Genomic DNA, 72089 nt, shown 5'->3' with positions numbered 1-72089 from the left:
ACTTACAGCCTATGTCTCAAGGCTTTTGCCACGTTTGGATGGACATAAAATGCTCCACCCAACGTTCTCACATTTTAAAACATTCTAAAAATACAACATGGTAGAGCTGGTACATGAGGAGGCCTTAGCTCAAAGACGGGCTTCATAGACAAAAGCATCTACATCTATATTATGAAGCTAGTAAAAGAACTAGTGGTGCTACTGTAACTACTAAGTCGGAGAAAGTTCTTGGACAGAAAAACACTCTCGTTCGAAGCCTTCAAAGTATCAGGTGCTAAAATAACTAGGTATCATTTCTTGGGGCATTGGTCGTCTCAGCCCCATTAGCACCTCTAGCAATAGTGTCAAGAGTAGGAGCATCTCTCTCGAACCCTAGCAAATCCTATGCGACTATCATCCTCTGCTCCTCTAGCTGGCTCAGCTTGAAACGGGTATCTTCATTGTCATCAACAATCTCAATCATGCCGAAGTTTAAGTGTGGGTAGACATGCTTGGCATTAGCAATATAGCTTCATCAAATCCAATGTGTAGTATTGGACTCTGCTATATTGCACCATGTTTTTGAACTCCATTGTTTTCTTGAAGTCCTTCACAGCTTTCTCCATTAAGCCTTTCAACTCCTCGAAGCTCTCAAATTCTTTCATGGCTTTCTTATCAGCTTTCATATCCAGATGTTTTAGCTCTTTCTTCTTTGAAACTTTAGCTATCTCCAAGGTTGCCTGTAGCTTGCTTAGCTCTGCATGAGCTTCAATAACTTGCTCAACTGCTTCAGTTTTTTTCCTTAGTAAGCTCCTTTATATGAGCTTTCAAATTATCCTTGTTGGCTTGAAGGTACAGCTAAAGCAAGAATGATGTTGAAAATTCCTTGACGGCTGGAGCAAGGATGATGCTGCTGCTTCCTTTTAATTTTTGAGAAGACACAAGATTTTGATCTCACAGGTGGATTAGGCTTACATTTGTAGTTCTATTTTCAACCCAAGTCAATGAGAGTTCATGTGACTTGGACAAAGTTAGTTGGTCCTTTTTATTCAAGTACTTGCTAGAGCAACTACAAATTATTACATGCTGCAACACTCAAGTCTTTCTCCTGGCTTTAGTACTTGCATCGCACGTCGCAAGTATTATTATTTCTTTTGATGCTTAGAAAACAATCAATTGAGGTAAATGTGTAAATTTAGTTTATTACACTAATCAGCATTTATGTAGAAATATAAACCAAGCTTTTATAAACCGAGCTTTTGTTATTTATTTATGTTGCCATGCGGCATTAGTGTGATTAGTTAGATTTTACGGTGCCCATGTGGGTTTCAATTCTTTATTAGTATTACTAGAAGTTAGGGTATTGGTACTGTCGCGCCCCATGCGCCCCATTTTTGAATGAAAAATAACGTGTTTAAAAAAAATGAATTTTGATTAATTTTTGATTGAAAAATGAGTTTTTGATTTTTAGAAAGTAAAGAAAGAAATGGGCCTAAATGGGACTTACAAGTGCGACGATTTTGGCCTAAAATAATAGTTTAAAAAGGATTTTTAATGAAAAATAGGAGTCTCCACTTGATATTGAGTTAAGGTGTACCAAGTCACCTAAAATGAATTTTAAATGAAAAGTAGAGAAAACCCTTTTTAAACCACTCCAAGTCTTCGAAAATCAGAGAAAAGTGTTCGGGAATCACATTTGAAGAAAGGGAAGGCAAAGATAAAATCCAAGACACCCTTTCAACCTAGCCAAGGCTAGTTGCGTGATTTAGTCAAAAATTTTCTTAGTTTAACCTAAAAATTTATCACATTTAGATGTCACTATATGGATGCAAAACCTAAACTTGGGAGGATATCGTGGGGTTGGAATGTCTCTTCAAAACTTGATTGATGCGAGTCACATTAATTGTGATGCCCAAAAGTGATTTTTTGAGGAGGTCACGAATATACAATCAATGAGACTTAGAAAAATAGAAAAAAATTACAATATATAAATATACGTGACCTAAAATAGAGGATGCAACATATCGGGTACCGGGGCAAAGATTTGTGACTCCATTTTTCCTTTTATAGAGGGAATACGAGCGTGCTAAGGATATAAAGCCATACTCATCCATATCTCATATTTAAAGGGTTTTTCCTATCTAATCAAACAAATGATCTAACCTAGTTCTAATTTTCTTAAATGAAATGCAATTTTATATGTCATGCTTTGCACATAGGGATAGGGATATACATATAGGGAAAATATGGGATAAGGGATAAACATATAGGGGAATGTCATACAAAATGATAAAAAAATCCTAAAAGTAGAAAATATGCATGAAAATGTAGTGATTGTCATACAAACATGATCTAACGCGTGGAAGTGTCAGGCTACTGGCTCCATTGTTGCCCTGATCTGGAGAATTGATCGAGAATTAGGGAAGAAAGTTGCAGAGAGTTGAAGAGGGAAAGAGAGAATGGGGAGTGAAGGAAAGTAGAGAGAGAAAATGAGGAAGAAGAAAATGAATTATGTTATTCTGTTATGATACCTTCTTGTCCAATCACATGTGTACAAATAGGATAGACAACCGACTCACTTAATTCTTTGTAACTAAATCTGTTAATGCCTTGCGCGACGTCGTTCCACTAATTCTCAGCTCATACGATGTCGTCACACTTATTTCTATTACTATTAGACCTAATTTGTTCAATTGAATGAAACGTCATCGTTTTCTACAATTTGGGTGAATTATTGCTTCCCTGACAGGAAGGTCCCTAAGGGTGTAGCGTTAGACTAACTCATGTCTATAAATGCTCACTAGCATTGGACTAGCGAGAAATCGGAACAAATGGCCACAACTAGCGTTGGACTAATGTGGTGACGTCATGCACTTTATTATAATCAAATAAATCATATAAACATAATAAAAGCGAATAAACACATGAATCACATAAAACACATAGCACATAGGCATAATATCTAGATGCAAGACCCTACGAAAGCGAGTAACACGTAAACACACAAGCATGCAAAACACACAAAGCAAAATAAAGCGAATAAAGACTTAACTATTATATTTGGGGGCTCTAACTACATTCTAAAAGGGGAAAGAATGAAATGAAATGAAATAATAACCTAACTATTACAATTTGGCATTTAAATGCCTCTCAATTCACTAAAAATTAAATTGAAATAAATACACAAAATTAAAACAAATGAAATGAATAAAAACATCAAAAAAAACATGCAATTACATACATAAAATCACATAGTAGCACATAGGATCAAGTAAAATCAAAATAAAAGAGTAGAGTGTACCTTTCTTGAATTGGTGACCTTATGGAATGAAATTTTTCTTATTTACCCTCCAAAACAAAGAAAAAGGTCAAAGCATCACTTTAATTAACAAATAATCACAAGAAGTGAAAATAAACACAAAATTGAGTCAATCAAAGCATTCAAATGAAAGTAAACAACCCATATTCAACAAATTAAAACAAACAAGGACCCAATTGAAAGAATTAGAAAAATTTGAGGGGTCAAATCATTATTATTACAAATATTAAGGGTTTAAATTAAAAATAAAAATGAAATTAAGGGCTTAAGATGAAACCTATCAAAACCAAATGATAAAATTCACAAAAATAAATCAAAAACCCTTCACACTAAACCCCAAACAAAAATATTACCCAAGTCTAAACTATTTTTACAAAATTCAAACAAAGAAAAATTAAGTAATAATATTTAACTCTAACCATCCTAAATTCCAGAATTAATCTACCCAATGAACCATAAAGCATGGAAAAAAAAAAGAATGAAGTCAAAAAAGGGTAAAACTGGTTCAATTAGAAAAGTTTTTGGGCCATAATATAAATAGATAGAATTTAAGGGGTTAAAGTGTAATTTGTGGAACTTTATTCAAGCATGCTTCGCAGAAGCTATTCTTCTTCTTCGATGGTTCTGGGTTCATCCGAAACAAGCTTGGGAATCTCATGTAGCAATCTTAACAAGAATCCAATCTCAAATACTAGTCAACTCCCTAAACCCATCATCAAGGTGTAATACTAAACACACAAAAGGAAAAATCTGAGCTGAGGAGAAACTTGCAAGACCCCAGGTTCGTTCATTGGTTTCAAGTTTCTGGGGTTTCATGTCAAAATCAAACAAGCACCAAACTTTCAAGCCATCCAAAAGGTTATCATACCATAACGGAGAGAAAACAGATTCTAGCAACTAAAATGACAAAAAAGGCTGGACTGAAAATTATCACTTCACCGAAAACTGGAAATCGTCACTTCAGCCGGCATTGGACTGGCTGGAGTTTTCTCTTTTCACCCCACACGTACAAATACACTAAACCATTGCAAGATACAAAAGACAGCAAAAGGGAAGAAAACAACTCCAAAATTTTCTTGGCTTCATTCCCCCTCCCCAACTAGCGAAACACACAGGTTCCGAATCAACGGTTCCTCACTCATTTGAAGTTATGATTAGCCTCAAATTGTCAAAAAACACAAAGGATTTGAATCCAATCGACACATAAAGCATGTATATTCCAAAATCGTGAATAACCAACAGGAAAATTGCAATAAACAAAGTCACGGCAGACATGCTCTGAGAGCTTCAAGAGCCTGTGCTTGAAGAAAGACTGAAATGTAAAGGAAAAGGATAACTTACAGTGATCTCTCTCGGTGAAGAGTCGCAAGTGATGGTGGGAAGTTCTGGAGCTGACAGCGAGCTACAATTCCTCCGCTCAGCCTTTGCCTCTTGCTCCTTCCAGATTCTCTACCACCTCTCTTCTTGTTTCCTTCAGCCTCCACCCTTTCTCCTCTTGTTTTTTCTTGTTTCTTTTCCTTCTTGCTCTTCCCTTTCTTTCTCTTTTCTATCCCAGAAACCCTCTTTTCTTCTTTTTCTGGTTTTCCTTTTTTCGTTTCTCTCTCTGGTTTTTCTTCTCCTTCTTGCCTGATAGATCTTCCCCTCTCCCTTGCTTACTCAGCCACCCTCTCTCTGGTTTTCTTGCTTTGTTCCTCTTTTTTCTGGTTCCCTAGCTGTCGTTCCCTCTATCTCCTCCCCTTTCTTGGTTTCCTTTCTCTCTATCTCTCACTCTCGGTCCCTCTCTCTACCAACCTCTCCGAAACCCTTTCTCCTTTTTCTTCTAGACCCTTGCCTTTCCCCGTGGTTTTCCTTTTCCTTTTGTTTTTTTTTTTTCAATTTTTCCTAAGCTTCCAAGTGCCTTACCACCTCACCCTTTAGATGTTATAGTATCAAAGAAATAAAGAGACACTTGTCCATTATCTACCCTCACCTATCTAGTTTGCATGGCCTCCACTTGACCCTACTGCATGTGTGCCACATATTATTTTTTATTTTGTATTTTCTCTTTTTCAAAACCAAATTATGATAAATAAATGCTAAATTTTAATTACGTACCTTACAAAATGTCATTTCACTTAGCAAAATTGAGTTTGAAAAAGATTAAAAAAATGGATTTTTATTAAGAAAATGATGAATCTTAATGTACCATAATAAAAACAAGCACTAATTACTATTTTGCAAACTTAAATCAATTAAAATAAAATAATAAAAATGAAAACAAGAATAAAAAATAAAATAAAAATAAAAGAATAAAGATAAAATTAAATTAAATAAACATTAAAATTTTGGTGTCTACAGCTTGTCCCTTTTTGTCTGAGTTTCAAGAAAACTCGAGACAAAGACGTAAACACCAAAATACTTACTTGCGTTATTCCAATGGCGAACTAAATCAAACAACACAAAGTGGTTAGTCCAACACACTTATTGTTATGCAAAACAAAGTGATTAGTTCAAAATGCTCCAAAATAAAAGATCATAAGTGGGATAAAACCCAAGTCTAACGGAAGTAGGAAGACATATTAGTGGGATGAACTCGATGCTAACAGTGATAAAAAAACACGTTAGTGAGATAAATTCGATGCTAACGGTGAAAGAAAAAACACGTTAGTGAGATAAACTCGATGTTAATGGTGATAGAAAAAAACACGTTAGTGAGATAAACTCGATGCTGACGATGATAGAAAAAACACGTTAGTGAGATAAACTCGTTGCTGACGGTGATAAAAAAAAACTCATTAGTGAGATAAACTCGATGCTAACGGTGATAGAAAAAATTCGTTAGTGAGATAAACTCGATGCTAACGGTGATAGAAAAAAACACGTTAGTGAGATAAATTCGTGGCTAACGGTGATAAAAAAAAAACACGTTAGTGAGATAAACTTGATGATAGAAAAAATAAGTTAGTGAGATAAACTCGATGCTAACGGTGATAGAAAAACACGTTAGTGAGATAAACTTGATGCTAACGGTGATAGAAACTATGTTAGTGGGTTGGACCCGATGCTAACGGTGATAAAAAAAAAACACGTTAGTGGGTTAGACCCAATGCTAAAGGATATAAAAGACACGTTAGTAGGTTGGATCGGATGCTAACGGTGATAGAAGCCACGTTATTGCATGAAAAAGTTTTGAATACTTACCTGAAAAATCTTTTCAAAAATTGCCCCAGTTTGAATCAATATTTGTACAACCAATCATTTGCTTTGTATTGTGGCATTGTTGCTCCTCCTTAAGGTCTTGATTTGCACTTCCTCTTCTATTTGAACCCTGAATGTTTAATTGTTGGGCGACATTCCATGATTTTATTACAAAAATAATTTTCCTCAGTTTTGCTATATGAAACAATCAAAATAATGCCACTACCATTCGATCCGTTCGGCTTTCGAGAAATGTGTAAACATGAGTATTTTGATGTTTTTCCCTTGATGTTGCAAAACCCGACCTTGCACCGCAAATTGCATCCCAGTTGCCTTAACTTCCAATGTTAATTTAACATGAAAACTTATATATATGCACCTTTTGACAAATCGAGGAAATTGTCATTTGATAAAATTCAATAGCCCCCAAACCATATATCCTTTGAACACTTTCAGTGACAATGTATAGACTAATTGGTTCTAAAAATTTTATTATATATTTGTATTGTACTTAATATCACGATGTTTATAAATGTATGTCTAATATTATTTTTCTGTACAAAGATTATGTGCATCTCTAATAATGAAAGATTCATTAGTATTTTTTTTTTGTTTTCTTGGTTACTTCACTTCTGTTTTGTAGAAATTAACACTAACTTCATTCCGTATTTAATTCTATTCCATAAGGAAATTTAGTGCAATACAAAATCAGAAATACTTTCAATAATGTTAGAAAGGGCATTCTAATTTTGAGAGAAAACAAATTTTTTTTGGAGTGAGAGATAAGAAATTTGGGAGGGCAAAGAAATATATTGTCTTACAGGAAAATGTTCATGTTTAATTTCTAAAAAACACATTTGTAGTAATATTTTTTCCATAAGTAAACTTACTTAGAATTATCCAAAGATAGAACCTCAAGCTCGTATTACTTTGATTTGAGGTTTCTTTTCAAGAATTGAGTTCCATTGAAGAAAACTTCATCATGCGTTTTTTAACACTGTTTTCATTATCCTACATAGTTTTCTCACAGGTTAGCAAGAAATTGGAATAAAATATTGGCAACTTACTTTAATTTTTCTTTCTTTTTTTTATTGGGGGTAGGATGTTGTATGTTTAGTTTTCTTGTTCAATTGTATATTCTCTTATCTTGCACTGAGATATTCATCCTTCCTATGAATAGTCTAAGATATTCATCCTTGCACTGAGATTTTCTATCCTATGAGAAATTTTGATTTCCCATTGCAATTTTTATGATAGTCTAAGACTTGTTTTATGTGCTGTTTCAGTCTCATAAGAGTGTTTTACATAAATACCTTCAATATTTATAAAAATGCAATTAAGCTTTGGAGAGTAAAATTGTCACTAAGTTTTGTAATAAGTATAATAATGAGGTTTGTTATTGAACTATACTTGTACTAGCAGATTGGTGGATTATAAACTTTTGCCCCATCAAGAAAATCCCAAAGTTTTTAATTAATTAAAAGCAACTTCTTTTTTTTTTTTATCCTCTAACCCCTTCCCACGTCCTTTCCACCCCCAACTACCAGTCACACGATTAAAACTCTGAATTTGATGGCAGAGAAGATTCTAAAAGTCCTTACCTAATAGTAAAATATTACTATTAAAACTCAATTTGATTACATCCTTATTATTTGAAAATATAAGAAAGTAAAAAAAATACTTGTAGTAAAGATATTCTAGTAAAAAAAAAAAACTAAATCACTAAATCATATCAGTGCTTTTAATGTAATATAAGATATAAACAGATCAAGTGACTTAATTAATGGGTTCCATTTGTAAGAAGGCTGGAAAAAGACTAGTTCAAATGACCTATGCCGTTTCAAATATTATTGCATGAAGTACATTTGTTTCCTGCAGCAGTCGGCAACGAAGGGACCGCTACCCTCCCAAAACTTTTGAAAATCCTATTTTGACACATGCTTATTTATAACAAGCTAATAACATCTCCCTGTCTTGCCGCATCCCCCAAATGTAATTAACAGTAATATTTTATGCCCCTTTTCTACTTAACTTTCACATAATATACTAATATTTAGTTTCCTAAATAAAATAGTATATCAACTGAATTACGGTATCACTTAAAAATGATGTAAAATATAAAAAAGAAAATACAATCAACATAAAAAATTCAAAATGTCATGGTAAGTCATTGTAACAAACACCACTCACAAAAATATTACAAACACAAAAAGTCAGAGCGTCTTGTTTTCAACGTTAATTATCAATCTCCATACTCCAATTTTAAGTACTCTAAGGTAAGTACTATTGTTAAGATTTTTTTCCCTCAGAAATTCCCCTATTATATTTTTAATCTTCAGTAATTCTTTATTTAAATAATTATTCTTAATCATTGATTATTCTTCCTAACATCCAACTTTAAAGCAATCTATAAGTAATTTTTTTTTTTAAAAATGTTATCTTACTTTAATATCAAATCATGTAATATCCTTGAATTCTAAGATAATTTTTGTAGAAATAAATTCAATCATTACTTTCACTACAGTGAGTGATAATAAAGTAACATTTTTCATCGTACAACACTCGTATTGATGAAGAATAGAATCAGAGTAAGTTTTATTTTAATTATTTTGTTTTAGATCTGTCGTTGCACTAAAATACTAGTTATAATATTTTGAATTTGAAAGCTCTCATAAATGTTATTTTATGTGAATAGTACATGGCAATGACGTGATGCCGAGGGTAGAAATCGTCAGCTTCTTGTCACATAACCCAGAATATCGTGCTGCAGCACGGCAATAAAAGGGGTCGCTACTCGGTGTATTTTTCTTCAGCGCACTTATATAAGGTCTGTTTGGAACCTGAAGTGTTTTGGGAGTTTATCTAAACCTTTACTGTAGTGCACTGTAGAAGTTTTTGAAAAATTTTTGTAGAAGCTTTTGTAAAATGAAAAACTTTTTTATAGAAGTTTTTGTAATGTGAAAAATTTTGTAGAAGTTTTTGTGAGGTGAAATTTTTTTTTCCTTTTCTCTTTTTCTTTCTTTTTCTCTTTCTCTTTCTTTCTTTCCTTTTTCTTTTCTTTCCTCTCTTCTTCTTCTTCTTCTTCCTTCCCCCTCCCCCTTCCCCGTTACCTCTGTCTCCCACCTCCAGCACCACCTCTCTTTTTTTTTTTTCTTTTCTCCTCTCCCCCCTCCCTCTCCCTCCCCCGCCACCCCTTTCCTCCCCTCTCCCCCGCCACCCCCCTCCCACTCCCTTCCCCGTTCCTCCCCCCTCTGCCTGCCACTCCCTTGGACCGCCACCCCTCCCACTCCCTCCCCTGCCACCCCCCTATGTCCACCATCCCTTTCCTCCCCTCTCCCCCGCCACCCTCTCTGCCCCTTCCCCCTCCCCTGTTCCCCTTCTCGCTTCTCATCTTCCCTCTGCCCTTTCTTTTTTTCACATTTTCCCACTCCCTCTTCTTCCGTCTCCTCTCCTTGCTCTTGTCGGCAGATGAAGCAGCGAAATGAAATTTTTTTTTGGGCAATTTTCCTTCTCTCCCCTCCTCCCCTCCTCACCTTCCCCTGCCACCCTCACCCTCCCCCGTGCGATCTGGTCTAGCGACCAGATCGACCAGAGGGGAAGGGGAAGGGTGGTGGGGGAGGAGTGGGGCAGACGCAGAGAGAAAAAAAAAGACCGAGGGCAGGATGGCAGGGGAGGAAGAGGGGGAGAGGGCAAAAGGGCAAAAAAAAAAAGAAGACCGGCATTGGAAGAGGTGATCGGCGCCGAAACCGGCGGCGGAGGTGGTGGCCGGCGACGAAGGTGGTGGTGGGTTGGGGTGGGGGAGGAAGAAGAAGAAGAGAAGGAGAAGGGAATTTTTTTTTTTTTTTTTTGTATTTTGAATATTTTAAGTGTGTAGGTAAAAAACTTTGAGAAGTTTTTTGGGGTTCCTGTAGCAAAAGTTGTTAAAAAACTAGTAGGTAAAAAACTTGTCCAAAAACCTAGCTTCCAAATAGGCCCATAGTTTCGACTCAATTTTCCTCAATGCGCAGGACCATGTAGCTTTAAGATCCACTTGTTAAAAAGCGCATTAGCTCTCCAGTATAAATGGTTAAAAGGTTTATCAAACAGGTGTTAAATGAACACTCGTTTAGATATATTTCAAGTATCGTATTTTTAAAAATATAAGATTAATTAGAAAAAGTAAATAAATACAAGAAAAAATATGTAAGATTATATTGAAAAAGTATACAAATATAAAAAAAGATAGTAATTTTTGATATGTGTATATATATGATAAGTTTAGGAATGGTAATAAGGCGGGAAACCCCTTCCCTGCCCCCGACCCCGTTGCCCATTAATTCTCCCCACCCTCGCCCCGCCCCGCTTCCCTCGCAGGTGATCCCCGGGGCTAATAAAAATTTGTCATATAATTTTATTATAGTCAAATTTTAACAAATAATCAAGTACTAAAATATCAATACATTACCAAATTATTATCCATTGTACTTTCACAATTGAAACCCATAAAAACTATCAAATAAAAGTTATTTGAATACAATCCCACGTGATGAAACAAATACAACTAAAGTAGTCAAGTTTTCACTTTTGACACAAATTCAATTACTAAGTCATTATTGTATTTTGAGAAAAAGTGTTATTGTGTTCAATGTAATTAGGAATTTTGTATAAATGTATTAGTAAATTTAGTATAACTAATTAATAATTTCTATTAGTAGATATGTATAATTATTAGTATAATTGATAATATCAATTATATTACATATACTAATATCCATTATCTAATACATATAACTAATAATATCATTATCATAAATTTGTAACTAATTAAATTAAATATTATATATGTATATATAATTATATACATACACACACCAAATATATATATATATATATTTATTTATTTATTAATTTTTTTTAATGGGTGACAGGGTGCGGGATAGAGCGGGCGTATACTCCCCCACCTCGTCCCACCACCCGCCCCAACCCTCCCCTCGTTAGTGCCCCAATTGCCATCCCTAGATAGGTTAGTATGTATATATACAAGTTAATCAATCTATTCAACAGTTCTTTAACATACATTACTACTTATATATTTGAATTATTCTCTCCAAGGAGAAGTAGTGACTAATCATCCGATGCTTTCCCCGAGGATAAATTGTTATTTGATTTGTGCTAAGTATTTAGACACACTTACCCCAAGGTCGATTCAACCAAATCAGTATTTCTTCAAGGAAATTGAAAATTACAGCTCCAGAAAGACCAAGAACTCTAGTCATTACACATTGGCAGCTCATCAGTCATTTTGAAACTAGCTCATTTTTAGGCTAACATGTTGCATTTTTTTTCCCTTAAAATGAATATCTAGGAAACAAAATCAGAATGCTAGTAAAGCAGGTTAATACTCTGAACGCTACATGGAAGCAAAGCACAACTCTACCAGCACTTCCCCACCCCAGTAAAAATACAGATGCAACTACAACAAAATTCTTGCTGATCTTGCCATAAGAAAGACGTCTGTGCACCACCAAAGAATACAGCCATCTACGGACAAGAAGCAAGGTTCTTACTGTGACAATGGGAAATTAACATGAGGAGCCAGAAAGGGATTATTATCAACTGAATATGAACTGAGAACTCGCTGGCTTGGTAAAACTTCTGATGTTATGTATAAAATTAGAAAGGGTAAACAACAAAAAAATCCCCGATGGTATAACTATCTTAAAGAAAAGCCCCCTATGGTTTCAAATCATATGTATTGGTACCTCATTGTTTGAGGTAATTTAAACATTGACAGAAATCGTTAAAACAAACAGTTTTGAGTGAAATGACAAAAATACCCTAATAATACAAGCAAAAAATAGCCTAAAACAAACGGTTTTGATTCATGTGTTGGTACCTTATTGTTTGAAATAATTTAAACATTGACGGAAATCGTTAAAACAAACGGTTTTGAGTGAAATGACAAAAATAGCCTAATAATATAAGCAAAAAATAGCCTAAAACAAACGATTTTGATTCATTAGTTTCATTCACTAATAATATAAGCAAAAAATGTTGATTTCTACAAGTTTGAAGCAAATTGAAAAAGAATCATGGTTGTTTTAATAAGGTATAAGGGACAAAATAGGCATTTCATGTCAAAATTTGCCTCAAAAAACTATTTTTTGGAAGAACCACGCGCATTTCCAACACATTTACATCGCACGTATTAAATTTAACAATTTCCATTGATTTTTCACTTTACTTCAAACTATGAGGTACCGATGTGTATGATTTGAAATCACAGGAGGCTTTTCTATAATATAGCTATACTACAGGGGACTTTTTTGTTATTTACCCAATCAGAAATGAGTTCCTAGCACTTTTGGACAAAAATTCAACAAAATGTAAGGTACAATAACTAAGAATCCAAGTTACATCCATTTAATCCTTTTGACCTAATTTACATCCAAATATCACAACAACCTCTCTATCCCAACAAATCTGATTTGATTCTCGCCCATGTTGGTGCCATGAAACACAAGTTTAGAATTCAATGCTCATCATGAACCACCCATGGGAATATCCTTGCTGTTTTGATCAGGAGGGTGGGTATCAAAACAACTTGCAGAAGTACTTTGCTGAGCCTGGCCAGCTCCAAAAATGAACTCCTGAGGTGGGATGTCATAAGCTGGGCGGGCAAGAACAGACGAAGCACCGGCCTTACCGAAAGCAGGAGCAAGAACTGGATTATTTGGCTTTGGAAAACCAAAGCTAAAAGATGGCACACCTGGACTGAGGGTAGGCCACATTGCGCTGCAATTATCAACTGAGCCAAAAATCTTCTGCTCAAACTCCAGTAGTTGTTGGTAGACAGCTACAAATTACGGAAATAGGAGATCAGAAGCTTATTCAACCTGAGAAAACAGCAATAATTCCAGCAGGACAACTCTAACATCTAAGGATAATAGGTGTCTGGAGATAATAACATGCAAATACAACAGAAACAGGATAACAACTTTGGACAGAACAAAGATACGAACAATTGTAGCATAGTTATGATAGGATCCTCTGACTATAACATCCTAGATGACAAAAGTTTTGCTAGGTAAATTATTTATTGCTTCAAGCCTCTATTCCCTCATGCAAGAAATATCTGAGATCCAACTGTTCACTTGCATAGACATTTTCAATTCAGTCCTTTAATCTCCCCCCCCCCCCCCTCTCTCCCAAAAAAAAAAAAAAACCAATTCAATTCTCAGAATTTGAACTTTTTTCTTGGGGTTGTGGTGGATAAAGATCAGGGGCTTTTCCCAAGTATCATGTGCAGATACACAGATACTTCAGCCGCTTTATAGTACATACTGAAAAAGACAGACATTCAGTTGAAAGAATCACATACCTACAGCCAAGATTAGACTATTTTCAACTTTACAAGTAGAAGTTCCACGAGCAAAAGTACGTAAAATGATAAACCTTGAGTTATGTCAACTGAAGCTCTCCGTTCCTTCACCCACTGATAACTCTGTGCTAATCTCCATCCTTTGCTTTTCATCAAGTAAGCTATTACAATAGCTGGCGACCTGCAAAAGGAGCATAATTATAAATCAAAAGTTCCAGCCAACAAAAGATTGTAAAAGTAATAATCATTTACTAAAACTCTCAGGCAAAGAAGTAGAAACCGTCATTAGCAGCCTGCAAAACTGTACAATATCTTTTTATTTTAATTAAGCCCATTCAAGGATCTTCAAAATGAAAATCAGGGAGCCTTTCTAGCAGACTGTATAAACCCAGATGTCCAGAAGAAATCTAGTTAACCTAACCTACCTGTTTTTTCCAGACATGCAGTGTACAAGAACACGAGCATTTTCCTTTTCACATTTTTCTGCACATGTAACAAGTATGTCAGATATGCAAAACCAGGAAAAATAAATACAAAAAATAGAATGATGCAATTGCACACATCCATCATAACAGAGGCATTGAAAATGTATAAAAAGATATTTACCATTGCTTGACAGTAGCATACCTACACCATCCACATCAAAACTACTGAGTTTAAAATAATTAATGCCACAAACCCATCTAAAAAGGCATAGTAAATTATTTGCTCAAAATGTTAAAAAAGTTGCCTGATTTCATTCAAAAGCATATGATGATCGCCTTATGACGTGGTAAAATTTTCTGTACAGGTTTTTTAGTAAACCAAAATTTCTATCTATAGATTCAAACATCACAGTTGCATTCATGGAATTTTTGAAGCACAAAAAATCCTGTAATAGGTAAGAAACTACATATATGATAGCAAGGATATACACTGTACTGTAACGTGAACCCATCCACTGTAAACTTTACACCTTAACTCAGAACCATGCAGCCAAGTTGCCATCACTGGCTACTTATTATTATGTTGGTTAACCATAACATTGCCGCCTCGGCTAAATGAATAAATCAATGACAACTTAACCTAAACAAATATTTGTGTGCACATAGGCATACACATGTTAATAAATACATATCTACAAACAATCAATTCCAGGTTGTTCACTTTAATTATCAGTTCCCAGGCCAAGGAAGGGAATCATTTTACAAACCCAATTAAAACTCAACACCACAATCAAATTCTCAAACTCTCAAGCGCCTTCATGCAGCATTAATTACCCCAAAAAAAACACACACACAATCTTCGAATTGTTCCTGTCAAAGTTTTTGCTCAACACCAATGGAAGCTCTTCATATGCTCCATATTCACATCAGAAAAGAACATGCAAGTTTCCGACACAAATTCCGTTACTTGACTTCCTACATAAATATCAACTCAGCCAAAGATACATATCTACTGTATCACACAACACTCTAGGGAGGGAGAAAGGATTAATTAAGAACCACAATAATGTAAAGTGCAGACCAAATGTCCAAACATTTTTAACTACTTAAAACAATTTCATTAAATCCAACTCCAAGTCCGCAATTTTACAGCCAGAAGTAATTAGCAAAGCAGCAAGGGAAAATATATGATACCAGCTAGATGAACTAGTACAAAGCGCACTTAAAATAAATAAGGCTAGAATCTCATATAGTAATGCCATCTTTTTCCCCCTTTTTTTTTTTTTTCAAAGCAACTGAAACCAGGCAATCCCAGGGAAATCTGAGGAAATTCCACAATCTCTTCCTGCACTCGTGGTGGTGTTTTTAGATTTAATTTCATCAGATTAATCCAGGAAAAATTGACAGCTCAAAACCCAGGTCTTTAATAACCTCAATTCCAGGGAGAGGAACTGTACAGACAGTATCTCAGATTTCAAGAAGACACACAAAAGCTACATTTTAGATGCTGTTCATAATAAATGGGCAAGACTATAAAATCCTTGATCCTAATAAATACAGTTAAGCTAAATGGTTGCCGCCAATCTAGATAAAGAAACAGAGATCACCATGGCAGTGAATGAAACTTAGTCCCCTCATTTCGTAGCGCTTAGTTCTCTCACCATTTTAAGTGATTTAAAAGAAGCACAACAACATATGTGTAACATGTAAATGCAGATACTGAAGAGAGAATGCCATTTATTTGCTCCTTAAAAGGAGAACTTTGAAATGGAAGAAGAATGCTTCCATTCATCCAATTTTCTTATTTCTCATCTAGTGAATTCCAGCTTAAAGTAGGACCGTGTGTTTTTTAACATTAATTTGTAATCTGACAATAACGTTTTCATAAGAAGAGCCCTGGATACTCACCTAAGAATTGAATTGCATCCTCGAAGGGCAAATTTTGGTTGTCTGGAAGGCAATGATATGTAAAAGAATTCTTGTATAAATTTTGACAAGCAGGTACAGTCTGCACATGGAACAGAATACATGAGCATACCAAAGAAGGAAAAAAAAAGAGGGAAGAAATGCAGGATTATATCATCAAACTCTTTAACCAGTTCACTAATGATGGAAGGCTAATATTGTTACCTACGATATTTAAAGATACAACAGACCACCAAGAACATTATGAACATATAAAAATAGAATACAAACAGCTCGTAGTGCGACATATAAGGGAAGATAGAGGCAGACCACCAGAATATCTATTAGATTGAAATCCATGATAAGGATTCCACTAAAAAAATTTCTATGCTAATATCTCATGAAAATAACATGAGTTTCAATTGGCAAGGGCACTATAAGAAATCAAAAGTACACTGTTTGACACTATGTTACTCCCTTTGTTTTATCCCAACAAGCCCTCTCGACATGACATGACAGTAATAATGGTATGGGATCCATATGGGACACTTTAAAAGTTTTTTGGGTACTTTGACTTTCTTGTCTGGTGTATGTTGATAGTGGAGGCGGAGGAGGAGGAGAAATGGAAAGCGAAGTGGAAAACTTTAGGACTTTCAGATTAGAAAGAAAGATGATCAGGTGAAAAAGAAGATGAAAAGTAGAAAGAAGTGGAGAACTGTGACCTATCTTAAATTCTAAATTTCCCTTGCATATTTGAAATCTCAAAAATTCCAAGGAAAAAAATCCCTGTTCGATAATAAATAAACAACAATCCATATACATAATTTGTATATTTGCTAGAATCTTCCCTGTACCCGCATACCAGTATGTGACCCCTTAGAAGTGTCACCATATCCTAATTTTATATAATTGACAAACTAGACACTTAGACACGTACCCGTATCCGGCTCCCATACCCAAGTCCGAGTACCATAGGTTCAACAAATTACTTGTGTGCTAGACAGACATTCGTAGAAGAAAACCACTAAAAGTATGCTTTAACACTAAGCTAGTGTATCTGCTGTCAAGGACACTTTTACAGTCTCATAGTTCTTAGCCCCATATTTTCCTTTTATAATGCAAGTTTAATGTAAAAGTGGACATCCTACCAGAGCTAGGCTCTTGGACTGGGGACACTTTAATGATGCATCTTGTATTATTTCTAAAAGGAATATGGATACTACTGACTATCTGTTTTCTGACTTCCCTTTTTCTTTTGCAATGTGGAGACAGGTGATGAGCCTTGATTCTACATATCGGGCTTACTTTTGGTCCTCCTCTCAATCACCACAATCTGTTTAATTTTGGATCGCCATCCTTAGGCGATCAAACAATGCTCACCACCTTTAGAGAGTAAGGTATCATTGACAGTACAATAACATCACTTCATCTTTTACCATGGTTCTTGACAGAATTATTCATGATATGAGACTTGCTGCTGTTAGCTGGAGAGGTGTTAAGAAGTATAGGGAAAATTGTCAGTTCTGTACTCCATGGAATTTTGACTAATGAATTTGTTTGCCAAACCAGGTTGAAGTACAGTCCAATATGTACTTAATCTTGTTTCTTATAAATACACTTGTTAAAGCTGTAGCATTAGAATTAGAAAAATTACCTAAAAACAAAGTAATCAAGTGAAATACTAAACTACAATTATGTGCTCCTTTTGAAATAGTTAAGTTATAAGAAGTATTCTTCCACTACCACAGCAAGTAGTCGGCTTCCAACCATATCAATCTAGGTTTAAACATAATGCTTTAAATATGTAGGACCACCTTAGAAGTTAAATATAACTAGATCACTCATTCTTTTTCCAAAAAAAAAAAAAAGGAACACAGTCCACGTCCATGGACATGTTCCTGAACTAACTAATCTAGCAGATGAACAGTCATCCACTAAACGTTGAGCTTCACTTTCCTTCTTTTCACCTTCAGTATCTTTCTTTTTCCCGTCTATATTTAAGGAGATGGTGGTTTGCATGGTGGTTTCCCGTCTGTCTTTAAGGAGATGGTGGTTTGTATGGTGGTAGGAATAACCTTCTTTTTCATATTTGCAGTTTAATTAGAAATTTTACTCGACTCTTGGAACTTTCTATGCACAACTGAAGAAACAAGCTACGAACCACTTGTATGTTTTCCTTTATCAAAGAATCTGAAAATCAATCTACAGAGCACTTGCATGTTTTCCTTTAACAAAGCTTTCGAATTCATTCTCTACCTCTTCTTCCAGGATAAATGACCAGTATCCCAAGCTTCTCCAGGCAAGTTTTTTCAGACCATGACGCTTCTCCTTTTATTTATTCTCCAGAAGGCCCTTTTATTTGTCTCCATTCTTCACATCCTTCTATGATTCCAACCATTCCAATCATGTACCATTTTTCAAATGCATTTTCAAAAATAATTTGTATGTCGGAGCATTTTAAAAAAATGATAATAAGAGAACTAAAAGCCTTTAGGAATCGCTATCTTACAGTATTTTTATTATTTATCTTAATTTATTATATATTCTAATTGATGCTTAAGTCACATGTCACCCATTAATAGTAAAAGTGAAAGGCAAGTTGTGAGGAGAAGGCAGTGGGGGAAATGGTTGAGAAGACGAGCAAGCAGTTATATGGGGCAGTGTAGCGTTGATGTAGCAAGTAATCAGTCAACTTGATCACAGATTTCGTTGTTACCATGTCCTTCATCTCCTTGTCTAACTGCTTGTGCACTTTTTTGTTATACTTGCATGAGATTTCATGTATTTCTGTCAGACCAAGTACAGACATTATATGAAAAGATCCCATTTTAGCACTCACATGACCACCAATGTATCAAACCTTTCAAAAACCAAACTTTTTACAACCTCATCTGCATGATGCTGTCACACTATCACAAAATTATTGTCAATGCCAAAAGCGGAAACTCTGATTTCCAATTTCTACTCCCCAACCAGCAAATAAGAGTCATTGTAGAAGCTGGTCCACCAGTTGTTAACAACGCTTACAAACTGGATCTTGTACAAACATGCGCAGGTAACATCACCATCAGATGTTCAAGGTAAGGACAATATGCCTCACTTACCACCTCATAACACCTCTCTCAGAGAATTCCACATATAGGCCCTAAAAACAATTTTTGGAACTATAGAATTGGAAAGAAAGAAAAGGTGGAGCACTATATCTATCGATTAACCTATGAATAATTGTTGCACTCTCCAGAAGTGAAGGGCTTTAGGGGATGGAGGAAACATAGAACCTCACCAAATACATATCAGATGTAATTCTTTTATTCAAATACTCAGCCAAAGCAGTCCCTTGCAGTAAATGAGTTGCAGCTAATTATGTTTGTGCAAGCATTTAGAAGATTGTCTATTTTTCTTCCCGTAAGTTTCAGCTCTAAAATAAACTTTAATGGATGCTGCAAGGAGTAGGTTGTAAGCACAAGCACGTGTCAGGCAGGACAAGAAGCAATCCAAGTTTTCCTACATTGTCAATATTGGATCTGAAATATGGTACTAATTCAGAAGCTACCATTATATGCTCCAAACAATTATGGAACCCCAACACAACATTACCCTTGATATTTTACCTCTAGTGTCAGATACTAAGTAAAATCTTTCATGGAATTGTGGAATAAAGAACATTTAGCTGTATTAGACCAAAAAATTTAGCACCAAAATTACATTATATGCATTCTGGTTACGGATCAAGAACATACCTAAACTTCTGACAAACTAAGGTTCGGTTCAAGTTCATTGAGACGATATCTTACAAGATCTCAACAGAGGTTAATACTGTGTAAATCTTGCATCTTACTGTATCTAAACCGATATCTAAGCCCATTAAACATGAATTTGAAATACTTCACCCCAAGTATCCAATTGAAGAGCTATAAAAAGAATCAATTCAATACATTTCTTATGTACCCATAGGTACTAGATTGTATTTGAATCAGATTTCGGCAAAGTATTCAATTGAATCAGATTGTATTCAATAACCTAGCCTCCCCCGCCCCCACAGGTATAAACACACTAGATTAGGGGCAGAACGGACAGTAATGTGCTGAATCACATGCTCACTGACCTAAACAAAGATTCAGCATTGATTTCCACAGTTGCAACATAATTCGGCAAAGTCCTTATCATAGTAAATCAATCAGCATTTATTGAAAACTTCAGATTACATGTGGCAGGAAAAAAAAAATATTGAGCAAGGACATTGATTGTCGATGGCTTCTTCTTAGAACAAACTGAAATTTTACAAATCCAACTAGGAGATTGGTAACAAACAAAATTGCAGTTGTCACTGATGCCGCAAAGAAATCATCTTTATCCTTTTACATGATATCAGTGGATCTTTCTTCTCATCTTTCCTCCAAATACATTAAATCTTTTTATAAAGTTTCAACAAAATCATGACCAGTGATAGTGGCACGCATGCCACAACCTGATTGCCTAACCCTAATCTTTTGACTTCCAATGCAGAGACTGCAATAAAAGCCACGTCTCAAATTTCCCAATTCAAGTCGCAAACCGAAAGGGACAAACACACTTGACTGCAATATCACCATTTCACATTAAAAAGACAAATCCCCAAAATCAAATCAAGTATAAACTATAAAGAAAACACTATCACAACCATCAAACAAAGTACAAGCACTCAAGTAGATCGTGCACCAATCAAGCTCCAATCAAGGCACAACAAGGCAAAATTCTTTCATCAAAATAAAAAAGACAGAGTTCATCAACTGACATTGAGAATACGAGAAATCCCTTGAGTCTTGAGAAGCTCGGCCCTGGACGCGTTGTCGTAGCTACCCAAGTAGAGAAACTCCGGCAGGATCTCGGAAGGGAAAGCACTGACTTGGAAGGAGGAAGACTTCTCGGCAACGGCGGGCATCCGGTGACCACAAACGCCGCAGACTTCGCCTTCCTCGTACTTGTGGTAATGCCCACAAACCGCACATGGATTCTCTCGCTCTCTCTTCCTCATATTCGTATCAATTTCTTCTCTTTTACTTCTAATTTCTGTTGTTTCACTCCGCTTTATAGGATTCGACTACTGATCGATTGAATTAGGGCGAGAGAAGAAAACCTCACAGAGGGCTTAATTTGATTTGGGGGAATGGGGATTTGGGAATTGGGATCGGTTCTTATATAGCTAACGGTTTGAGAGTGGCCCGAGAGGGTGAGGAAGATCATAAATCCGTAATAATACTCCAATAGTTAATAGCGATCCCATCCTAGAAGTACTACGTGATGTCAGGCTATGGGCTAGATTATTGGAATCCTCCCCTAATTTTTTTTTGAATCTCAATGTAGTCCTTGAATATTTTCTATAGAAGCTCTTCCATTGGGAAATTATTTTGTGTTTGTGTTTTTGGTGCTTTTGTATTAGGTGTTTTTGAAAAAATTCATTATAACATTTTATTTTAAAAACTTTGCACGGTAAAAGGTCCGTACAAATTAAATGTTTTCAAGATCTATTTCAGAGTATTTTTAAAATTTAAATGTTATTGAATATTTTTTAAATTTTGTTAATTTTTCAACGCTGTCGACCACCACCACTGCTCCTCCCTCTTCCTCTTCCTCTTCCTCCCCCTCATTCATCCCTCTTCCTCTTCTTCCCATCCTTCCTTCTTCTCCCTCCTCCCCCTCCTCTTCCCTCCCTTTTCCTTTCCTTTGCAACCAACCTTTCCCCCCCTCTCCTTTTTTTAGTCATGTTGGCCAATCAGAAAGGGGAGAGAGGAGAGGTGAGTTGTGGGGAAAGGGAATGGAGGAGATAAGAGAAGAGGAAGAGAGAGGAAAGGGGAGAATGAAAGGTTGATGGTGGCGGTGGTGGAGGAGGCATGAGCAATAGTGGGTTTTATTTTTTGGCCAATCAATTTAGCAAAATTTGTGATCTTTGAAGAAATTAGCCATTTAAATGAGAAATTAAATATAAGCACCAAATTCCATTTATAAAGAGAGAAAATTTCATCAAAAATGTGACCTATTTTTTATTATAATTTTCTATCTATTTTAATAGTATAACGGTATCAGATTGTGGCTCTCAATGCAAGTTAAGTATAATATAGTATAACATACAATAACCTACATTCCATTGTGTTTATCTTATGTATTCTTGTTTAAAGGGAAATCCAACAATAGCCATGTAAAGGAATCAAGTATGCATTCATAACAAAAAATATAAAATTTTTTATTTGACTAAATAAATTCCGTATTATCAAGAGTTGGTTATGAAATTAACTTCAAATTTGAAGTAGTTCTTCTTAATTTGCAAGATAATACATGTGAAGTCTTTGGTCTACTTGAAACTATTACGTGTTTAGCCTCTAATAACGATCCTTACAACCCTCTTTGTAGAAACCTCTTACATTCGAGATACTTAAACTATATATATGCTAGTTTCCTCCAAGAATAAACTTCTCTAGTTAATTGAGGATGAGAAGCCAAAATGCTATTTTTATTAGCAACAAAATTTGGCCAACTTGGAGAGAGAGAGAGAGAGAGAGAGAGAGAGAGAGAGAGAGAGAGACGATGTGTCTTCTCTATGGCTAGCCAAACATCTATATTGTTTTTCTTTGAATGGGTTAGATGGTGTGTTTTTTGAGATATTTGCCTAAAAATTATTGCCTAACACTAGTTGTTTTAGAAAGATATTGGTATTTTCAGAATACTCTAATGTGCTTTAAAACATGATGGTAAAACTCCCCCCCCCCCTCTATTGCCTATTATTGTCACCTTTTTTCTCCTCATCCCCTTTTCTCCTCCAACCCCTAGCTTTGCCTCCCTTTCCTTTCCTTACCCCTCTTCTCTTTGTTCTCCCCTTCACTTCATCCTTCCTGTGGCGCCCCAACTTCTCCCTAAAGCGACCAAAGGGTATCCGCGGGATGTCTGCCCAACTCTCGCCAGGACTCAAGCAGTTTTCGTTCAAACTTAATGCAAAACTATTCGACAGCACTGAATAAATAAGAAAGTGCGGAAAACTTCCAAACTTAACAATATATATCACGTTTATCCACCCTTACATGAAATTTCCAAAAGTTACATCAATATCCAAAATATACCACATCTGGGTACATCAAATATCCAAATCATATATAAAGTTTCCAAGAGTACAACCAATAAGAGGTCTAACCCAAATTACATTAGAAACCCTAAGCCAGAAGCGCATCAAAAGGGGTTTCTCCAAGTTCATTCCATGTCCATTCCTGTTAAGGAAAACAAATCTACGGGGTGAGCAAAACGCTCGTGAGGCCAAGAACATACATGCAAGCACATAGTCCAAGTAACAAACCCAAATAACAGGTCAATGGATAAGTACAAGTAATTGACAATTCCAATAAAATGTAAACAGAAACAATTCAAGGATATGGTAGCTCTCAGGAGCTAAGTTCCACTTGCTTTGTCAGGGCCATTAGTATACCTTCCCGCGATGACACTCCGTCAACCGGGTTAGTATTTCCAATCTGTAGATTACCACTTACTTCCATCCGTCCACTGTACATACCCCCACCGGGCCCGAACGTCATTTATAAGGCGATATTTCAACGAGTATGCCAAGCAAGATCTCTCCAATAGATCAAACTTATCAATTTTCTCATGGCTCGTCAAGGTTCCCGACCAAACCCATGCCGGCTCGAGTCCAAGGTCTGCCTATGAGTTTGGGCGTCCCCCAGTTAACATTTATAAGTCGAGGAGATTCACTCCAGCGACGTATGCAACCATAGCATACCATTACATTTCATTCAATACATTTTAGTCATTCATTTAAATCATTCATAATTCATTCGTTTCATTTTAATCATGGGTCATTCATTTTAAATAAGAACGAGTGCGGTAAAGTACACACTCGCCTTCATTTTCAAAATCTCCAAACAATTATAACAATTAAGTATGTATCAAGTATTCATACACTTGACACTCACCAAGTAACAAGAGCAAGTAGATTCAATTGAAATTCAAGCGTCCACCGTGGGGTTCTCTGGAAGGTTCTCGTGTGCGCCTGAACAAAATATAATAGACTATCATTTTCAAACCCCTACTATTAAAGGAGATCGTACCATAGTACAATCTTAGAAAGTCTCGTGAAACGAGCCTTATTTATCCTAAATCGAGGCTCTCAAGTGGGGTTTCAAAGTACAGGAGAAATTTAGTTTTCATCTTAGAAATCAAGTATAAAACATTCAAATAGTGTCGAAGGAATAAGGAGTACTCGAAAAACTCCATTTCCTTGAAATTCGGAAAATTTCAGTTTTGACATGATACATTTGAAAAAAATCGTATCTCACGCTTTACAAGTCAAAAATTGGAAACCTTGGTACCGTTGGAAACCTCTTCCAAGGTACTAAAAGTTCATAGAATACTCTCTTCCATGATTCCAGACGGAGAGTATTCAAAAATTGGTTCAAAGTTGCTGTTTTAAACATGAGGACAGCTTTCGGGGTTGGTTTTTTTTTTGCCAACTTTGGAAATTTGGTAAAATTCACCCAATTTGAACTAGCCTTTGAAATTTGGAACTTAATTAGAGTTACAAACAAGGTTTAAAATAAAATAAGCGGAATGAGAATTGAAGTTTCGAGCACCAAGATATGGTAGCTCAAAGTTACCCAAATTTCCTTATTAAATAAGGGTTTTCCAATACCAAGTCATGAACTTTGGAAATTTATTTGAACCATGAAACGGCCTCGGAATAACACCAAAATTAGTAGTATAATACTGCCATATAAGGGTTGTTCCTCTACCAAATTTCATGGAGAAATAAGCACAGAAAGTGGGTTAACAAAACCGTTGAAATTCCAAGAAATTCTAAGGCTAAGCTGCCTTTGAACTTCCGTTTTGCCGTTTCCAAACATTTGGTCAAGGAACATCTCAAACATGGTTCATTCCAGTAGGAAATGTCCAAAATATGTTCAAGGTACATTCGATAGATGATTTACAATAAGAAACTTTGGATAACAATTTCCAAACCGTAGTTAGTTTCAAATCTGTCCAAAACGCTGTTTTTTGTTCACAAAGTCAGTTTTGAATTTCGATCATAAATCACTCAATTCAACTCGGAATTAAGCATGGTTGGTGGGTTAGAAAATAGACTCATAAGGCTATATTTTCTCAGAAGAAACCATTTTCAAAATCTGTCCATAAACAGCTCATTCGTGAGCATCAATTTGCAACTCGTGTGCTGCCTTCCAGGAAGCAACGAAATAGGACAGTGGATTTCAAATGAATGATTTGGCTCACTCAAATGGAACCAGAATGTGCATTTATACCGTTAGAAATCTGGGAATGTCTAGTTTCCAGTGCCACAAACGACACTCGATTTCGACATCGGAGTAAAAAGATATAGCCAAAACAAATACACTGCCTGGGTGAATACGGGATAAATTTCCAGATTGCTAAGCTGTCGTAAATCCAACATTTAGGTGACCAAATCAAGTTATTTTTCAATGAAACTTTTTACACAACTAATATAACATGTAAACAACATAATGAAGCCATTAGAACCTCAAAATTTTGCACAAAAATGGTTGGACAAGGCAGAGGTAAAATGATCACTTTTGCTCCAAGCACCTCCTTTGATTTTCTACCAACAATTCAACATTAATCCACTAATATAAGCACTAAACCACCATTAATTTCATCATCAATCATCAAATCAGTCTTTCCATCAAAGTGGGAGTTCATAGAGCCCACTCACCAATTTTACAACAATTTAAAGCTACCCATGAGAATCCAAAAGCTCATGAGTGTAATCTAACTTCCATAAATCAAGAATTAGGAAGTTGATCGTCTATTACCTCTCTTGATGTGCAAGACAGAAATTTCGGCTCTTCTTAGCTCTAGAAAACCCGTGGATTGCAGCTCCTTTTCTTAACTAGATGAAATCTCCAAGTGTTAAACTAAGTGTGGGTGAAATTTGAAGTGAATTGGAGGAAGTTTGATGAAGATTTGATGAAGGAATTTGAAGAACTCTTAAGCTATTTTTCTTCTTCTTGTTCGGCTGTTAGGAGAGAGAAGAGAGAGGGAAAAATCTGATGGAACTTGCTTCTTGAAGATAGCTTAATGGTTAAGTATTAGGTGCACAAAGTCAACCGCAAATAGTGCGCGTACGGGCGCGTTTTGTGCTCGATTCCTCTTAAATTTGTTACACTAGTGCACTAAACCTATAATGCACTTACATTCATATCATCATTATTCACTCTTAGTAGTCCCAAAGTAAACCTCTAAGATCCTTCAATTAATCGCGCGTGTAAAAACGCGTATTTCCAATTTAAGCGCGATAACGCGAAATTTCTAAGAAATTCTTATAACGATAATATTACTAACTAATATTTGAGCACTTAAACATAAAATACCTAGTTTAGGACTAATGTATATGTCTCCAATTTTTTCAAACTTATTGTATTCTCGATTCAATTATTTACTCCAATCGCGCATTCACTATTTTCACTTAACGAGTCTTCAGAAATTAAATTTTGAAACGAGTCACTTTAAAAATATAACTAAGCCATAGATCCCTTTAATTAGGTCTAAAAATGTTAGAAAATAATATTTGGGGCAATTGGCCAAATAAATAATTAAATGAGCTAGAATTTGGAGTTTAAAATAGGTAAATTTTTGTGAGTCTTTACATGAGTCGAGTATTAATTCCTCAATTAACCTTTCTTAATCTACTATTGATCATTCTTAATTCTCCAATATTAATATACTCTCGATTCAAGTATAGCCCCGAAAAACATGTACTTGTTATTCCAATCTAAACAAATTTTTCGAGAAAATGAATTTTCCAACAAGACGCTTTAAAATATAAAAGAGACGTTGTTCCATATAAATAGATTTTTTTTAAATGATCGAAATAAATAATTCGGAGAAAATGAGTAAATAAATATTTAAGTAAACTTGTAATATTCGATAAATAAGAAAATTTTCGGGTCCTCACACTTCCCCTCCCTCTTTCCTCAATTTTCTCCCTTATATCCCCTTCCTCCTTCTTGATGTAGTAGCATCCAAGGCTGTTTGGGTTGATTCAAGTACTCAAGTCAGGTTCATGATAGTTCCAATGGGTCCCATGATGCGAGATCGGGCCAAGCGCCTCAATGAGTCACTACAAGCGATGGTTCGAGTTGTTCAAGACTCAATTGGAGTGTCTACCGTAGGCCATGAGAAAAATTCTAGCTTTGTTAATTGTTTAGATGTCATTAGTGACGACGGGCCTTGTTAGGCTGCATTTCCAGCTTGAGTTTTATTAGTTTAGTTGTTATTTGGGTCGTTTTTTAGTTAAGAAGTGGACTAGCTCATATAGCTTCGACCGTCTTTGTTAGTTAGGGTTTTGGGCCACGTGTTAAGGTCCAAAGTTGCTGAGTCATTTGTTAAGCCCATGTTTGGGTACATTTGTGTCACGACATTAAAACATCGCTGTTGCATTGTTAATAACAAAATACAATAATTTAAAAATATCGTTCTTGAGAGAGTTGAATAACTAGAATCGTCTAGTGTTCATATTCAGCTTATCAATCAAGGATTCCATCCTTGATTGTGGCGCTTTCTAACAATTCCTAGGGTTCATCAGTTTGTTTGATTGTGGGTCAAGAAGGTTCGTAATCACAGGGATTAGAGGGGTCTGGAGTAGGAAAATTTCTGCCAATTCAAGCTTGAGAACATCACCTTCAATTCGGGGTTCGTCATCACGATTCTGGTCATCGACAGGATTCGTATCAGATGGCATCAAAGCTAGTTGATGATTTTTTCAGGTTATATCCCTTTCTTATTTTGTGTTTTGTGTTATTCTTGTGTTTTCCAATTCAATTTCTGTGTAAAAAAAAAAATCGTACAGTTGATGGTTACTGTAACGATTACTGTTCATCATTATTGTAGCAATACTGTTCATCATTACAGTTCATCCCGAAGTTACTGTTCATTGTTTATTTTTTTCTTGATTTCATCCAGTTTTTTGTGTTAAATTGTGTGGGTTGTTTGCATTTTGCTCCAGAAAAAAATCGACAAAATTCTAGGCACTAGGGTTTGTTCTTCGTCGCGTCTTTATTATGTGTGTCGTTAATCGTTTCTTGTTATATTCTGTCCAGAAATTTCAGTCATGTGTCTTGTTAGTTTTTGTCTAGAATTTCATGTTAAAATTGTGTTAATTCTCATTGTTATCTGTTCCAGAAAATTCGACAAAATAATATATCCATTAGGGTTTATCGTAGTCCATCGCGTTTTGGTTCTTGTGTCTATCATTTGCTACAAACTGGCCGAAACTTGGAGTCGCTATTCTCTATTGATTCTGTCTAGATTATAGTGTTAATTCTTGTTGTTAATTCATGTCATTTGGTTGCAAACAGTCCAGCAAAAAAACATAAAAGTTTTCCAGCCGTTTGGTTCTTTTTAGCCATGACCAGATTAGGGTTTCATGTTTCTTGTTGCTGTCCAACAATAATCTTGCTGTTTTCTTCATTTCTTGTGTTCAAAATTTGGTATTATTGTTGTTTCTTGATTATAGTTAGGGTTCAAGTTGTTACAAGAGAATCCAGACATTATTTTGATCAACAAAACAATTTTGTGGTCGTAACTCTTAACGAACCCGAAGTTGTCCTAGAATTCTTGATTGTTTTGTTTGTGGTTTTGGAATTTGTGAACAAAGTGGACTGACCTTGTAAAAATCCTTGGAACCTAAGTCGAAATACTAGAATTCTTGAAGTTCTTGATTGTTCAAGTGAGAATCTTGAAGTTCTCGAAGCAACAATCACAATTCTTGAACTTGTTCATCTCTAAACCCGTTCTTGTTTGGGAACCAAAGCTGTTTTCAAGAAACCGCGGGTTGTTTGGGCTAAATCTTCAAAAATTTCTTCATTCTTGAATTTTGGAACACCTTCATATAATCTTATGCAAAAATTCTAGAAAATTTCTGGGTTTTTGAGGTTGAAAACCCGTTCATACCCAAACCTGCAAAAAAAAAAAAAATCTAGCAGCTAAGCCTCTTGTTCTTGAGTTCTTGACTGGTTTGATTTTAACCAAAATTTGAGCCACGATATCTTGTTGTTACAGCCATGAAGCTTGATCAATTATCACAACAAAAATACACCAAATTTGTGTTTTTTGGAAGGTGATCAATACAGCTAAACAGAAAATAATCAAAACAGCAGCAACTACAAATCCAAATCCAATTCGGATTATAAGCTGTCTTGAATCCGAATTCTGTTTTGATCTATCCTAGTTATCTAAACTGTGCAACCAGCTTTAGCAAGCCTTATACCAGTGGGAAACAGGGTTCATTCCATATTTTCTTCAAGTAAACAGTCCAATAAAATTCCAGATTTGCACCATTCTCGAACTAGTGTCGGGCAACCATTGTGCCAATTGCTTTGTGCTTAGTCTTTAGCCTTTCTTTGTGTCGTTAGTTAGCATTTCTTTCCAATAGTTCCAGCCATCAAATTTCATTCTTAAAGTCCAGAAATTTCATTCAAATTTCTAGTAGTTTAGTTCCTTAAGTTCAACACAAATTTCTAGATTTTTTAAGTGTCGATAATTTTAGCTTAGTTGTAGTCGCATCACTAGTAATTGTGTCGCATCTTTACTAGAATCTTGAGTCGAGTTTATTCCAGATTCTCACGTCATTAGTCTGTCCCATACTCTGGTGGTTTTTAGCTAAAAAATTCCAGCAGCTTGTGGTCTTAAACACATCTCCAAAATTTGGATTCACTCAAGTGCTAAAATTTCCAGATTCGCGAGTAATCTCTTAAACTAGTTTGTAGAGCTGTGTCCATTAGTTGCTCAATTATGCTATCCAGCTTTATTCAAGTAGAATTTCCAGCCTCCTTATTGTCCCAAAAGTCGAGTTTTTCATCCCAAATTTTCAAAAATTCGTGTCTTTTCTTTGATTCACCAAGTACAATCATTAATTGGCTACACCAAGGGACTTGATAGTAGAGGTTGAATTCGAACATTTTGAGGGAATTCTACACTATTCAAAAGAAGCAGCAGAGAGTTATTAGAGACTTTGGTAAGATTATGAGAGGAAAATTTGAGAGTGTTGACTGCATACACGTGAGGGAGCAAGAAAGGATATATTTGCTTTATACTAACTTTTCTTACAGGGTACTTAAGCGATAGAGAGACAAGAGCCTAAAACTGACATTGTTCGTAAGTTAGAGACATTATTTGGAGATTTCTCTAGAAGAATCTCCAATGATATGGAGGCCTTATATGAACGAATGGACCAGATGGAGTTATCACAAATACCATCCAAGGGATGACAAGACAAAGGCAAAAAATTGGAGAATCTGAAAGCTCCAATGACGGAGGGTCCGAACAAAGGCCAAGGCAGAGGCGACGAGAGATGAATCAAGGAGGTGATCCTATTAAAGGGATAAAAATGAAGATTCCAATATTCCAAGAGAGGTCCGATCCAGGGGGGCATACCTTGAGTAGGAACGAAAGGGGGAGATGATTTTCAAGTGTCACAACTACCCCAGCAGAAGAACAAACTTTTGAATATCGAATTTACCGAATATGCAATCGTTTGGTGGGACCAATTGTGCACTAGCAGGAGATGAGGTGGAGAGTCTGCCATTATCATTTGGATCAAGCTAAGGGGAATTATGAGGAAAAGATTCGTCTCGAGCAACTACTATAGGGACTTGTACCAGAAGTTGCAAACTTTATCCCAAAGAAGTTGTAGTGTCGAGGACTACTATAAGAAGATGGAGGTGACCATGCTGAGAACAAATATCCAATAGTACCATGAGGCCACCATGGCTTGGTTTCTCAATAGACTATGATCAGATATCGCTGAGAGGCTCGAATTGAAAACCTATGTAAAGATTGGCGAAATGTTAGACAAGGCTATGAAGATCGAGTAGAGACTCTAGAGGAGGGGTCTACCCTAGCGATCAAGTTACACATACTCGACCCCACCTCCTAGGCCGAGCCAACCAAAGCGAGATTTTGCTGAATCCAAGCAATCAGCCAAGTCATTTTTCCAAAGGCCGAAGACAAAGCTACCCAAGGGGGACGTTAAAACAACCCGTAAAATATCTTCAAACCCACCAAAGGGAAGGAGTCGGGACACTAGATACTTTAAGTGCTAGGGACAGTGGTGAGATAGTGTCAGACGATGAAGGTGAGTATGAGACGATGCTGCCACTTATGGATGAAGATAAGGAATCGGGGGAAGAGTATGCTATCGATGAACAAGTCGGACTAGGACTTATTGTTCGGAGAGCATTGACCACCCAGTTCAAAGATGAAGAAGCGCAGCATGAGAATATCTTCTATATACAATGTCTCATCAAAGACAAAGTGTGTAGTTTGATAATTGATAGATGAAGCTGTACTAATGTGGCGAGAGCATGATGGTCGAGAAATTGGAGTTAGTTACCACGGATCATCCGCGACCTTACAAGCTACAGTGGGTCAACAACAGCGATGAGATTCGTATGTCCAAACAGGTACTTGTTTATTTTAAAATTGATAGATATGAGGATGAGATCTTATGTGATGTAGTACCTATGCATACTAGTCATATTATACTTCGTAGACACTAGCATTATGATGAAAATTTCTTTTGACGTAGTTAGTAACAAGTACACTTTTGTATACAAGCATAAAAAAAATTACATTAGTTCCTTTTACACCTAAACAAGTACATGACGACCAACTTAGCTTACAAAGGAGTTTGAAAAGGAAAGCGAAAGAAGAAAATCAGTAGCTAAGGCTGAAATTAATGATCTCGAATTCCTAAGGGAGAATCGGCCAAGACAGGAAAGTTAGGGAAGAAATTGAGTTTTCTTGTGAAACCAAAAGTAGTGAAAAGAGTTTTAAATACAAAGTAGTGTTTACTCATACTTTATAGTAAACAGGTGTTACTGATTATTAATGAGTTACACCCAACTTTGTCAAGAGAGGTAGTATCACTTTTGCAGAAGTTTGAGAATATTTTTCCTAAGGAGATACCAAGTGGGTTGCCACCTGGCTGGAGGATCGAGCACAAGATTGACTTCATTCCTGAAACAGTCATTCCTATAAGACCAACCCTGAGAAGACTAAAGAGTTTCAATGCCAAATCGACAAATTACTGACCAAAAGTTGGGCGAGGAAGAGTTTGAGCCTGTGTGCAGTTCTGGTAATTCTAGTGTTAATACCATAACGATAAATTATCATCACCCTATCCCTAGGTTAGATGATATGTTAAATGAACTGTACGATGCAATTATTTTCACTAAAATAAACTTGAAAAGCGGATACCATTAGATTAGGATTAAATAAGGAAATGGATGAAAAATTGCATTTAAGATTAAGTATAGGCTATATGAGTGGTTAGTTATATCCTTTGGGTTAACTAATGCACCTAGTACATTCATGCCTTTGATGAATTATGTACTTAGACCATTCTTAGAAAAATTCATCATAGGCTATTTTAATGATATACTTGTGTATGGTCGTAGCCTAGATGAGTACTTGTGCATTTGAGATCTATTTTTGATATACTTTAACGAGAGCAGCTATATGCTAATATCAAGAAGTGTAGCTTTTACATTGATAAACTTGTATTTTTAGATTTTGTAGTTAGTACAAAGGGTATATAAGTGGACGAATGCAAAATCCAGACCATACAAGACTGGCCAACACCGACGTCCGTGAGTGAAGTTCAAAGCTTCCATGGACTTGCAAACTTCTATGGGTGATTCATGAATAATTTTAATACTATAACCACCCCATTGACTACAGTTGTCAAGAAAAATGAGATATTTGTTTGGAGAGAAAGTTAAGAATAGACGTTCCAAACCTTAAGCATAAACTAACATACACACCTGTTTTAAGTTTACCTGATTTGAATAAAACTTTTGAAATTGAATATGATGCCTTATGTATTAGAGTTCGTGCTGTATTGATGCAAGCAGAAAAGACGATCACCTATTTTAGTGAGAAGTTTGGCAAGGCAGCACTCAACTACTTAACATATGACAAGAAGTTGTATGCTTTGATTCGAATGTTAAAGATGCGGCGACATTACTTGCGGTCCAAGGAGTTCGTGATTCACACGGACCACGAATCTTGAAGTATTTGAAGGTGCAACACAAGCTGAATGAGAAGCATGTTCGTTGGATTGCCTTCGTTGAATCATCAAATACAAGTCGGGTAAGACAAATATTGTTGCTGATGCACTATCGTGCAGGCACACCCAAATCATCACTTTAGATGGTAAAATTTTAAGGTTTGAATTTATTAAGAAATTATATCAGAATGACATTGATTTTGAAAAAATTTATGAGTCTGGTAAAGTACTTCATAAGAATAAGTTCTTCATTTCTTAAGGATACCTTTATCATGGTCATAAGTTATGTATTTCTATTTGTTTAATTCATGAATTATTATTAAGAAAATCGCATTGTTGGGGTTTAATGGGATATTTTGGGGTATCAAAGACATTCTATTTTACAGGAATACTTTTACTGGCCACGTATGAAGCAGAACGTAGAGCGGTTCATTGACAAGTGTATCACATGCAGACGAGTCAAGTCTAAGGTACGCCAGCATGGCCTTTATACTCCGTTATCTATATCCAAGGAATCATGGGTTGATCTGTTTATGGATTTCATATTAGGATTACCTAAGTTTAGAAGAGGCAATGATTCCATTTATATTATAGTGGATAGATTCTCTAAAATGATATGCTTGTCATAAGTCTGATAATGCATCTTATATAGCTGACTTGTTCTTAAGAGATATTCAGATTATATGGTGTTCCTAGGTTCATCATATCCAATAGGGATGGGATGTGAAATTCCTTAATTATTTCTGAAAGACCTTATGGTCTAAATTGAAAATTAAACTATTGTTTTCAACACCTAGTTACCTACAGATTGATAGTTAAACAAAGGTAGTCAATAGGACATTCTTTACTTTATTGCGCGCTATACTGCATAAAAATCTTAGGACGTGGGAAGAGTGCCTATCTCATGTCGAGTTTGCATATAATAGAACTATTCATTCTGCGAGTCAATATTCGCTATTTGAGGTCGTATATAGTGTTAATCTGATAACGTCTTTGAATTTAGTGCTTTTATTTGTTTCTAAGCAAGTTAATTTAGATAGTAAGAAAAAGACAGAATATGTTTGTTAACTTTATAAGAAGGCGCAAGTCAATATCGAGAAGCAAACATTATAATACACCACATAGGCTAATAACGGGGGCTAGCGTGTGGTGTTCGAACCAAGTGATTGGGTTTGGGTTCATTTCAGAAAGGAGCGATTCTTGGTCCAGCGTTGCAATAAATTGTTACCATGTGGGGATGGATCTTTCCAAGAATTCGAGCGCATAAATAATAATGAGTTTGTTTGGACAAATAGTTTTTGGTTGATTTAACTTGAAAATTTGACCTGTATGCTTTACCATAGCTGATATCTGGTTTTGTGCCTGATGTTAGCATTTTGAATTATGGCGGTCAAGTGTGGAGAGAATAGAAATGCCATTGTGTAACTTTTGTCAGGAAGCTTTTTGAGTTTGGTGCTGAATGTAGTACGCCGGTCCCACGGTTTGATTGATTGCCTTTCTTATTCACTTGTCCGAAATTGATGAATTGGGAGGCTTTTGCCCAACATAATTCACGGGTCCCATGCTGTTTGACCATCAGCATTCTTCATTAAGGCGTTGGGATCTGATGCTCTGGACTTTATTTGGAAGTGAATTGTTTTATGTATCCTTCCATATATACCAATAGCAATTGTTGGATAGGAAATGAACAGTCACAAAAAATGCAAATAAAACCAGAAAAACATGAGGCCCCTTACTTATTAAAAAAGTCCAATTTTGACTTTAATTATAAATTAAATCTTACGACATAATTATATATTAAATCTTATTACCAGATTTTCCAAGAAAGCCAGCCCCAAGTTTTTTATTCCAACTTGTCAAGCTACCACTACTAAAAACTTAAGACTCACGGTACAAATACCACACGATATTAATACTCCGATTACAACCAAATCTTTTGTTTTCAACAACAAACTTATTTTGAGTACGAACGAAGAGGATATATGGGCATCACAAATACCAGGTACTTCTTAATATTCTGCAAGCCTCTAACTAATACCAAATCTTTAATTGAACTGCTTCATGCACGGTATCGCGTATTTCTATAGGCATTGAACATATGTGTCGCCATTATATCTCTCATGGCAGTCCATTGTTCAACAACTTCAGGAGGAGAATGCAATGGCTGTATCTTGGGATATGGAGGAATTGCACCATGTCTTGTTGGATCTCCCTCGTCTGGGTTAGTAAAGTACATATCATTCGGTTATTGATCCCTAATGAAGTTATGCACGGCACAACAGGCAATAACTACATTTATCTGTGTTGTCATCATGTAGTTTGGAAAGTGGCAAATCTCCTTTTAAGGACACCGAAACTTCGCTCTATGACATTCCGTAGTGCAGAGTGTCGATAATTAAAAAGTTCTTTCGCAGTTGCAAATCTCCCCCTCCTGTGATCACTAACATCCGCTTGGCGTCCCCTATACGGTGGTAAGAAACCGGGCAAGTTTCGATACACGGAGTCAACTAAATAATATTTTCCTGCATCGCCATTACGAGAACCAAAGGATTATTTGCATTTTGTACTTTGCAGGTATAGTTATTGGCTATATTCCAACGACCCAGCCAAGGGTTTGATACACAATAAAAGATGATCATAGTTCATTTTTTTTTTGTTTGCGCAACAAAAAAAAAAGTTCCAACTGGCAAAGGTTAACTTTTTTCACTGTGAAAAAGAAAGTTATAAGACATACCGATATGTGAATTATTTGAAATAGGATAAAAAAGTACATTTGTGGTAGATAAATTACGAGGACGGAGGGATTGCATATTATACCTGTAGGTGGCACAGGAAAGTGATTTGGGCCGGTCAAAACCCCATCCAAGACTCGGGCATCATGTGCACTTCCCTCCCATCCGGCATACACATATATAAATCGCATATCATGGTCGCATACAGCCAGAACATTTTGCGATTGTACACCATGCCTATTTGTGTATGCCACTTGCTGTCTTCTTGGAACACAAGCAGGTATATGAGTCCCATCAATAGCCCCAACGCAGTCCTTCAAAAAGAAATTATTAATTGGATGAGGTATAAAACAGTATACGAAAAGACACGTGTTCTACGTACACTATTAATTGGGTACACGATACAAACTTCCACTTGTTTCACATACTAGCTCCAAACACCAAAGGGTATAAATATAAATTAGGGTAGGGACTGTTTTCCCACAATTTTTTCGCCAATTATTAGTTGTCCTGATATGAAATCGTATGGTGAACTGTGCTCGTGTTGAACGGTGCACATCACCTGCATTAGAGTAGGGTTTGCATGAAATTTGAAAACAAGAAGATGTATATTTGAAAGAAATTTTGATATCACCGTACTTCAAACCAAGGATAAAATCTCGTGTCGCTAAGAATTTTCGGATGAATTGCATCCTGGTTTCTGGGAGTAATGATGAATTGTGCGAATGTGCATAGGCCCCGGATGACTTCGTGAATATTACGATGCACCGTCTCCATGGAATGGTTAAATCGGTCAGCAATCATACGCATTCTCATATTGTGGCTCATCATGACCAATGTCATCGCAAGTGTCTCCTCTATTGTAACCCGTTTCTGATGATGTTGGGGAACAAATTCACATTCGGCCAAGAGCGAGCACAACTACATGAAAGAATCAATATTTAACCTTGTTGCATCCATAATTCGTGTATGGTGGCCTGACATCACTTCTTCAACCCAGCCACGTCCTGATAATGCAGACGTCCTGCAAGGCACCTTTTGGATTGGACCTCCGTATGGTTCTGCATGTGGTCCAAATAATAGCGCAGCACCAGTAGCAAATAGGAGATCATCTTCGTCCGAAGACGAGCTCGTGCCCTGGCCATCACCGGGATCGCTCATTTGGCCCTTTTTTCAACTAAAACAATTTAGAGTAGGGTGCTTTGTCCGACTAGAGTTGCTAAAATCGAGCTGTCGTCGAAGTGCGCTCACCAATTCTCGTTTTACTCTCTTCCTCGTTTGTATGTTCATATAAAATATACAGCGAGTCTTGAGATGCACGTTTTATAGGCCATGAAAAAATGGAAGACAACATTGGAGGTGTTCGCGTCAATAACAGTTACTACCATTATTACTAGCTCATGAGAAATCATCTTTGGATTCCATTACGAATTGACGGTAAGCACCTTTTACCTCTGCATGCTCGCTTCCTTTTTTTGGCCAACATATTTGAATGGTTACGATAACGTCCACTGAGAATACTTTTTCCGAATCCCACGGTACCTGTCTGAGCACGCCAAGTCTCTGTCAAAATTTGAGATCTTTCGAATGTATCTTTCATGTGCATAAAGGTTCACGAGGTCTGCATATTACCAGGTTAATATAGTTGCTGTCTACCATAGATGTTCATGAAACACCCACTAAAAACTGTTTAGGGGACCAGATTGACGAGAAATGAATCTACCTTTTGACTTTTGTGTAGCCGATACTTGGCCTTATAAGACCGAAAGTCTACACATTATGATGTATCTAGGACCTTTTATTAACCGGAAGCTTTTATCGCCTTTTACTTATGCATTACTCGAAGTAGGCATGTGATTCCTGGTTATCTATTTCATTTTATTGTCAACTAATTTTGCTGATCTACAATTATTGGCCTCTGTATGAGCTAGCGCTGTGTGCTTTTTTATTTCTAATGTAGTCCCTGCTATTAAATAGTTCGTGCAATTTGAAGAAGTTTTGGAGTGAAAAAAATAAAATGTCCAATTGGCCGGTAAAATTTGAAGTAGATTTAGATTAATTGACGGAATTAGTCCCGTGTGTTCACATGTTTATTGAATTAAATTTCTCTTGGACATCACCAGACCAATAAGAATAATTAACATAAGGGAAAAATTGAAGGGACAATTTGCATTGGAACAACTGCTGATTTGGGTGCTCTAACTAATATTAATTGAATTAGATTAAAATTTTCCTCCTCCTTTCTAGTTATTTAGGTATTCAACGAATTTTTTGGTCTTGCTTTTACAGTTTAGAATTAGCTACATTTTCCTTATGTTTTTTCAACTTTAATTTTAACGGACATATGAGCCGAAGAGAATTTGATTAGTTTTTCAAATTTAATTTACAAATGAATTTGATTAGTTTCCCTTGCCAAAAAAAATCTGAAATAGCTAAAAGGTTTCGTGTACATTGGGGTCGAAATTTGGCTCCTGCCGAATATTTCGGACTCAAAACTGAACATGTGCTACACATTCTCAATTTCACTAGTACGGATTTCCCAAAACTTGGCAAAGGCTAAAACCGCAGGCACTAAAGATGCTCCAGCCAACAAATTTCTATTTCTGCTTATTTCCTCACGCGGCAAGAAATCGCATATCGATGGCCACATCACGGAGCTATTAAAAACCAAATGAACTAATGCAATTAAAAACCTCCAACATTAACCATAATATACAGCTAGTACTATCATGTCTAGTCACGTCCAGTTACAAAGCCAAAGTTTTAAACCAAATAGGGCTGTCCAAATAACTTCTGGAAACATAAAGGATACAGCGAGTAATTATTGCTACAAGCTTGGGCAAGGCACTAGTTTTAAAATCTCATACAAAGGAACTAAAAGTCCCAACTCAATGTCTTACAAATTGAGAACCCAGGAAACAATCCCAAGTCTCGACTACTTTCCGTCGGGTCCCCGCTGAGGTGCACTCTCCAAAGAGTACAACCAGAACTCTTGCATCTCGCGACTGAGATTGAGGAAAGTCTTCTGCCACTTGTCGTCCTGGAGTGCCAAAACTGCAGCGAGCTTAGCCCCTTTATTGAGCGATGGTCCAAATGATTCGACAACCTGGACTGCCATATCGACATCAAATTTTTCCTTGTCAGATGCTCGGCGACCCTTGATGTATAATTTAGAATTCGCTAGGAAGGAGAGGGAGTTGGCACACTCGACGAATGGATCGTTGGTACTTCGACTTGACTTGCTTCCCCGGGATGCACTTGGGAGCGAGGTTGTCGCCCCTTGACTGCTCGAACCTCGCTTCACTCCCATAACTGGAGATTCCTCGTTGAAATCCCCATCCATGCCCGCGTTGTACATATCATCACCAACGGGCGAAGTGAAAGTCTGGCCACAACTATGCCCAGCTCGCTTGCGTGGATTGTAAACTGAAGGCGGAACTGAAGAGGCTTGAGCTTGACTCTCTGTGGCGGTTTCTGTTTCTAAGATCTCGTGCAGGATTGCATATTTGTCTACGCATTGCCTGAATATGAAGTACCTATAATCATTATTCTCCTATTTCAAAGACAAACCAAGGAAGGTTAAGACAAATTGAATATTGACATATGATTAAAAAAGCTTGTGCAAGGACAAAAAATAATAAAAGATTCCATATATGCTCTCCTTTTGGACAATTGTTCATAACATTTGTGACTTCCCTCCCCTGGAGGACAGAAATCAGCCCCCCTTAATGCAGCCCCCCTTAATGTCCTATATCCATATCTTAAAAATTGCAGCCCCTCCTGAATGTGCACGCATACAGAGCTAAACACAAAGGCTATAGCAAGGACGGCAGAAATTAAGAACAAATGGCAGATTATATTCACGTCCTGATAATGTCAAAGCTGAATGACTCGGACTTAGTTTGACTGCTGTTAGAATAAAAATTTGATAAGGAGTTATTACAATTATAATTTCTGGTTTCCTCTATGCAAGAAAATGGTACATTTTAACAGCCAAGAAACAGGAAAAGGACATCACCAAGAAGTGGCATATGGAATTTAGATATGTGAAACACCATTTAAATAGCTGGAAATGAATTACAAGGTCGAATGGAAAAAATACCAGGCACAAATTGTTCCATTGAGACTCTTCAGCCAAGAAGCACCTCCTATTCTCGTCCCAATCAATACCAGTTTCGGCAGATTGGCGCAGACCCTTTAACTTGGCAAAGGCACACCAAATCCTCTTCTCTCGTCCGAATTAGAATGGTACACACTCCATGCGTACTGCTTCCCCTACTGTGAATTCAGATGCGCAGCAAGCTTCATCCAATTGACCTCAGATGAAACGTTTGGATTCCACTCCCCACTCCTTTTCCACTCCACGAATGTCATACAGAAATGAATCTCCATATTTGCATCCCAATGGGCCTTCGCAGCGTTGGGGTCACGTGGCATCTAAATGAGGAACCAAAACGACGGTAAGCATTAATAAAAATCTGAGGTGTTGGAAGAAGAATCAGATTACAACAGATAGGCAACTTTAACAATTATTAGAATGTGGATGGATCAAGCGTTGGCAGCCAAGAAAGCAGAAATTGGCAAAGGCACTCGTTTGTATTAGTTTGGCTCATCAAACCTGGGTTAGCAGGCATTTGCACCCCCTAAATTCATATAGCGAAGTACTAACGATGTTTTTAATTGGGACAAAGTGATAGTCTAAGAAAAGGCTGCTGAAATCAGATTATGATTACTATGAAAATCAGATATAGTCCAAGATTGACCTGCATTCATGGTCACATATCCCATAAGTATGCTTCCTTATTGAATTAAACTAGCATGGGCAGCCAATAAATGTCATATGCATGCCAAATATAAGTACACAGGAAATGAACTTGGCAGCAAAACAAATTTTTAGTTGAGATAGATGAATCCCCTGATGTGACTGCATAGGTTTTTTTTTAATAATTTAAAAACTTACTCTGAAGTAGTTGACAAGGGACTGGATGTAGTCGTTCGAGTCTGTGATGGAGTGGACAGATGAAGCTTTGGAAAGACGGGCCGGAGTATTTGGACCGGACAGTGATCTCCTCCGCTTGTTGGGCATTTACTGGTGCTCTATCACTGTCAAAAGGTCATGACATGCACGGACCTCAGACCAGATCATAAATCAGCAAATTCAAATTCTTGCGGCTGGTAGATTGACTGCATTAGTTTGGAGGTAGTATTTGAGAAATGTCAGACGACATAAATGTGGAGTTGCTACAACAACTGGGTTTCCAATTCCAAAAAGTCTATTAGTGTATAATTGAAATCTGTTGGGGCATGTATGTGGTCCTACTGTATTTCTTAATATGGCCGGCTATAGATGCAAGGTTTGGCAAAACTCTTCTTATATAAGCTATAAATCAGACTTCTAGTAATGTAGCTGATTGTATGACATTTTCAGGGCTGTGATTATTAAGACACTTTATAACATTTGGACTGTTATTGGGTTTACTTAGTTCACCGTAGCAAAACCATGCATCAGAAACTTTTGAACTGTATTTGGTATCTAATCGAATGATAAACCAGTCCAAAGGTTTATGAGACATGATAAATGGATTATAGAATCCTAACAAATGTATGAACAAGCATGGAAGATGGAGATTCAAGCAGGTATGGCGAATGAAATCCCTAACCTGTTTACTCAGCCATATTGAAGCCACCGTAAAATTAGATAAATAATAAGCGAAATGAGAACGACATAATCAAAGTTGTACCAGCAGCAAGGAATTCATCATATAAGCAATTTGGCAGTATCGAATATGCTTAAGTGCGGCATAATTGCTCTGATTGGGGAATTAATTTCCAAACCCAAAAGTTGCACCTGATTATTAGAAATTATTAAAAGTTAATCATGAAATCCAAATTCTGGCGAATTATATTTGGGCAACTTTTTCACAACAACGACACAGGCTAATATATTTGATCCAATTTCACAACCAACGTCCTATAATTTAAGTCGATAAATTAAAGAAACAAAAGAAGTCCAAGACTGTATAGATTTGAAATTATTAATGATTGTGAAATGACTCTTGTACTACAGAAATTATGAGTGAGAAATTTTGCACCGGAGGGATATCATACTAAAGATGCTCCATCACAAACACTAGACATGGATCTACCCTGCACGGCTGACGAATTAGTTTTTCCGTCGAAGAACTCTACCCCGTTGTTTTGAGAAGCTCGCAAAAATGATAGGCAGAATCTTGGGAAATCGACTAAATTAAGTGCCCAGTTCAAATTATTAAAATAACTCAGGAAAATTTTTTGTTCCAATTGCCGACAGGAATTGATATAAACAAGATGAATACCTGCCAAATCTGACGGTTGCCCTGGTATGAATTTGGCCTTTGAATCAAGCCTCAAATTACTGGATTTCTTATTTCTGCGTTCGGTCTCTGCTTCCGTTTGCACTGCCCGGCGCCGGCGATCTGGATGTATCCTTCTTCGTTGAAACCCACCGTACACAAAATAAGCGCTTAATCCACTCACAATTAATGCGGTACCCACTTTTACTTGTTTGCACCAGAAGCGGATTCCGTTGGCTATGGGTGACCTCTTCTGCAAGAGGAGAGAGACTTATAGGGAGGTTTTGGAAGGACAAAAAAATTAAACGAAGGAACTTGGTGTCGTTTTGTTAGAATTCCCAACGGGAGGATACGTCCAAACAAATCATGGGTGTCTTCACCTTGATGGGATATTAAATTCGCTTTTCTAAACTCTTCACGTGATGGAGGAATTTCACCCCGTTTAATGAGTTTGTGGGGTTAACCAGCAAATGGTCCGGGCAAAATCACAAAGGCAACCGAGAAATGTAGTCTGACATGTCCAAACACTATTTTGAAATATTGTTTTGACAAAGTAAACTAAGTAAAGTAAAACCACAGTCCAAACGGAGCCAATGTCTACAAACTCGAGTTACCATGTCAGTGTGAAGTTAGTGCCACCTTCAATTTTTTTGACTTGAGTCCTTTTCTTGCAGATGATGAGGTCGATTTGAGGACAAATCCTTTTCAAAAGAAGGGGGCTGATGTAGTATATCCAAGACTATCTGGGTCGATCCATGCACTTAAGTTGGGTCCGTGATAGTTCCAGTGGGTTCCACGATGCGAGTTTAGGCCAAACGCTTCCACGAGTCACTGCAAGCAATGGTTCGAGTTGTTCAAGACTCAATTGAAGTGTCTACCGTGGGCCATGAGGAAGATTCAAGTTGTTAATTGTCTAGGTGTCATTTGTGACGATGAGCCTTGTTAGGCTGCATTTTTCAGCTTGAGTTTTATTAGTTTAGTTATTATTTAGGTCATTTTTTTGTTAAGAAGTGGACTAGCTCATATAGCTTGGACTGTCTTTATTAGTTAGGATTTTGGGACTGATAAGTGTTTATTATATATGGTTATTAGTAGCATTATATGTTTATTTATGGTATAAACTAGGATTTTTTAAGGTGTAACTTACTCTCTAAGTCTCTAAATTTTGTAAGTTTCATTTGAACAGATTAATATGCAATTTTGGTTATAATTGTAGGAGTTGAGTCATGATATAAATGTTGGATCGAGACAAGATCGCTTAAGCTCCTTTAGTGCATGATTCAATGACAAATTGGAAAGAAAATAGGACACAACATGCAAGCATTATCGGTGATAGACATGAACAATAATATGAATATCTTGCATGTGATCTTAGAGGTGAACTAGAGTGAAAAAGAAGTAGGAAAATGCACCAAAACTGAATATGCACCCTCTGAATACACGGACTCAGGTCGCGTATTATGCCCTGTTTCTCTGCAACTTACTCTGTTTTCACACTTCTTTCCAACTCAATTCTAGCATAGAATTTCAACTGCACATGCTCAAGAATCTTTAGGGAAGAGAAAAGGAAACTTTATGTCATATCATTTGTTACTTTTTGGCTCTTTTAACACTATATGTGTAAGAATCATTGAAAAGAATAGGAGAGAATAATTATCAGATTTTAGTTTAATAATTTAGTTTTAGTCTTTTCTTATTCTCTCTAGCTAGGAACTTTAAGAAACTCATGGAGAATTTATTTTACAACTCATTTTGTTGAAGCAATAGAATATTTGAGAGTTTGTTCATCACCTTAGCTAAGTTTTCTCCATGTTTTTCTTTACTTGTAATTCAATATGCAATGAAGTTATGTTCTTTCTTACTTTATATCACATGAGTAGCTAAATTGTTAGATCTAGGGAGTAGATGAAACTTATGACTATTTGATATGAGTTGAATATGATTTACACTTGCTATCTCTTATATTAACTTATCCATTTATGCATGATTATTACTTGTTATTGTTTGATCACCAATGGTAAGTTTTTAGTTGTTGTTATTCAATGAAAATTGATAATAATTATGGAACCACATAAATGGAATTTAAAGAGTAGACTCATGAAAATATAGGTGCACTTGAGTGGATTATCTTTGCATTTCATGAAAAGCAAAAGGATAGATGTAATTATTCACCATGAGAATAGGAAAAACTAGATTAGTCTAAACCACTACATTATGAGAATGACTTTTGGTAAATATGGAAATGAATTTCTAACGAAACATGAGTAGTAACATGAGGTAAATCTATTCATTTGTATCTTTTGCGTCATAAGTGGACTCTACATCCTTAAATTCAAGTATTTAGTGATATGTCTACATTGTTATCTTACAAATTACATAGTTAAGTTAGTTAATTAGTAAATATCATGATTTTTATTGTTTTATTTGATAGTAAGTCTTAATAATAGAGTAAATGAGGATCTAGTTCTTCTATTAGTTGCTCTTCATGAAATCGACTCGATATATGCCACAAACTATTACTTGACTGTATATTTGCAGTCAAACAGATGTATTTTGAAATTAAACTTGTACTTGTATTAAGAGCCAATCAAATTTTTGGTACCGCTGTCAGGAAGTGGCAATATTAGGGTATAGCAAGTTTTATTAATTTAGACACTTATTATTAGTTTAGTTAAATTACGTGTTAATAGTTAGTATAGAAATTTTATTTGTTTTTGTTATATACCTATTACCTTATATTTCATCTTTTTGTTTGTAGTTGCATCTTTTGATCTGAAAATTGAAAAGATACTACGAAGACAAATAAGGTATACATCATAAAAGGAAGAACATCAACAACAACAACAACAACATATAGAGGAAATATCTATTGAGTTGCCTTTTGAAGAAAAAATGATGAAAAAAATACAAATAGGCGAACTCTTAGAGATTTTACTCTATCGGGGACACAAGAGTCACAAACGAAATCATCACTCATTCAAATGATTCAACAATTTCAATTTGGAGGTAATGTCATAGAGGATCCAAATGCACACATGGTCATATTTTTAGAAATATGTGATACCATTAAAATGAATGGCATGAGCGAGGATGCTATTAGACTAAGATTGTTTCCATTTTTTTTTACTTGATAAAGCCAAAGTTTGGTTGCATTTTTATGGTCCAAATAATTTCACCACATAAGATGATTTATTTGGAGTATTTTTGAATAAATATTTTTTACCGGGTAAAATGGTTAAATTTATAATGAACATAACTAATTTTATCCAACAAGAGGGTGAATCATTGTATGAAGCATGAGAAAGATTTAGAGATGTGCTACGAAAATGTCCACACGATAGACTGTCTGATTGATTTATTGTCCAAATCTTCTATAATGGTTTAAATTTCTTGACTAAAACTGCAATTGATGCAACCACATATGGAGGTTTAATGGATAAATCATTTCAAGAAACTCAAAACTTGATAGAGAAGATGGTAGCAAATAACTATCAATAGGTGAATGAAGAGATAACTCTAGATGGCAAGCAGTTATGATTGAAATGGGCACTCTTAATATGTTGAGTGGCCAAATAAATAATGTGGTTAAATCATTAAGCAAACGAATCAGAGTTAATTCTAACTCTACAACTAATATAGGTGTTGCTTGTTGTAATATATATAGAGGAGAGTATGATACTAACGTTTGTGTTGAAAATGAGCAGGTACAATTTGTTAATTATAATTGGACTAGTCAAAACAACTCCTATTCCAACATATATAACTCGGGATGGAGAAATCATCCAAAATTTGGATGAAATGATGATCCATCGAAATTCCAATAAAAGCAACCAAATATGGAGAATAAATCAGTTTGGGAGATGATAATTGAAAGACTAGCCAACGTATTTAATGATAAAATTGATAAGTTAGCTAGTGCGACTATCCAAAGATTTGAAAGAATTGAGGGTATAATGAACCAACTTACAACTATGTATAGAAATGTTGAGATCCAAACAGGTCAAGTTGCCAACTCTATTAATAATAGGAGCCAAGAAGAGTTACTGAATAAAACAGAGATGAATCCGAGGAAACATGTTAAAGCCATTACCCTTCAGTAGTGAAAAGTAAGAGGACACATGACAGTGAAGAAAAAGAAAATGAAAGGGAGGATCAAGAGACATGTGTGGAGGAGAAAAATAGGGAAAATCAAGTTGTTGATCAACCTTTATCTTCTTCTACCATTCCTATCCCTTCGCCAATGCCATTTCCTCAAAGACTTAAACCTAATAAATTTGACAAGAATTTTGAAAATTTCAACCAATTACATATTAATATTCCTATTGTCGATACGATTTTGCAGATTTCTTCGTATGCGAAATTTCTCAGGAAGATCATGACTTCTAAAAGCAAATTGAAAATTGCAAGACAATAGCACTAACCGAAGAATGCAGTGCCATTATCCAAAACAAGCTACCACCTAAGTTGAATGATCTGGAGAACTTTTCTATAGCATACATCACACCATGGTAACTTTTCTATACCATGCACCATTGGTAGCACCCAGTAAAACATGCAAGAAAGCTTACGTCTAGTAACTTTTCTATCACATACATCATACCATGGTAACTTTTATGTAACATACATCACACCATGGTAACTTTTCTATCACATACATCACATCATGGTAACTTTTTATACCCTTCAACTGTAGCACTTTTTGTGATGTGATGTATGTGAGATAAAAAAATAATTGAAAATATAAAAGGTGGATTGAAAAATGGGTTTATGATACAATCGAAATTTTTTTTGAAAAAATTTGCTATCCAAACATAGCCATTGAATTTTTAAAGAAATTATGTGATCTTAGTCCAAGTGTATCGTTAATTTTTTTTACCGTGGTTAGACAATTAGGTTTGCATGAGTTCAAACTCACTAATATTATTTTGTAATTAGTCGATAGGTTTATTAGATATCCATTGGGAGTGTTGGAGAATGTGTGAATTAAAGTACAAAAGTTTATCATTCTTGTGAATTTAGTGGTGTTAGGTCAATTATTCTTGGTAGACCATATTTGGCAACTACAAGTATTATTATTGATGTTAAAAATAGCAAATTTAAGTTTCAGATAGGTGAAGAAGAGATTGAATTTAATTTGAATAATACGAAAAAATATCCTTCTTTCACCGATTATGCTTGTTCTATTGGCACTATTGACAAACTAACACAAGAGACGAGCTAAGTCAATCTTGATTTAGATCCTCTTGAGGTTTGTTTGATGCATGTAGGATGGCAGAGATAATGAAAAAATTGAAAAATTGACTCATTTGGGTGCTCAACCATCATATAGAAGAGGACATATATACGAGAGTTTTGAACAAGGAAAAGAACTTCCACCACCTTTAGAGATTGAAACTCCAAAGATTGAACTCAAACCATTTCCTAGTATGAGTTTTTTTGGAACAAACGAAACTTTATTAATGATTATTAGTACTTACCTAGATGAAGAGCAACATAAAAAGTTGCTAAGAGTTTTAAAAAAGCATAAACGGCTATTGGATGGACCATCTCAAACATTCAATGAATAATCCCTTCTATTTGCATACCCACATTCTCTTGAAGGACAATTGCAAATCGGTGATAGAATTACAAAAAGGACTCAATCCAAATATAAAAGAGGTGGTAAAATTAGAAATTATTAAGTAGCTTGATGCAAGTATAATCTTTTCTATCTCTGACAGTGTATGGATTAATCCAATTCATGTTGTTCCATAGAAAGATGGAACTACCATAGTCAAGGAAAAAAATGACGAACTTATTCCTTCTAGACTTGTGATAGGATTGAGAGTGTGTATTGATTATAGAAAGGTCAATGCAATTACTAGAAAAGATCACTTTTCTTTACGTTTTCTTGATCAATTATTAGAGCTTATAGTCGGATATAAATTCTATTATTTCTTTGATGAATTTTTAAATTACAATCAAATTGTTATAGCTCCTGAAGATCAAGAGAAGACGATATGCACATGTCCCTATGACACTTTTGCATTTAGAAAGATGTCATTTGGCCTTTGTAATGCTTCCACTATGTTTCAATGACGAATGGTGACAATTTTTTCTGATTATATTGAGAAAATTATGGAGATATTTATGGATAATTTTTCTGTGTTTAGTTCTTAATTTGATAATTATTTTCATAATTTGGACTTAATTTTTTAGAAATACGAAGAAACCAATTTAGTTCTCAATACAAAAAAGTGCCTTTTCGCGGTTTGAGAAGGAATTATTTTAAGGCATAAGATTTCCTCTAAAGAAATTGAGGTGGACAAGGCAAAAATAGAAGTAATCGAGAAGATGCCACCTCCAAATAATGTCAAGGGGATTTGTAACTTTTCGAATATATGGATTTTTATAGATGTGTTATCAAGAATTTTTAAAAAATATCTAAACTATTGTGTGATTTATTATGCAAGGATACCCCTTTTCACTTTAATGATAAATATTTTGTGACGACCCCACCGCTCCCAGAGGCGTACCAAAGGGTTTGGCAGATCGCCTGCCTAACTCGCGCCAGAACTCACTCACTCACATTACCTTCAGAGATAACATTACTATTGGACAACTAAACATTCACTCTTAAGTACATCTCCAATCATAAATTTTTCCAATAAAAAAAACAAAATACCAAAAGATACTATTCGCATTTATACATCTCCAAAAAGTACCATTTACAATATGTACATCTTCAAAAGGGACATTCCAGTCCACTACATCACACAAAAGCGAAGACTAAAACCACAAAGTGGATCTTACGCAGAGTCCTAACCCTAACTGTGAGAATAAAGAAAAACATCCTAAAAAGTCCAACTAGTATAATTTCAAAGGTAAATTCTAGGGTTATAACTCTCGTGAAGTGTGATCCCCGCGTACGACCCCTGTTATGGAAATAACAAAGAAAAACGGGTAAGCTTAAAGCTTAGTAAGCAAGCAGGGGCAAAATGGTAATTTTGCATCAAGTCAGACATTTATGCCATAAATACATCAAAATTAAAGCAAAAGTAACAAAACAATTCAAGGATACGGATTGGCTCCAAAGCCAAGTCATTCGCCACGCGTGATCACCTGTCGACCCTCCGTCGACCACAAGGAATGGTCCGTAGAACTCCGCTTTCTTCCTCCGACCACCTTACGCCCACTCTGGCCAGTATCCACACACACACAAATGGCTCGAGCTTCGAATCGTATTCGAATTGTATTCACAAAATTGGTGATCTTAAGGATAACTTGGACTAACTTCGACCAAGCCCTAACTGGCTCGAATAGTCCGTCTAGCCTTTAGATCGGGCCCACTCATAGTTCCACATCACACACACACAAAAGGTCATCCCAAGCCACATGCTTCAGGGATTCAGTCCCAACACAGTTCATATATCATAATTCATATCTATTGCAAATATAAATTAGGGTTTAGGTCGAGTGAGATAAAGTACACGCTCGCCTAAACACCCTTATATCACACACAATTCATATTGGTGACATTTAACACATAAACGTCCCAGTTACTTACTTAGAGTACAAAAGTAGACAAAAACGGCACTTGGTCAAACTCAACCGTCAGTGGGTCTCACTGTCTCCGAGCACTTTGTTACCGTCTGTGACAGAAGGTTGAGTCATAACATTGCTCAAACAGGTATCCAAATGCATACGAATAAGGAAAACAGCAAATGCGACCCATGCGCGCCCGGAAATGGAAAACGGAAACGGAAACGGAAACGGCAACTTGTCCGTTTTGGCGTCAAGAACTGTTTTGAACACAATGTAAGTTACGATTGTCGGATCAAGGCGTATGAGATACCGTCGCGAAGCTAAGGAGAAAAGCTATAACTTTCATGAAGACACCTCAATCCAGTTCTGAACGGAATCAGGTCATAAGTATGAAACAACGTGCCAGGAGTTCGCACGTTTAGATGACAGACAGGGTCTAGTAGAAGAACCATAACTCACAACTCACAGACCCAAATCAAGAAATTCCAAAGGCATTGGAAAGCTAAGACATAAGGCTAAAACTTTTATGTTTTGGCCAAGACTTGGGTCAACTCAGAACCGAATGAAAAGTGGGTGCCAAAGTACCTATCAGAACTGCCCAGTGTTCCAGGCAGTTCTGACACACGATCTTGTTTTGGCTACAATGGGAGCTACGAAGCTCGGATTTGGACGCACTTTATACCGTTTTGAATCTGAAACAGAGTTATACAGTTATTATGAAGACACCACCACCCAGTTTCATCATTATCCATGCAAACTGAGCATAGTCAGAAGCTAATCTATAAAACGTGGTCAAACCAGAATTTGAAAGCTAAGTGAGGGTTTCGGCTATAACTGAGCCTACACACCTCCGTTTGACCTGAAATTTTGTAGGCACAACAAGCAATTAAGAAGCTACAATTTTTCCGAAGGGCTCAGGTTCAAATTCTGATCAGAGTTGGGTCAAAATTCGTTGCAAACAGGCTGCTCAACTGGTCCAGCAAAACAGGTTCCGAAAAAAAAACAGCAAACTTTGTCGATTTACTGGTATTTATAGGGAATGAATTTGGGACTGATTTTAATATCAGAGATAGTTCTCTGAAGCTAGTTTCTAACGCTGCAAACGGCATCCCAATCCGAGTTTTTTAGCCCAAGATATAGTCGCTCTACCAAAACTGATTTCAGGCCACTGTTTCATCCAAAGAAATTGAGTTTGTGGCATATGGTTCCATTTTTTGATTCCCAAATTAGTCTTGGTTGCTCAAGAGCTTATCAATCAAACAAGTACACATAGTATCCAGCATGCATAGCAAACATATATAGACAAAATTCAGGCAAGAATCATCATAAAATTGGCATAGAAATTGAACTACAAAGCTGGAAAATCACGAACTGCTCATATGCATGTTTATAATAGGATTTTCGAAATATATAAGATGCTTAAATGAATTATAAACGAAATAGGTGTATAGCTCATGGTACCTTTTAATAAAAGGGGCAGTAAAGTGCAAGAAAAATTCCACCAAATGTGCAGCAAAAATCCAGCTTAATCGGCTCTCAACAGAATTGGTTTTGGCCAGCTTTGTGTGCAATTTTTGTAGTAAGTGAGCTGATAGTTTCTTGCTAGTTTCGGTGAAGATAAAAAGATTGCCAAAGTGTTTACTAAGCCTGGATGTCTGGTATTTATAGCAGCCTAATCTAGCATGACAAGGATTAGAGTTTTGCCAACTCAATGGCTTGGAAAATTGACAAGTGTTCCTACCTGCTTTGTCATGCTTTGGCTTGGCAAAAATCATGAAGATTCAAGACTTTCCAGCCTTGGTATTCTCGGTCAAGATGACCAGAATTGGAATAAGATTTTTGGCTTCTTCTTTTTTTTTTTTGGCTAAATATAGTAAAGGGCCGAAGTGCAATTTCGGTATTCATTGTTTGGTCCTTGAATCTTAAACGGGTGTCATCTTTGCTCCCCACAAGTTTTCTAGCATATTTTGCTAGGTGAATGAGCATCAAATTGGGACCTAAAGCTCGGGTAGTAAGAGTGGATTTGTAGCTAGGATTTTGCATAACTCAAGTGGTGTTTAAATTTTCAATCTGTTATAGAAATTCAATTATGCATTTATTTTAACCATTCATTTGTTACATGTAATTTTCTAATATCTAAGCACTTAAAATAAAAGAATTCATAACATACATGTAATTTTTTCTCGAGTTATCACAATACAAAAAGAAAACTAGATTTTTCTACTAAATTCGTACAAAATAGAACAAAATGCCCTTAATATCACATAATATTGAAATCAAAGGCTAACCGGGATCTCATATATTTGATTACATTTGATAGGTTGAAAAAGGAGTTAATTTCAACACCCATTATTACTTCACTAGTTTGGTCGCTATTGTTTGAATTAATATGTGATACAAGTGATTACACGGTAGGAGCCATCTAGGGCAAAGACAGGAAGAAAGGTTGCACATGATTTATTATACAAGCAAATTGTTCAATGAGACGCAGCTTAATTTGCAACCACAGAAAAGGAGTTATTGGCGGTGATATTTGTTTTAGATAAATTTAGATCCTATTTAGTAGAGTTTAAAATTATCATTTGTACGGACCATTCAGCTTTTCAATATTTGCTACAAAAGAAAGATGCAAAATCTCGTCTAATTCGATGGATTCTCTTATTGCAGGAATTTGATGTGAAAATAAAAGATAAAAAGAGATTGGAGAGCCTTGTGGTAGATCACTTTTCATGGCTAGAGTACATCCCTATCGACGATTAAGTTCTGATTAAAGAGAATTTTTCAGTTGAATTTGTCCTAACATTTGCTAATTCTCCATGGTATGCAGATTTCGCTAATTATTTGGCAAGTGGAGTAATGCCAAAGGATTTATGTTGCATAATGTTACAAGTTACTTTTGGAAGGAACCTTTGCTCTATAATATTGTGTCAATGGTATGATACGTAAAAGTATTTGTAAAAATGAGGTATGTGGTATTTATATCATTGTAATAACCTAAAATCGGTGGTCATTTTAGTATTTCAAACATCGTAGTTAAGGTATGGCAATCGAAATTTTATTGGCCAACTATGTATCTGATATTAGGGAATATATTAAAAATTGTGATGCATGCCAGAGAATGGAGAAAATATCTAGAAAAAAATGAAATGTCTCTCGCTATTTTCTTAGAAATTGAATTATTTGATTTGTGGAATATGGATTTCATGGGACCATTTCCTAACTCTTTTAATAATAAGTACATTTTAGTAGCCTAAAATTATATTTCTAAATGGGTCGAAGCAATTGTTTCACCCGCTAACGTTACTAAATTTGTATTTAAATTTTTCAAAAAGAACATTTTTAATAGGTTTGACATACCTAGAATCATAGTAAATGATGAAAAGAAATATTTTTATAATAAACAACTTGAGCTCTGTTTGGATTAACTGTTTTTGGAGGTTTTTTTCAAAAACTTTACTGTAACTGTGTATATGAAAAATTTTTACTGTAGATGTTTTTTAGATTTTTTTAGAGGTATTTTTAAAATATATTTTTGAGTATTTAATAATTTACAATTTTTTTAGAATATTGTTTTTAAAATTTTACACGATCTACCACTATCCCCTCTCTTTTCCTTCCCCTCTCTCCTTTCTCTTCCTCTCCTCCTCCCCCTCTTCCTCCTCCTCCCTCTTTCCTCTCCCTTCTCCTTTCTCCCCCCTCTCCTTCTTTCCCCCAACCCCAAACCCCTCTCCCGTTCGCGGGTGGTAGTTGCGACTTTAGCCACCACTCTAACCACGACCATCTTGGCCGCGGCTTCTGGTCGTGATCAGATTTGATCGTGACTAGGAAGGTTGCAGCTAGTTAAGGGGAAGGAAATTAGAGGGCGGGGAAAGGAAAAGAAGAAAGGGGGAAGGAGAAGGAGAGAGAGGAGAAGGAAAAAAAAGAGGAGGAGGAGGAGGAGGAGAGAGGGAAGAAAGATGGGCGGAGAGAGAGAGAAGAGAGGAAAGAGGGTCGTGAGTGTGGGGGTGGTAGCGGTAAGGTGGTGGGCGTAGTGGTGGAGAGTGATGGGTAGTTATGTATTTTTTTTTGTATATTTGGAGTTGTTTTTGATATATTGTATGGATATGGTGTTTTTGAAATTGTTTTTGTTTGTGTATTACTGTACCATTGTAGATGAAAAAAATTATTTTTCAAAAAAGTCTAAATCCAAACAGAGCCTTGATTCCTTATTACTCTAGTATGATTGTAAGTACAAGACATCACTTCTATATCATTCTCAAGCTAACGGACAAGCAGAATTAGCAAATCTAAAATCAAACTCATTTTGGAGAAAATGGTAAACAAATCACGAAAATGATTGGACAAGTAAACTCGATAATGCTCTATGTGTGACGACTCCACCTCCCCCTACGGCGTACTCCAGGATTTAGCGGACCGTCTGCCCAACTCTCGTCAGGACTCACTCACTCATTTCAAACAAAATACGTTATAACCTCAGGAATAAATGAAATAACAATTCCCAAATTTGGAATATACAAATACATTCATTTCTATCTCAAACGTTCCTACAATCTCAAATATAACAAAAGATATAAATTCCAAATACATTCAACCCTAACCAAGCACTAGCGAGAGTACAAACGCAAAAGTTCAAAAACTAGACTATGCTACCCTGTACCAGTCTCACGCCCTAGCTCGTTCCCCCTGTAAGGAAAACAGATTTAACGAAATAGAGTGAGCTAAAACTCAGTGAGGTTCCAAATAGCAAGTTGACCTTTATTTAAAAGTACAAGTATCAAAGTAGCAAAGTAGCGAGCATAACAAGTTCATAAAAGTGAGCAATAACACTTCAAGTAGCAAATTTCAAAATGAGCAAGTGTAAAGTTTTTAAAAAGAAACAATAGCCCGATAAGTAGTAATCATTTCAAAGTATAAGGATATGTATGGCTCTCAGGAGCCAAATTCTCCGTTGCCTTACCAGAACTTGATCAAGTAGTAGTTGACACTCCGTCAACTTTCAAGTAAAGCCACTAGTCCAGTAGAGCACCACTTAACTACAATCTCCGTCCACCATCCAAACCTCCTACCGGGCCCAAAATCCTCAATAAACATGGGTGGTAATACTCGAATATACCGATTAGTCGAGGAGGTATCATTCCACTCGACAAAACAAGAGACCCAGGGTTCGTTACCCAATCGACCAAACCCTTGCCGGCTCGACTCGAGTAACTAACCACAGGGTTTCTGAAATTCCAGAGAGTGCGCACATCATATACAAGTATATCAAGTCAATTGCAACAATAAACAAGTATATATCATATTAGGGCAAGTGCGATAAAGTACACCCTTACCCGACCAAACCAATCAAATATCAAGTATTTAAATCAAGTATCATGTTCAATCATGTACTTGGAAGCACTCACCAAAGATTTAATACTTGTCAAACTCACATGCAAGTACAACTCCTTGATTGGAGTCCAAATATGCGATAAAATATCATTTAAGAATTTAAAATCCACTAGGATTCGAAACATAGAAGTTTCGCTTCAGGAAAATCAAGTAAATGACACTTGTTTAAGTAGTAGTCATATGACTTCTCAAACCCTCGAAAATTTATGCTCGCTCTTTTAGTTTCGATAAAGAAGTGATTCATACTTTGGAAGTCACACTTGGTATGAAAAATCGAAAAAATCGTATGTTTAAGGGTCGCTACTTTCACTTTTTAAAGGGTATGAGTTTCGGTAAAATATTTAGCTTATGTATCTCTTACTAAAGAAAACTCGAATACCATAAACAATTGAAATTCACCTCAACCTCGAGTCGTTGATCAGGTCTCAAGTTCACTCACCTAACCCTTGAGTGAAAATTTGGGCAGCATGCCCTTTATATTTAACTATTTCCAACCACTTATGGCTTCATTTTTTCCTCAACTCAGCCCAAATTCATCACATAAGAAAGCGTAACAAAATACCTCTTCAACTAGGCTCACTATCATCCAAATACAAGTCAATTCTAGCAATACAATCATCAAGACCAAAACTGGAAACTAGTATTAAAGAAGAATGTCAAAGCAGCAGGTTTGTCATCTTTCGATTTTTGGTCACAACTGATGCTAAGCTTATCAGATTGGGGCAAAATTTATTGCGTTTTGAAGTTAAGATAGAGAGATACATTTCCTATGAAGACATTGACATCCAGTTGTTGTATTTTTAAGGTCAAAATTTGAAGTTTTAGAGAAATCAGAAAGCTGCCTGTGAAACAGGGCATTTGGGTAGTCATCAGTTTTTTAGTCATTTCACAAGTTACAGTGCTTCGATTGAGCTGAAATTTTGCAGGTAGATAGTTAACTCAATTCCCTACAATTTTCATGTTTTGAGAAAGAACTGATTTGGCCTTTATCATGAGCGAATATGCTGGTCAGATTGGTTCCAAAAACAAGACAGAATCTCTACCAATGCTAGAATTTAACTCTTACTCTAACAAAGTTACACTCAAGCCCAAAATCACTTCACAAGTTCCATTTCCAACCTCAATAACATCATTTAATAGTTGAACAACACTAATCAAATCTGAAAAGATACAAACCCTAGCTAAACATTCCACTACACTATCAAAAACTAACTAATTAGCCATAGCAATCCAAGAGTAGAAGCTTCTACACCAAATTAACAAGATTAAGCAAGAGGAAATGAAGTTCAAGGTTTATACCTTCCAAGAGTTGCTTGCAAGTGAAAATCAAACCACTCCCTTTCAAAAATTTCACCACACTAAGCTTCCCTAACACCCAAAGGTAAGTTTAATCGGTTTAGTTTTTGAGATTTCACTCAAACAAGATGGATTCAAGGTTGAAGTTGCTAGCTTTCCTCTATCTTTATTTTCTCCTCTCACACTCGGCCAACAAGACAGAAATGAAGAAGAAATGAAGCCAATTTGGTGATAAGAACAAAGGAAATTTGTTTAGTCAAAATTGGTTGGATTTCTGCCAAATGTCGCTACAAGATTAAATCTCAAAATTTTCTTTTCTCTCTCTTGTTTTTTAGTCCAAAATTTTGGCTACTATAAGGAGATATTTAGGGCTGATTTTTCTCAATTAATAACAAGGAGATTAAGGTAATAAAGTAGTGTTCAAGTGGTGTATTCAATCGGAAGCAAACGGTACACATCGGTTCAATCCGATTTTCCTTAACTTGCCTGTATTAGTGTTTTAACTTATGATTCACTCATTTATTATTAACACTTCTAATCACACACTTTTTCTTATCTAATACTTGCTCTTATCCGTCAAATTTAGTACACACACCTCATCAAGTGATCACACTACCAAAATACACCAAAAACACACCAAAATCCCTGTAGGCACAAAAAACCCTAACTTATGCCCTTCCTTTAGAAAAATCATAACTTGAGTTATAAATGTCAAACATTCATACAATTTGGTTTGTTAAAAACTAGACTTAAAACACTAATAATCTTTAGAAAACACTTCAAAAAAATTCAGCTCATAAGTTGGTCCAAATTGAGCCATAAGCTACTACAACATTCCTATGTTTATTTGTGTAGGGCAGAATTTTCAGTCAACTTTACCAAATTTCTGGAATTTATAGAGACTGAATCAAACTTTAAATTTTACACCGTAGGAATTCCTATAAGTCTAGTTTCAAACGCAACAAACGGAACTCAATTCCGACTTTCCTATACGAAGTTATAGCCAATTTTCCAAAGCTGCGCAGAGCCTCCTGCAAAAATTTCTAGATTTTCTAACAACTTGAGATTATGAAACTTTTCTTAACAAAATTCACTCCCTTGCCTCACATACAACCATTAAAACAACCAAGAATCTAAGGCAAGTAAGTTCAAATAAGAGCTATAAAGACAAGTAAAATTTCGGGGTCTCACACTATGGGCATATTGGACGGCCTTTAAGACACCCTTGGAGATGTCGCTGTATCTATTGGTTTATGAAAAAGTTCGTTATTTACCTGTAGAGATTGAACATAAGGCATATTGGACTATTAAGGTAATTAATATGGACTTTAATCTTACAGGTAGTAAAAGATTACTTGAACTAAGTGAATTGGAGGAACACTAACTAAATACTTATAAAAATACCAAAATATATAAAGAGAAGATCAAATATTGACATGATAAACATATTATCCCTAAACAATTTAAGGTGAGCCAAAAAGTTCTTTTATATAATTCATGCTTTAGGTTGTTGTCGAGAAAACTTCAGTCGAGATGGTCGGGACCATTTGAAGTAATTCAAGTATTCCCTTATGGAGCAGTCGAGGTCATAAATGCAAGAAATGAGAAATTCAAAATTAACGGACAAAAGTTGAAACCCTACTTAATAGGTAAAATCATCCCTAAGGGACTTAGTTGTCCTTTAGGTGATTCTTTTTCAATCTAAGGAATCGAATATTTTGAGTTGAGCCAACAACTATAAACAAAAACGCTAATTGGGAGGCAAACCAATAGTTTGGTTATTTATGTTAATAAAGTAAGATTTTATATTTAAATCATGTGTTTAACTTAATTTGTTATTTTTTATTTGTAGGAGTTGAAAATAGAAGGATGATTATTTGAGGTGAAAACGACAAACTTTGATCTAGGAACTTGACCCCTCTATTTGAGTAAAAGTTGTTTCTGATTCGTCAAAAAGGGTTAAAATATATTTTTTGATCATTTTGCATGTGCGCACATTGATTATTTTGACAAAAGAATGATCTAAAATGCATTTTGAACTATTGGGGTATCATTTGTAATTTTGAAAAAGTTCACAATTTCTAGAAAAAATTGCAGAAGAAAACACAAGCTCAGGAAAACTAAGGCCATGTTTTCACTAGCCTGCGCATTTCATTCTGTAAAATTAAGGTAGAAAATGCAGGCTTGAAAATGCTACTTTAGTTTACGTTTTCTTGAGTCTGCGTATTGTCTTCTGTAATTTTAAGGTACATAATGCAACTTGAAAATGCAAGTTCAGAGCTGCAATTTCAAGTCGCATTTTCGAGTAAAATGGTTTAAAAAAAAAAGAAAGAAAATGCAGGTTCCATTTTTTCTTGGGTAAAATACAAGGAACCCCCTTGTGGTTTCGCGAAAAGATACCTTACCCCCCTATTGTTTAAAAACCTCCACATAAACACTTTAAATTTCATAACTAAAGTGGAAATTACTTTTTGTACCGGCTGAGTGACCGGCAGCAGGTTGAATACCTTCGTCTAACCTTTGTCTAACTTTATATTTCCAGTTTATATTGGTAGCGGCCAGCAGCAGTCCCCACCCCTTTCTTTGGGTGGCTGCTGCTGGCTGATGGAGAAAAGGAGCCATTCGCGTAATCGCTGCTGGAGCACTGTCATAATCATAACTGTTGCCTTTCGTTGAATGATGTCTGCCAGCCCTCTGTTTTCATACCAGTAACAGTTTCTCAGTTTCTGGAAATCTTCTTAGCTTCTTTACAGATACATATGACCCCACCAAATAATTAATATACCTTTGTCTCTCCAAAAGAAGAAGAAGAAAAAAAAGAAAAAATTGTTACAAGAGCATCTTTAATGCTTTTTACTTCCATCTGTAACTCCTAAAACAAAGAGAATGCCCATCAGAAGCTATCGAAACTCTTGAGATGGTCAGTGCTTTGGCCAATGGAAATGAAATCTTTAGCTTGCTTCCGCCGCTTTAAGAAGACCAGAGGAAAGATCTTTTCTTTACCCGGGCCTAAGGCAGAGGACATTCTTTGGTTGGTTGGTGAAGTGCCCTTAAGAGGAAGACCGAATGCCGAAGCTTAAGATTGAATTCAATTCCCACTTGTAACTCATAAACGAAAGATAATTTCATCCAAGGGGTGAGGAGTGAAAAGCTATTGAATCAGCTGCTCTTGCCGGGTATGCTGTGTGTTAAGAAGCGAATTAGGCAAAGACAGGGAAAGGCAATTCGAATTGGAAAGCTTTAGATTCTGGCGTTATCCTTTTCTTTCTTTTAGGTTACATCCAGTAATAATAAAAGACACTCAAGATGAGAAGAGGAAGAAGAAGCTTACCCGTGTGTTGAACTCGGGGTCGGAACTCAATCGAATGAAAAGGATCGATCAACTGGCAATTGGAATGCCTTGCTCTTCTCTGAAAGTACTTCCCCTTCCTTACTTGTTTCATTTTGTTACCGCCCCTTAGATTCCTCGAGCTTGTAAACATGACTCTTTCCATAAAGCATTTCTCGTCTGTCGCCCAGTCTGATTGAGGGTAGGACCTGATCAAAAGCAACCGATACTAAAATATACGAGTAGAATGTGATGGTGATGACAGATCGATCACTTTGCCGCGGAAAGAACGCAGTCATGATTCTTGAATCATAAAAGAGAAGATCAAAAAATATTTGTGTTATTTAGGAGGAGATAGGGGAGGGAGGATTTTCTTTACAAAGGATTCTCACATATCCATCGTCATTAAGTCGCACGTCCGGTTACAGGTCAATTTCCACTTTAGTTATGAAGTTTAAGGTATTTAGGTGGAGGTTTCTAAACGATAGGGGGTAAGGTGTCTTTTCGCGAAACCACCTTGTATTTTACCCTTTTTTCTTCTTCTGTTCTTCTTACCTCACGTATTCCACACACACACAGACGCACACATACTTTATCAATCTTCATTGTTACTCCATTTTTTTACTAGAAATCATCAACTCAATACCTTTTAACCTTCTTAGAACCTTTTTAACCAATTGAAATTCAAGAAAAACAATCCAAAATTCGGTTTTTAAGAAATTGGAGGTTGGGATTCATAGGTTTTAAATTCATCAATTAAAAATCAATTGAAGTGATTTTCATAGGGTTTTTTTTTCATAATCTTCATCACCAAATATCATTTTACGGGATTGAGGTAAGTTTCTTCATCAAATCTTTGCATTTTAGAAGTTAATATTTTTCAAATTCCTGAATTTTTTGACATCTTCTAAATTCGAATTTTTGAGGATTGTTGTGGATATTTATGGCATCTAATATACTTGTTGAGATTATTTAAGTATGATTACATATTCTAATGTAGCAATTTGATGTTCATATGGTTGTTAAAATTTTAAATTTTTTATATTGGGATGAAATTGAAAAATTAGCTTTAAATATTATTGAGCCATTTTCATTGATATTATGGGTTAAGAATTGATTGGTTGATTATGGTTTGGTGTGTACATTGTTTATAGAGCGTAAGTTTTATAAATTTTACGATTTTTGGAAGTAATTTTGCTTCATGTTTAGAGTTATATGTTGTTTATTGTGGTTGATTTTTACTTGCTGTAAACATAATTGTTGTTTAAATCACCAAATTTACTATATTTGTTACTCATTTTAATAAATTAGTGAATTTAGCAAATTTTTGACAATTTTCTTATCATGTCCTTAATGTCACAAATTTTGGGTAATTTTGATTATTTACTTAATTCTTGATGACATGAAAATGTGCAATTGTGGTTAATTGAGTTAATTTTAATCCCTATACATGTATAATAATTCTATAAAATGCTTATGGTTATTATAAGTGAAAGGATTTTTCTTTAGGTATTTTATAAGAATTGTTTCTCAAGGAATATGTAATGTGTTCAAATCATTATCCTAGTATCAGTGGATAATTATAATTTCTTTTTTAGATACTTTGGAGAGAGGAAAAGGACCTGTTATTCTCAGGTTAGTGAAAAAAGTGAAAAAATGGAAGTTAGCGAAGAAGTTGAGAAGAGTGAAGAAGAAAGGTCCCCTTCACCCCAACCTATAGGTCGGCGTTGACGGGGGAACACTTCTCGACTCTCTGAAGCTACACTCTATGATAGCGCTAGATTCATAATTTTAAAAAATCAAAAGGGGCATAAAGAGCATGCTAATTTGAAATTCATTTTCAAAAAGCACATCAACCTGGAGGTTGAGACGGCCTATCATATCATTGAGGCATTTTACCGAATTGGATGAGCGTCAATTCTCACTTTGCCTACTCATTACTATCCGAATTTCGTGCTCGAGTTTTATGCTAACATTGTCAACAAGAGAAGCCACAATGGAGAGTTGGTGGACTTATAGGTGCGATGTACCCGCATATATCTTACTCGTGATCTCCTCGTGCATATTTTGGAATGCAATGATACTGGGTCAGTTGTTGACTTGAAGAAAGGATTAACTATCCCTAATCAATGATAGGATCCCTGACATGTCATGTCTCAATTTGGTCTCGAGTACCAGCCCTTCCGCTTTTCAAGGAAAGAGACGATGGTTGCTAGTGTCTTTGACATTCACAATCGCTTTATTATCTACATGATTGATGTGTGCACGGATGGCGAGATGGATAGCGGCTTTAACTCAAGACTCTCATAGAGACCTCGAAGGCTTGAAGGATTTTAATCGGGTTATCTACACCATGACCCAAGCCCATGAAGAGTCAAGTGGGCCTCCAAATGAGTTGGCCGAATAGGGCCTTAGGCCTTATCAGTTATTTAGCAATTGATTAGTGTTTAAGTAAGAGCATGGGCCGGCCCATCTTGTCCCAAGACCATGGGCCGACTTTTCCCTTTCCTAGTCCCTTTAGGGTTTCAGTCACTTTAGCCTATAAATAGGCTTGCTTTGTAAGGTTTGAGGGAGACGTTTTATCAATAAAGTTTTGCATATTTTCGATTCTTCTTGAGAGAGAGATTCGACCCCTTTACTTGCTTTGGCAAGGGTTTTGAGCAGTCTTGCGTCCTGTCCTAGATTGTTCTACCGACCTATTCCCCTGGAGTATTCACCTTCATCGGAGTGTCGTCTACCGTCTTGAATCAAATCGTGTCGTCCGTTTGGTTCTAGATCCCGCAATTCCAAGCGTTGGACGTCCTCGCTAGATCCTTGGGCAAACGTGCTACGTGTCTCGAAACGTGTTGATCGAGGAACGTATCAGTTGGTATCAGAGCTTTGGTGGAGGTATCTTCCGTTATATCCGTAGTTGTGTCTTAGTTTTCATTAATTCCGCTGCCTTGTTAAAAAAAAAAAAAAAATTCTGTTCGCTAGCTTTGGTATTTTGTTGTGCCATTTCCTTTCGTTTGATGTCTAGAAATTCTGGTCATTGCTTTTCTTAATTGAGTCCGTCCGTTTGTGTCTTCAAGTCTGTCCGTTGCTGCTTTGTTAGTCAAAAAAAAACAAAAAAAAAAAAACAAAACACACAAAATCTGTTGCATCGCTTGTCAAAGAGAAAAAAAAAAATTCTGTCCGCTATTTCTCGTTGTTTGTCGCGTCAATTTCTGGACAGTTGTGTGTTATTGTCGATAGTCCCAACCTGCCCAGATTTCATACTCTAGTGACGTCCATTCTGCCCAGCAATTAGCCTTGCCGAATCTGCAAAAAAAAAAAAAAAAAAAAAAGAAGAAGCAAGTTGCGGCTAGGGTTCCAAGTTGCGGCTAGGGCTTTGCCTTGTGGCCAAATCTGTCCAAATCTTAGTAGCTTATTCAAGTTGTTTACTTATCTTGTCTAAACTGATTTGGGGTTAAAACTTGTTGGAGTTGAGAATCTTGAAGGAAACTACAACCATCTAGGGTTTCTTGAGTTCTTGGAATTAAATCTTGAAGTTCTTGGGAGTTCTTGGGAAATCTTGGAGTTTTTGGCTGATTAGTTGTAGTACGTAGAGCTGCCCAGAAATCTGGTTTGTGAACCTTTCTTCCGTCCAGGTTTAGTTGCAGTTGTTAAGTTTAAAAAAAAAAAAAAAAAAAAAAAAAGAAACGCAAAAGGCAAGAGGGAAACAAGAAGAACATTCGGCCAACAAGAAACCAAGAAGGAAGCCGTAACTCTTTATTGTCAAATCTGTCTTGTTATTTCTTGTTTCAAACCAGAAAATTACATCAAGAAAAGAAAAGAATTCAAAAGTTTTTGGCCAACCAGAAAATTACATCAAGAAAAGAAAAGGAATTCAAAAGTTTTGGCCAACCTCTTCTTGAAATTCTTGGTTATCTTGAGCCTTGATCACTTGAGCAACCTTTGTTTGAGGTTCTTGATTATCTTGAACTTTAAACACTTGCACTTCCCTTCGCACAAAGAGTTTCTTGTAAGACCTTGCATCCATACGTGGCTTTCTTGGTTGAGGGGTGAATTTCTTGGGAGATTCTTGAGTAACATCACTCGCATGTTCTTGGGAGTCCATTAGAGCCGAATTTCTGGAATCACAAGAGCTAATTTCTGGAGTCACAAAGAACCGAATCTGCCTTGAAGGAGAGAGAGCCGAACTTCTTGTTCTTGGAGTAGAGGGAGAGCCGAATTATTTGGGTAAGTTGCGGCTGTAAAGAGGGAGTCTTATAGGGAGTATAGCCGACTTTGGGAAGGCCTTCAAGAGGAGGAAATCTGGAAATTTCAGAGTTCCAAATCTGGTTGGTGTTGTGAGAGTAAAGTGTGCGGCTGCTAAGTGGGATTTGAACCGACCTTGGGGTGGGTTTGAAAGGGAAATTTCTGGAAGCTTGCGGGAAGGAGAGAGGAGGAACCGAATCTGTCTTGAGAAGAATTAGGAAGTTTCCAACTCCAACTTGTTTTCCAACTTCGTTTAGGAGACTAAGTAATATACTTGGATAACTCTTGGACACTCCTATATTTTCTCCTCCATTTTAGGATATCATACTACATTCTCTCATCCTTTTTAAGGAAACCACTCCTACATCTTAGGAACTCTTAGAGTTTCCTTTCTTGGAAATATTTTTTTCAAATCTGTCCGCCACCCTTAAGCTCTCCAAAACCGTCTTTCCCTTCACCGAAAGAGCAAAGAATTCTTGCGTACTCTTGTGGGGATAAGTTGGTGACAATCACTGGACTCGAGCAACCTTTCTCAACTACCTAACCCAACAGGTAAAGGTATTTGGTAAGTCCATTAGAGTGAGTAATTGTGAGTGATACACGAGAGTAGAGTGTACATGCGTGAGCTTGTGTGTGGGAGGAAAATTCCTTTGCTCTACTAACCGTTTTGCAGGTCACATAGTCATGCCCACTAGAGTTGCATCTTACTCATACAATCAAGAATTCGTAGAGACCGAACCTTTCAAGAGGAGAGGTCCCAAGCGAAGTACCTCCAAGTACTCTAGTTCCATGCAATCCAGTTCACAATGTGGGTATCATTCACTCCGGAAGGAGATGCAACGCCACCGTGCTTTGTGTGTATACGAAAGGTATGAACAAGATTGTGATGAGTATGAGAAGGAGCAAAGCAGCTTGCATAGAGCATCTAAATCAAGGTCAACTTCAAGCAAACAAGGTTCATCTAAGAAGCGTCTTGACAATAAAGACGAGGAGCTCGAGAATTTTCGAATTGAGTCAAAGCTTCGTGAAGCAAAGGATGAATTCCGAAGTCAAACTAAAGCATGGGTTGATTCTATGATGGAAAGACTTAGCCAAGTATGGGATTCCCACTTTGAGCAACTTAATCATGTGTCGACCGGTGGTAACAAAGGAAATATTCATCCTAGTCCCTCGTCGATTGAAGAGCCCTCTATGAATGAGATGCAGCTAAGCCATGAACATAATCCGAACTCAAGTGCAATGAATGGACAATGGTCCGAGGCAAATGGAGAGGGAAAAGGCAAGAATAGTTTGGCCTTATTGATGAGTAAAGAGGAGGAGTTGGCCATGTTCGCAAAAGTTGAAAGTGTGGACGTTTTGTTTGCTAACAAGCTAACATGTGTTTTGTTTAGTACCTCTTCTTTTGTGCAGATTAAACAAAGTCAAGTAGAGTTGGTCATGGCATGTTCCATTCCCACGTCACTTGGACACTTTGCGAGTTTCCATGGAGTTTGTCTTCTAGGAGCTAAATCTCTTTGGTCTCAATTCATGGAACCATGTCAACTCAAACCTGTCCACACCATTGGAGGATTGATTCGAGCTCGTCTTAAAAGGGAAATTTCAGATTCTACTGCTTGTTCTCTACCTATGGTTCATTCCTCACCTTTGCCTTATTTTGAGCATGATACTAGCACTAACTCTTGTTGCTCTCATGTAGGTGTTAAAGAGAAGTGTAAAGGACTAGCACTGGCATCTCAAGTTGAATCAATTGGTAGAAGGAATATTGAACTGTCAAAGGGAGTTTTCTCATTTCCATCTTGTTCTACACCTTCTTACCATCTAGTTGATAATGTACCATTAGTTCTTTACCCGATTTCCGAATTGCTTCAAGTTGAAGGTTATTTTGTTTTTGTAGGTTGTAACGCTGTCCAAAATTTTCCAACTATGGTTAAGAACTTGCAACCCGATTTCGTGCTTATTCCTGCTGAAAGTGGAGCACGTTCGGGCTTCTTCACATGTCCAAAAGCTGGTCACCACGAGCTTACTTCACCAACTCCAACTTGCACAAATTCATATGATTCGTATGGAGTGCGTCTCACTTCATTGCTGCCACTTTTGTCGGGTGATACCCACAAATGTGTCAATAAAGATCCGAACGTTGGTCTTACATCACTGGTTCGTACTTCTAGGGAAGTGCAACCTGATTGGTTCAATGTTTCACCTCCAAATAGACAAGTTGTGCCAAATCAGCAACAACCAGGGACGAGTCATACCACCTTGAAAAACCCGATTTGGAATTTCTCTTGCTCCCATGAGCATCATTCTGAAGATCCTTATCTTGTGCATGAGAATGGTGACACTCTAACAATGCATGGCCGAAGGATGATTAGAGCGCTTTGGATTGCTACCTGGAAGTTTCGCGAGCCTTACACAAGCTCTTTCCTATCTTGGCGCATGTCCTTGTTTGAGAGCCTAATGAAGCTGACCAAACGACATTTAACTTGGCTCGTGACCTTTCATTTGTTCCCAACATGGCTGACTTCCAAACGCACTATCGATTTGAGTTGTCATACTACTAACTCTTGTTAGTATCTTCCATCCCCATCTGGATTTGAGGACAAATCCTTCTTAAGAGGAGGGGACTGATGTGTGCACGGATGGCGAGATGGATAGCGGCTTTAACTCAAGACTCTCATAGAGACCTCGAAGGCTTGAAGGATTTTAATCGGGTTATCTACACCATGACCCAAGCCCATGAAGAGTCAAGTGGGCCTCCAAATGAGTTGGCCGAATAGGGCCTTAGGCCTTATCAGTTATTTAGCAATTGATTAGTGTTTAAGTAAGAGCATGGGCCGGCCCATCTTGTCCCAAGACCATGGGCCGACTTTTCCCTTTCCTAGTCCCTTTAGGGTTTCAGTCACTTTAGCCTATAAATAGGCTTGCTTTGTAAGGTTTGAGGGAGACGTTTTATCAATAAAGTTTTGCATATTTTCGATTCTTCTTGAGAGAGAGATTCGACCCCTTTACTTGCTTTGGCAAGGGTTTTGAGCAGTCTTGCGTCCTGTCCTAGATTGTTCTACCGACCTATTCCCCTGGAGTATTCACCTTCATCGGAGTGTCGTCTACCGTCTTGAATCAAATCGTGTCGTCCGTTTGGTTCTAGATCCCGCAATTCCAAGCGTTGGACGTCCTCGCTAGATTCTTGGGCAAACGTGCTACGTGTCTCGAAACGTGTTGATCGAGGAACGTATCAATGATGGTGCACAATGTGATTCCTAAGAAGAGTGGTCACGAGGAGGTTCGAAAAAGTGATATCTACTTTTTGAACTACATGTTTCACAATTGGAAATCCTCCTATGCCTGCATTCCACTCTCAAACATCATTATCAGCTATATAAGGTTGACGGCGAGAAGGCCTACTACTTCTTTCAAGCTTAGTTTTTCCCGTCTCCTTTCTCTCATTTTTGAGCACGTTGGGTTAAGTTGACTGGAGTTGATCGAGTGACTATCCGTCCCAATGAAAAGTTGAAACTTTCTACCTTCCATGTTATGGGCATATCCACAAACTACATTGCTCCGCCATAGAAGGAAAGATGACAAAAGGCACGTCATAATCAAGAGGAAGTTGGACCCTCTACTTTTGCTCTGCCTCCCCCATCACCTCAATCCAATTGACAATAGCTTTTTAATCACCTTGATGACATAGAGACTCATCTGGCCCAAATTGACGCTTGTACATGTCGAATAGAGGATCACTGGCGTTTAGATCGACAGTGACATGTTGCGTAAGAAGATGACACGCTGATTTTTAGATGCTTTTACTTTTGCTTCCATGTCTCTTTTTCTCTTTTCATTGTAGGAGTTTAATTTGTGCTTATCATTTTGCATTTGGGACTTGTGGCAATTTGAAGTAGATATTGGCTGTAGATCGTCGATAGTTCATAACTCATGATTGAATTGGATCTCAGCCACTGATACTGGGGGTAACTTGTTCTTACTTTTTGATATTTTCTTTCCCTACACATTGAGGACAATGTGCATTTTAAGTGTGGGGGAAGAAATTGTGTTAAGTAGTTACTTTTGTGCTTAGAGTTAAAAGATTTGGACTTGATGTTGAAAATCTTGCTTGTGTTGTGAAATGTTGATTCTTGGGTCTGCTGACAGAGAGTTTTGTCCAGTATTAAAGAAATATCCTGCCAAATTTTTTTTCAAAATCTTGTCGAAATTTTCAAATTTGCCCTAAGTTTTTCATATCTACTTCACTTAAGTCCACAAATGCATGAAGTTTAAGTGTCTTTTGTGTCAGTGTCTCTTTTGTGTCAGTTTCTCCTATGTAGGTGAGATGATATAAATAATTTGAAAATTCAATTTTTATTTGATTTGGAAACAATTATTATGTGATTAGACCTATTGTATATGAGAAAGTATATCTAGTAAAATAGGGACAATTATGCCAAAAAATTTGATTGATAAATGAAATCTCTCACATTGTCTTGTACTCAGTGCTGTTCTACTTTCTCTGACACTACACAAATCCTTCGCCAAGTGCAAGACCCTTTGGACCCATCTGCCAACATCGGGTGAGAATAGGGAAGATGCATGAAATCTGCCCATAGTGAATCACCAGCTCTCAATCTAACCAACAATTTAATCTCGAACGTTTCTATCATTGCTAAAAAGGTTTTAAAGCCCAAACCACCCTCCTCCACTGGAAAACGAAGACCTTGCCATGCCTTCCAATGTATTCTTTTATACCCTACCTTATTGTCCTACAAGAAATGGTTAAACAAACGCTCAACCAAAAGCAAGAGCAACTTAGGAGATGCTAATACATGTAATAAATAAATCGGCACTGTGATTAAAACATGTCGAAGCAGTATTAATTTCCCCCCATGCGATAAGAATCTACAATTCCCATCTTGTATTTTGGATCATATTTTATTGAGAATCCCTTCAAATAACATCCTTCTCACCCGCCCCGTAAACACAGGTGCCCCCTGTAAACACCAAATTTTTAGTGTTAGTTTTGTATTGTTTTCTTGTATTTTCTTTAGTTTTTTATTTATTGTATTTTATGTTTTTATTTTATTTTATTTTATTTTTGAGTAATTTTAGCGTAGGAATTTATTGAAAAGAAAAAGAAAAATCCTTCACAAAAATATATTTTATTCCTTTTCAAATGCAAGTTATTGTTTATCAATTGAAAAAAAGAAAAAAAGAAAAAAAAGAGAAAAGAAAAAGAAAAGAAGATTAGCATTTCATTTTTATCTTAATTAGCATTTCTTCATTAGATATTTTTATTAATTAGTTATCTATATTAATTATTAATTAGTTATTATAATTAAAAAAAAAGAAAAAAAGGGCCACGGCATGCAAGCTGCATATTTTTGCAGCTTGCAAAGGACGATCACAGAGGCCCCATCGGAGGGCTGGATGTGGAGGGAAGGACAAAACCTTTCATCCTCACCATTGGGGTGAGGGTTTAGGAGCCTGGAAGTTCATATAAAAGCTGGAAAAAAGAACAGCAGCCGCAACGGGAAAAATCTGGGCCAAAGTCCGAGAGAGAGAAGCAGAGAGGGCAGAGGGGATGAAAGTAGCGAGGGTTTTGGGAGAGAGAGCAAGGATCAGAAAACTAAGGGTTGCTGGAAAAGGAGAACGAGAGGGAGGTAGCTACGGGCTAAGTTTCTGAGAGGGCTGGTCAAGTGAGGATCTGAAATGAAGAGAGTTGCAGCAGAGGTGAGCGGCTGAGTTGAGCGAAAGGGGTAGGAGAGTTCCTTGGCGGCGGAGGGAAAGAAAAACAGCGAGAAAGGTAGGAGTTGAGAATCCCTCGACCGAGAGAAAATTTTTGCAGCTGAACAAGGAAGAGGGAACCTGGGAACTTGGCAGAAAACTTCGGCAAGGTGAGAAGGGCGACAGAAGAACCCTTTGACGATCTTCACCAGAAATTTGCTACTTCGCAATCTGCATCCGGACACAGTCTTGTCAACCAACCCCCTGTCCAATCGACTCCGTTAGACGTCGAAGGTAACCTCTTTGGCCTTCTGTTTCTAGTGTGAGCTCAGACCTTATCTAAGTATGCCAAAGATCTTGCTGTGTTTTGTTTATGGACATACTTTGCTGTTCTGATGCCTGTGGCAGTCGAATGGCTTGAGTGTTGTCGAAAAATCTGTTGTTTAATCTTTTCTTGAGGATATAAAATCTGATGGTTAATGATCGGTGAAGAGTTTGCTCCAAGTTGTTTGTTGATTTGATAGGCCGCAGATATAAAAATCAGAATCTTGTAAGGTTTCCCTGGTGCATAAAATGGCTTGTGTCCCTTGCTGCTTTTCTTTTAGTTTTCTGCGGCTCTGTGTGTGTTTGGGTCACCTTTATTGTTTTGATCTATCCAATGAATTGCTTTAACATGGGATGATATCCGGAAGTCTTGTCTGAAATAAGAAAATCTGCATTTCATTGCTCCTGTTTTTGCTGTTTCCCCGCGACAGTCCACTGAGTGAGTTTCATCGCCTACTGGATCACTTAATCTTGTGTTTGAAAGAAAATTGGGTGATTAATGTTGAGGTCATGTGTTCTTGGGCTGAAGCCACATAAATCAGGCTCAAGCAACATGCTAGGTAAACAAGCTTCCGTAGAAAACTCAGAAACTGGTGGAGAGTTACTATCGAAAGTAAAACTGAATTTGCAAGCCTCTCCCCACGTTTGGCTGATCTCCCTCTCCCTGGTATATTTAGTGTGCCGTCTTAAGGATAAGCTTGCAACTGGTTCTTGATTAAAATGATCCTTAAATTTGGCCGCACAAGGTTGCTGGAATCCCTCAAGTTTTAGTTGGCTGTCGAGAGTTTCTTCTTGTTGCAGAAATGTTTTAAGTTGCTGGAGTTGTTCAGATTTTGCATGTTGTTGTCCGACCATCTTGGTGCCTAAGTCTACAGGTTTCATGATACAAAGTGGGAAGCTTGGGTGATAATTGTGTTTGGATTTGTTTATGTTTCAAAAACTGGTTGAAAGTACCGAACTGCATGAAGCTTGCTGCATTTCTTTTTCTTCTTTTCCTTTCGGTCAATTCCAGTTCCTTGTTGAATCCTGCAACCAAATTTTGATGTTTGATGATTAAAATTATGGGTCTTGTGGCCTAGTTCCACGCTATGATTTTGATAAAAAATTGGTTTTCAAAGCCAACTGCGTTCGATTGTTTGTTTTGGTTGCTGAAGGCTGAAATGCCAAATGTTGCAGAAGTTTGCCTTTCTCTTCGTGGATTGCATGAGCTGCATGGAAAATTTTCAGAAAAATTACATTCCAACCCCCCAAGTCTTCCTTTGTTGCACTGTGGCCCAATTACACTCCAAATTCTTGCAATCGGGTCCTGAAGTAGTTGCATTTTAACCTTTACTTGACTCTTTCATTGCCCTTGAACCTTTGGAGTTCTCAAAAATGTTTTAATTGGTCTTGAAGGATTGATTAATGGTCGCTATTGGGTCCTAAAAATGCGAGTTGAACCACTCTTTGACCTTTTCTTTGCCTTTGGACCCTTTAAGTTCCTAAAAATGTTTAATTAAGCTTGAGTGCTTGGTTAATGTCCTCAATTTGGTCCTTGGCAGTTTCAAATTTTCAATTCAATTGCTTGATTGCTTCAATTAATTACCATGTTTTGTTTAGATTGCACTTAATGCCTGAATTTATGAACTTTGTGTCCGAGTGAGCTTGTGTTTGCCTATTTTCTTTAATTTTCCCAAATAAATTGGTACCTTGACCTTTTCTTTTCTTTTGGAGGATAAATAAGTGACTTCACCCCATTAGAGCTCCATTTCAAGGGAGGTATAATTTCTTTTATCCTTTTTTGTCTCTCCTAAGTGATCCAACGTGCTAAGTGAGAATTGCATGTCTAATTTGCTTTCCTTGCCTTTCTTTAGTTCCTTTATTTCATTTACTCTTACTTTCATTAAGTTATTCTTTTAATGGGGTATGTGTACACCTCTTGGCTTGTAATAGATAGGGCTTGGCGAGCATTCTTGTCCATTCTTCCCCTTCCCCT

The 72089-nt window shown here is 36.6% G+C and overlaps 2 protein-coding genes, 1 long non-coding RNA gene and 1 other non-coding gene across 6 annotated transcripts; all 4 read right to left on the bottom strand.

Annotated features, from left to right (window-relative positions):
* Positions 1–12724: 12724 nt before the first annotated feature.
* LOC113688619 (protein-tyrosine-phosphatase IBR5) lies at positions 12725–21549 on the bottom strand. 2 transcript variants are annotated; one of them, XM_027206496.2, is made up of 5 exons: positions 20940–21549; positions 16169–16268; positions 14261–14318; positions 13910–14016; positions 12725–13310 (listed from the first exon to the last, which is right to left on the bottom strand). In XM_027206496.2, the coding sequence occupies exons 1-5, from the start codon at positions 21177–21179 to the stop codon at positions 12997–12999; spliced, it is 819 nt and encodes a 272-aa protein (XP_027062297.1). In that variant the 5' UTR covers positions 21180–21549; the 3' UTR covers positions 12725–12996. The 2 variants fall into 2 exon arrangements, with proteins under 2 accessions (XP_027062297.1, XP_027062299.1); XM_027206498.2 differs by having other exon boundaries at positions 13836–14016; positions 20940–21367.
* A 17110-nt stretch (positions 21550–38659) lies between these two features.
* On the bottom strand, positions 38660–40214 carry LOC140006255 (uncharacterized). The gene is made up of 2 exons (XM_072048118.1): positions 40077–40214; positions 38660–39527 (listed from the first exon to the last, which is right to left on the bottom strand). Exon 2 carries the CDS (start codon positions 39330–39332, stop codon positions 38910–38912), a length of 423 nt encoding a protein of 140 aa, XP_071904219.1. The 5' UTR covers positions 39333–39527; positions 40077–40214; the 3' UTR covers positions 38660–38909.
* A 5329-nt stretch (positions 40215–45543) lies between these two features.
* On the bottom strand, positions 45544–45650 carry LOC113688713 (small nucleolar RNA R71). Its single transcript, XR_003448075.1, has one exon. It is a non-coding gene; the product is annotated as a small nucleolar RNA R71 (small nucleolar RNA).
* Positions 45651–48967: 3317 nt separating this feature from the next.
* On the bottom strand, positions 48968–51577 carry LOC140006507 (uncharacterized). Of its 2 annotated transcripts, XR_011814166.1 has the most exons (3): positions 51292–51476; positions 49853–49937; positions 48968–49220 (listed from the first exon to the last, which is right to left on the bottom strand). It is a non-coding gene; the product is annotated as an uncharacterized lncRNA (long non-coding RNA). The 2 variants fall into 2 exon arrangements; XR_011814167.1 differs by lacking the exon at positions 49853–49937 and having other exon boundaries at positions 51292–51577.
* Between the last annotated feature and the right edge of the window lie 20512 nt (positions 51578–72089).

Source organism: Coffea arabica, chromosome 5e (genome assembly GCF_036785885.1).
Source record: "Coffea arabica cultivar ET-39 chromosome 5e, Coffea Arabica ET-39 HiFi, whole genome shotgun sequence".
NCBI lineage: Eukaryota > Viridiplantae > Streptophyta > Magnoliopsida > Gentianales > Rubiaceae > Coffea > Coffea arabica.
Note: the sequence above shows the minus strand (reverse complement) of the source record. Positions and strands in the feature narration are given on the sequence as shown.

Excerpts from the sequence above, each read along its gene's own strand:
- LOC113688619 (XM_027206496.2), bottom strand. The coding sequence starts at position 21,179 with ATGAGGAAGAGAGAGCGAGAGAATCCATGTGCGGTTTGTGGGCATTAC. Across the intron at positions 14,017-14,260 it reads TGCATGTCTGGAAAAAACAG|GTCGCCAGCTATTGTAATAG; the intron begins GTAGGTTAGGTT and ends CTCCTTTTGCAG. Across the intron at positions 13,311-13,909 it reads TTCAGTTGACATAACTCAAG|CTGTCTACCAACAACTACTG; the intron begins GTTTATCATTTT and ends CGTAATTTGTAG.
- LOC140006255 (XM_072048118.1), bottom strand. The coding sequence starts at position 39,332 with ATGTACAACGCGGGCATGGATGGGGATTTCAACGAGGAATCTCCAGTT.